This window comes from Phoca vitulina, unplaced genomic scaffold (assembly GCF_004348235.1).
Source record: "Phoca vitulina isolate PV1807 unplaced genomic scaffold, GSC_HSeal_1.0 scaffold14, whole genome shotgun sequence".
Lineage (NCBI taxonomy): Eukaryota > Metazoa > Chordata > Mammalia > Carnivora > Phocidae > Phoca > Phoca vitulina.
The window spans coordinates 25,743,753-25,815,841 of record NW_022589717.1 but is presented as its reverse complement, the minus strand read 5'-3'; positions in this window follow the sequence as shown (position 1 = coordinate 25,815,841).

Below are 72,089 nucleotides of genomic sequence, written 5' to 3'. Positions count from 1 at the left end.
AGTCAGAACTTCTTGGCCTACTTTTCAAAATCCACCAGGATATGGCCCCATCTAACCATATTTCTCACTTTGTGCTCCTAGTGCCTAAAGGTTGTTCTCCAGTTTCCCTTTTGTCCAGCCCCTGTGGATGTATCCATCAGTGGGATGAAGGCTATTCCACATATTATACAGACCTGATGTGGCCTATAGGTCTACCAGCAGTTTCAGCACCATCATCAGATGGGGTTTAGGATTAAGTCTTATTGTGTGTATCAAATCACCATGATGTACACTTTAAACATCTTACAATTTTATTTGTCAATTATACCTCAATAAAGCTGAAATTAAAAAAAGAATTAAGTCCAAACTTCCTTAATGATCCCTGGCATCACAGCATTGCACCTTGGACTGGGTTTCTAGCTCCACCCCATGCCACACACCAGCCAATTATTTTGCATGATACCATTGTTTCCTTTGAGGATTGAGGATGCTGCTCTGATCTCCAATCCACATAGTTCTTCCTACTCTTGTTACCTTGGAGGGTGGTATTACTTAGTCTTAGGTACAGGATTTTTCCCCCCCTTTGGTAAATGGATAGGTCTCCCAGAACCACACACAATTCTCAATGATTCTCATGGAACTACCAGAGACTCTTGTCACCATGTCTTGTCCTGTGGATTAATTTTAGTTCTGAGGTCTGCCTGAACAATATGTAAGTTTGTTTTGCTCTTGCATTCTGTGTTGCAAACTCATTTTTAGATTTTGTAGTATCTCTTTTCTCCCACCTCCTCTTCCAACCTGGCCGATCTTCTCACTTGATATGACCGTTCTCTCCTCTGTGATTTTTCTTTTTCTTGCTATTCACCTGATTTGGAAAGGGCTTTTTTTCCCCTCTATATTCTAGATCCTACATACCTGACTAGATCTAGCTCAAGCTCTAGTTTTTAAACCTTTATCAACTTCTAGTTCCATTGTATTGCCTCTTCTATCTGACCTCTTCTAATAGTTGAGCTCTTTAATTATGAACCCATTTTTAAAATGTTTCATGAGTATATATGTATCTCTATTACTTAATAATGAGCTCTTGTGGCCATAAAATAAAATGCGTGTTTAAATGATTTGACTTGAGGTAAAACTTCCCAAGTGGAATTTTGGATTTTCTCCATCCAGACCGCATCTTACCCACTGGCTACACTTTCCCTCTCTACCACCTTATATCTCTGTTTAAAAAGGTGCTATTGTAATCTTTGTGATCTTTAGTTAGGTAATGGTTTCTTAGATATGACACCAAAACACAAGCAACAAAAGAAAAAATAAATCAACTGGACATCAGCAAAATTAAAAACCTGTGTGCTTCAAAGGATGCCATCAAAAAGTGAGGCAATCCACAGAATGGGAGATTTTTTTTGAAAATCATATCTGATAAGGATTTGTATCTAAAACACATAAAAGATGCTTACAACTCAATAATAAAAAGACAAATAACACAACTGAAAAGATTTGACTAAACATTTCTCCAAAGAAGATATACAAATGGCATATGAAGAGATGCTCAACATCATTAGTCATCAAGGAGTGCAAACCAAAACCACAATGAGATATGACTTCACACCCACTTAGCCACTGAAATGGCTATATGCAATAAAAAGAGATAATAACAAGTGTTGGCAAGAATGTGGAGAAATTGGAACCCTCACACACTGTTAATGGGACTGTAACATGGTGCAGCTGTTTTGAAAATAGTTTGGCAGTTTCTCAAATGTTTAAACATAGAGTTACCATATGATCCAGAAATTCTACTCCTAGGTATATATCTATGAGAAATAGTTTCATAGAAACAATTATACATGAATATTCTTAGCAGCATTAATCATAATAGCCAAAAAGTGGAAACAGCCCCAGTGTCAATCAACTGATGAGTGGACAAATAAGATGTGATATATCTGTAAAATAGAATATCATTTGACAATAAGAAGAATTGAAATACTGATACATGCTAAAACATAGATTAACATTGAAAACATTATGCTAAGTGATAGAAGCCATTCATAAAGGACCAAATATTGTATGCTTCCATTTACATGAAATGTTTAGAATAGGCAAATCTATAGCAGCAGGAAGTAGTGGTTGCCTAGCACTGGGCAACAACTGGGGGAGACAGTGGGTGACTGGAAGGGTGATGGCTAAGGAGTATGGGGTTTCTTTTTGGGGTAATAAAAATGTTCTAAAATTGACTGTGGTGATGGATGCACAACTCTGTTAATGTATTAAAAGCCACTGAATTGTACATTTTAAAGTGGTGAATTGTATGGTACGTGAATTATATTTCAATAATGCTGTTTTAAAAGAACAAAAACAAAACCTCCACTCTGCTGTTAAAGGAATTCAGTTGTTCCCCACCAAGAAAGAAAAGAAAAGATACCACTGAATATTCTCTGTGGTGGATGCTGAGATGCACTACTCAGAACCACACTTGAAAGACTGAAGGATTTATTCTCCCAGCTGCTCAGGGTGTGGACGACTGGTGGCTCACAGCAAAAGTCTCTGTCTGGGAATTGCCTTCAGTTGAGGGTACACCTCATCCCAACCACAGTCCACATCCCACGATGGAGCAATGTGGGTGTCCAAAGGCCAGATCCCTCTTCTTCCATTGAGGACACCTCTGAAAGGTCATCTCAGCTCCAGAGCTACTCCTGAGATCAACTGGAACTGTATCACAGCTCAGTTTCCCTGACTCTTTTACAGGTACCATTCTAAATAACACTCCCCAATATACCTTCTCCATACATCTCCATCTCAGAGTCTGTTTCCCAAGGAACTCAACTTAAAAACACCAAATATTGAATGACTATGACTTATTCTCATCTTCTTTAATAAAGGTGGTCCTCATCAGTTACATAGTAGGGACTCAAAATGTTTGATGAATTGAATTCTTTTCCAGAGACTGACTTGCTTGCTATCTGCATAGAGAATGAGTTTATAGACAATGGCTGTCTATCTTCTACTTAATCCCTGAAAGTAGTTATTTCCGAAGGTTGAGTTGTCTGACCTCTGGTTTTGTGTTCTGTACTTTTGGCAAACTCAGCCCTTTCCACAATCTCAGTTACCAAATAAATCTTTCTGCTGGTGAATGTCATATCACCAGGCAGCTAGACATCTCCACTTGCCTGTCCTGTGCATTCCTAATTAAGATTGAATGCTAACCTGTGCTGTGCCTATGGGTTGGAAGAATTAAGAGTGGTGATCCCCTTAAGACTCTAAGAACAGAAAAGAATGTAAGTAAAATGTGAAATGTATCTGGAAGCTTGTGAGGTTGAAAAAGAGTGGGAATGAAGGCATGCTGAATGAATTACAGAAGAGCTAGCCAGGACTTGCAATTAAGACTGAGAGGTAGGCATGTTGTAATCAGAGCCATTAGAAATTGTGGCTTGCAGCTTGAGCAGTTCCTTAGAAGCAGCTAGGGGTATTAATCTCTGAAAGTGTCAGCTGTGGGAGATGTCACCACAACATCTAACTCAACAAACTAAAACTCATTTTCTTATTTTAACTTGATAACCCCAAATATCCATTTATCAATTACTGGCACCATTCTTTCTCTGGTCACTCATCCTTGAAAAATTCAAGAAGTCTTTGACTCCTTCAGAGACATTGCTCCTCATATCCAGAAAAATCTCACTATTTTTGTGAATCACATTCTTTCTCCAATTCAGTAGAACTGAATTATAGTGACTGCTGCTTTTTTGTGCATAACTGATTTCCAGGATTCATTAAACAGTCGTTTATTTATTTGTAAATTAGGTTTTTTAAAAAAAGATTATTTATTTATTTATTTGAGGGAGAGAGAGAGAGAGTGCGTGAGCAGGGGGAGGGACTCTGGGATCATGACCTGAGCCGAAGGCAGAGGTTTGACTGACTGAGCCACCCAGGTGCCCCAAGAAAAAATATTTTTAAACTGTTTCAGAGGAGGGTAATATACAAAACTCATAAACATTACTTTATAAAATAAGCTTTAAATTTTTAACACAACAAAAATAATCCCCCACAAGTCTAACCCTAACCTTATCTTACAGATATGCACATCTGTGTTTGCAAAGATATAAACAAGGGTATTCACTGCAAAATTGTTCACAGTTTTAAGAAAAAGGTTTGGAGGGGCCCCTAGGTGGCACAGTTGGTTAAGCGTCTGACTCTTGATTTTGGCTCAGGTCGTGATCTCAGCACCCTGAGATTGAGCCCCACACCAGGCTCAGCACTCAGCGGGGAATCTGCTGGAGATTCTCCCTCTCCCTGTCCCTCTACTCCTCCCTGGCACATGTGCGTGCTCTCTCTCTCTCACTCTCTCTCTAAAAGTAAATAAATCAATCTTAAAAAAAAAAAAGGAAAAAGGTTTGGAAACAATCTAAATGTCATGTTCCTATACAAATGGTAGTATCTATAATAGTGTTCTGCATATTACTGTTTTTCTTAAAATGTTATCTTGGAGATTGTTTCCTTTTAGGATATACAGATCTGGATATTCATTTTATTCATTTATTCATTTTAACAACTACATAAACCTTCCTCCATATTTCAGATACCTTACTTTCTGCTTGTATTTCTCAAACTGTTCCATGCTACTATGTCCAAACCCTCTCTCCCATTAAAAAAAAGAAAGAAAAAATATCCCTCATTCACCCTTCATTGCTCTTCATTGGAAACGCTATCTCTCTCTTCTCATACATGCATAAACTTCTCAAGAGAGTTCACATACTTCCTCAACCAGAACCCGTTCTTCAACCCTCTCATCTGTTTTTGTTCTCATCCTTTCAACAAAACAGCCCTCAATAAAATCATCAATATCGTTCATATGACTGGACACATATGAAGTTTTTTCTCCAACCAGTGATCTTCTTTGTTTGTCTTGTTTACCATGCAGCATGCTCTCCCTGAGTTCTGTGATGGAAGGCATTCCTGGTTTTTCTTCTACTTTGATAACCTTTTATTTCTGCCTTCTGCTTGGCAATTAGATCTTAGAGTTCCTCAAGTCTCAGTTTTAGGCCATCTCCTGTCCTCATTCTACTCTCTTCCTAGGCGAAAATACACTACAGTGTCCGTCATCCTCCACAGCCTAATGAGACTCCTACATGCCTGGCCCATTCAGCTCCCTAATTGACCAGCACCTCTCCTTGACCACCATCTTTTGGAAGTTTTAAAAGCACTTCAAATTCAGCATGTCCAAAATTACCTCATAATCTTCCCCAAAAATCTAGGCTTCATTTCCAGTGTTCCCTATGTTACTAAGTGCTACCATAATTTATCCATGGCAAAAGCCAGATACCTCAGAATCATCTTTGATGCTTTCCTCTCCATCCCTGAATCCATCACAAAATCATGTCTACTTAACCTCTTGAATGTCTTAAATATGTCCGCTCCTTCCTATCTCCACTGCAGCCAAAGAATGCCACAACACCCTTGTCTCTCATATGGACGATTCCAGGAGCCTGCTAACCTCCATCCGCTCTCACCAGCCTCTCCAATCCAGTCTCATCCAGAAGCTAGTGATCTGTTCAGTATAAACACCAGGGATGCTACATTCCAATGTAGGAACATTAGCGGTGCTCCTGGAATAAAGACAAATGCCTTATGTGGCTTGTGTGCCCCTGTCCCCTTATTGTCTAGCAACAGCTCACACACATTCTACACCTTGGCCATGCTTTCCTCCTTTAATTCCTTCACTGTGCCATGTTCCCTCCCACCAAAGGTCTTTTCACAAATTGTCCCTCTGATGAGATATCATTCCCTCTCTTCCTTGTCTAATTAATGCCTATTTATCATATGTCCTACAGATCTTCATATCCCCAAGAATCTCTTTCTGCCGTCCCTGACTGGATTAGAGTCTCTCAATTAAGACATATCTCTGCTTCCCAGCACTATCACAGTTGCAATTTTACATTGATTTATATAATTATTTTATTAACATCTATCTCTTCTTTAGATGACAAATTGAGAGCGATACATGTTATTTTTCATAGCAAAGAATGTTTCCCAGTAGAGTATTTCCTGGTAGATGGCAAATGCTCAATAAATAACTATTTAATCTGGGCCCCTGGGTGGCTCAGTTGGTTAAGCGTCTGCCTTCTGCTCAGGTCATGATCCCAGGTCCCAGGATCGAGCCTTGCATCGGGCTCCCTGCTCCCTCTGCCTCTCACCCTGCTCGTGCTCTCTCTTTCTTAAATAAATAAATAAATAAACAATCTTTAAAAAGATATTTTCTCTTCTGGTAAATGCATGGTTTTTACTTTAGTTTTGTGCTTCAACAGTTGACCTATTATATTATAGTATAAAGAGTGAGGTAAGGATACAGCATTTTTTTTTCAGATGACTGTCCAGTTTTTTTCAATACCATTTATTTTTTTATTCTATTTTTTTAAAAGATTTTATTTATTTACTTGACAGAGAGAGAGACAGCGAGAGAAGGAACACAAGCAGGGGGAGCGGGAGAGGGAGAAGCGGGCTCCCTGCTCAGCAGGGAGCCTGATGCGGGACTCAATCCCAGGACCCTGGGATCATGACCTGAACCAAAGGCGGATGCTTAATGACTGAGCCACCCAGGCGCCCCTCAACAGCACTTATTAAATAATCCCTCTTTTCCTACTAATTTGAAATGCCATTTTATTGAATAATAAACAACTGATATATCTGGGTCTCTTTCTGGACTGTCCATACATTCCATTATCAAACCATTCTAATCAATTTATTTTATGTTTTCATATCTTGTGGCTTTAAATTCTATGATGATATTTTTCTTTCCCATGAGTTATTTTAGCTTATTAAGAAAAAAAAAAAAACCCTTCTTTTGTCTTCTTATTTCTCCCTTGAATCCTTCTATGTGCTTTGAACTCTTATTTCATAGAGGCCATTTCTAATATTTATATCTGCTAAAGAATGGTTTGGCAGGATGTTCACCTGTTTCATGGGAAAATTTTTCTTGTGTGTATTCTTAGTCCACCTTCTACTTATGCACATTTCTTTCCTCCTTTTTCTTTCAGTATTTTCACATAGATTTTATGTGTCCTTTCTCAGCATCCTTTTGTATTTTGGGCTAATTTTACTGCAACACTTATTCAAATATACTGTGGCATTTCCCATCTATTTCTGTTTCTCATTCTTTGTCGTTTGCGGGTGGTTTCAGAGGAAAACAGCCTCAATGATGTTTTTGTTCTGCTATCTTAAAGCTGGGAGTCCTCTGACTTTTATCTTTTGAGGCTACTTTTGGTTCCTCTTAAGCTTTATAGATTCAGAGTTACCTGGAAAGGCTTTCAGGAACTTATGCTGATCAACAGGGCCCTGTCACTGCAAGTATTAGAGTAGCTGTAAGGTTATGGAGTAAGTCAGAATTAGAGGAAAAAAATAATATGCAAGAGTTTATAAGTGGAAAAAATAAACCTTAATGAAATAGTAAAATGAAAGTAAATAGTTAAATTTTTTCCCTGAGGAATTGGTTGTATGATGGAATGGTAAAAATTATAAGTGTAAAGTAGATTCACTGTTTATATTTTAAGAGTTTTAAGTGGTTCATGAAAATCTATTTTTTTTTAGGGGGGGAAGGGCAAAGGGAGAGGGAGAGAGAGAATCTCAAGCAGACTCTGTGATGAGTGAGGAGCCCATCGTGGGGCTTGATCTCACAACCCTGAGATCATGACCTGAGCTGAAATCAAGAGTTGGATCCTTAACTGACTGAGCCACTGAGGGACCCCAAAAAGCTACTTGTTATTGAAATGCTAAATTATTTTAAAAAATGCAAAGATTTATAGATATTTTGTAGGTATTATTGCTTATTGTTCAAGTCAATGTATTAAAAGTTGTACAAAAATAAAGATGACAATATTCAGATGAAGAAAACATCTATATGTGCCTCAACACATGAGTAAATACAAGAATCTTTTACTCTGTTGCAAAAAGCATTAAGAACCTGTTTTCCAGGGGCACCTGGGTGGCTCAGTTGGTTAAGCAACTGCCTTCAGCTCAGGTCATGATCCTGGAGTCCCCAGCATCAAGTCCCGCATCAGTGTCCCTGCTCAGCAGGGAGTCTGCTTCTCCCTCTGACCCTCCCCCCCATGCTCTCTCTCTCATTCTCTCTGTCAAATAAATAAATAAATAAATAAAATCTTAAAAAAAAAAAACAACACAGCATGTTTTACAGAACCAAAAGTTTTCACTTTGGATTTTCTTTCCACCTTGTGTAGTAAAACAGTGACTTTACTACATCCAAATTCAGGTGTAAGAAGTGTTGTTTTTTTTTTTTTCCTGGCTGTTAAAAATGTGTGGCTTGTTCATCTCTCTTTCATTTTTGTTTTATAATCACTGTTGAGAGATGTAATTTTTTTGATGTTCACTTATGGTAATAGGCAAATTGTACAGTTTAACAGAAATTTTCCATTTTTCTACCTCTTCACGGTCATTTTAATTCATTTTCTTTAAAAAGGGCTCTGCAAGTTCATATAAAAGAAGTAGATCCAAGATCTTTACGTCCAGGACTTTTCTAGAACTTATGTGCTGTTTTCTCTAAGATGACTTGATCTTTCTTTTTGTCTTTTCTTTTTTATTGAAGTATAGTTGATGCAATATTATATTAGTTTCAGGTATATGACACAGTGATTTAACAAATCTATACATTATGAAATGCTCAGGTGACTTGATTTTTCTTTTTTTTTTTTAAAGATTTATTTATTTGAGAGAGTGAGAGAGAGTGGGGGAGGGTCAGAGGGAGAGAGAGAAAGAGAGGGGAAGCAGACTCCCCACGGAGCGGGGAGCCTGATGATGTGGGGTTCGATCTCAGGACCCTGGGATCATGACCTGAGCCTAAACCAAAAGTTGGACATTCAACCGACTGAGCCACCCAGGTGTCCCAGTGACCTGATTTTTCTGATAACAAAAGCTGCCAATCTGTTAAAGAGTAACCAAGCACTATACTCTACTTGCTATTTCACCATAAATGACACTTTTGAATTTTTGGCTTTAGTCAAAGCACTGAAAATCTAGCAGCATTATAATTTGGTTTTCTCTGATTCAGAACCAGTGATTCACTGCTGATTACTGTTCTTACCTTGACATACATTATATTAAATGGTTCTAAGTTTTAATTACCATATTGATTCCAATGTACTAACCATCAGTGATCATACTATATGGAGCATTCAGTCTAGTGTAAAGGAGACTCGGGACATTTTATTATATTTTCTCTAATTAGCTGTTTTATTATTGGAAATGGGAAGGAGATAGAGTCTTACATAATCTAAATCTGAGATCCATCCGAAAGTGACTTAAAGTGGTATTAGTAAGTTGTTTGTCATTTTGTGGTTGGAAGTAAATTTGTCTGTCTCATTCTATTTTCCTGTATTGAAAATATCCATGTTTTTTCTTCCCCTGCTACAGAGAAAGATTTGTAGATTTTTCTCTAAATCCGAGCCAGGAGTTAGCAAAGTGACCAAAAGTGAAGGTTCTAGAGGAGAAAATAAATGTCAGGGTATAGATATAAGAGAATCCATCTACAGAGACAAGACTGAATAAAAAAATGGTCAGGCTCCATTAATAATATTATATGCCTGGGGATGGGGAGGCATGAGGAAGTGGTTTGAGGTAGAGTAATTCCCTTGTTCCTTCCTGCTCTCCTTCACAGCAGTCAAACCTGTATCAGTATCTGAAGCTCTCCTGGCCTCTTTCAAGACCCTTTCCATTTTTCCTCACCAGTGTTTCCCCCAATAAATCTCTTGCGTATCTAGTCATGTCTTGGCATGTACTTCTGAAGGTTTTGTCCACATGTGGTTTTGCTCACTTGTGGGCCAGGGTATTTTCAGGGGGAGTTAATATCCCTGGAATCTGTGGTGACAGGAGTACTAACAGACATAGAAGTGATAGAATTTGGATACAAAAAAGAAACCCCAGGAGCTATTTGGTTAGCTGTCTCTTCACATCTGGACATTCTTACCTCTTCAAGCCTAAAATACTTGGACACTGTGACTTTTATTTTGTTGTTATTATATATTGTAATAGTTTAATTTATCCAAAACCAGGCTTTAAATTGTGTTCCTTAATACCTTCATAACAGGGCACACAGCTGTTTACCTTACTCCTTGAACCTTATATATGTTTATGTCCATTCACATGAATGCAGGTTTTTCTTTATAAGAGACATGAGGGGTTAAAATGAATGGCTTGAGGCATGTAGTATGGTTTCTGCTCCTATTTTAATGTGTGGCATTGGGTTTGAGCTCTTTGGTCAGAGAAGAGAGGTGAAGAAATTTGCAGAACTATACAAGAGAGGCTTTTTTGAGATTCAGGGCATAAACAGAGCTGTTGGGTTATGCGAGAGACAAAAGGTGACAAAAAGTTGGACAGGATGTCATTGTCTTGTCTTTTAAAAGGATCCCAAAACACATTTGAGATCCCAAAGGTTTAGAAGTGTTAGAAGTCTCTGTAGTCAGCACCCTTGGCTTGGACCTTGAAGTTCCAAAGGCAGACAGTGTGAACAATGGAACCGCTCTTCCTGGCTTTATGGGTAGTGGACATTGTCCAGTTGGAGACAGAATGGTAATTCTAGTGACAAATGGATTTGTGGGCATATATGAGGCAATCTTTTTGTGAACTCCAGAAAAACTGAAGGACATTTTGGGAATAACTAGTTTCCACTAGTTTATTGAGAAATAACATTACCGAAATATGGTCTTTAAGAGTGAACAGAGCTTTAAGGATGCTTTCATTAATTTTTGGGATCTCTTCCAGGATTTTTATAATCCTTATGCAATATATATCCACAACCAGTACTCCCACTAAGAAAAGTAGAACTATTGTTCTTTAGCAGAATTATCCTTAAAGCTGGGCAACCGGGCCCTTGCTCAAGGCCTCAAGATTTGGGGGACCCCATTCGGGTCCTCCTCCGTGGGCCCTCCCCACAGAGGACTTGTGCCTAATTAGAGCCTGTGTCCTCCACTCTACACTACACTTGAGTAATCCTGGAACTCCTTGCCCAAATGACCCCAAACCTGCTTCCAGAGCCAGTATAGTCTTCTTTGACCTGGGTGTCCTAAGGGTAGAGCATGCTACTGCGTGTACACCGCTAGCCCCAAGGGGTGACCATAAAAGATGGTTGTCTAGAGAGGTATGGATGAAGGTTGGCTTTGCGGGTTGGAGCATGCATATGGATGTATTTGAGGCTCCATACATTGCAAGAAAAAGCTGTAAGAGGGAAGAGAAGGGCAGTGGGCCATGGAACTAGCATCTCCAGATATCCTTTTACCGCAGGCCCTGGAAATACTGGGAGAAGGCCTAAAATTGGGACAATGTCAGTGTCTTTGTTAGAGAACTGGCTCATGAAATATGGATGGGGATTTTTAGAGATCATGTCTGGCTTGATAAATACCAACAAATTGAGATAAAAGTTGGATTTGGAGAGATTTTTGCAGGTGGGCTTCCAGCTTCTGGGAAGCAACTAGTCATGAGGGAAGAGCCCTAAGTTTGTAGTCCTACTGGAATTTTCCACACATCATAATTTCTCCATAATTCCTCAACATACATTAGAAGAGGGGGGATACATGGAAAGTGATTTTATGTTTATATTTAGTCCGAAGATTTCTAAAAAGACCAACGCTTTTTGTGCCTTATAGGGGATGTGTCAAAGTTTTAGGTATGGGAGCACTCCTAAAACTCCAGTGCCTTTCTTCTTAAGTGTACAGTGATAATGTCATTGTCGTGGTGGCTAATGGAATGTATGCTTGTGTTTTATTGTGTTTCAAGAAGTTCTCAGTTTTAATTAGTAATATGATAATATCACAGATATAAGCCACGTAAGTAAAAGTCTTGGGAGTACACAATACTTTTATTTACTTTTTTTTAATTTTTATTTTTTTAAAGATTTTATTTATTTATTTGAGAGAGAGAGAATGAGAGAGAGCACATGAGAGGGGGAAGGGTCAGAGGGAGAAGCAGACTCCCTGCCAAGCAGGGAGCCCGATGTGGGACTTGATCCAGGGACTCCGGGATCATGACCTGAGCCGAAGGCAGTCGCTTAACCAACTGAGCCACCCAGGCGCCCTACACAGTACTTTTAAAGAGTATAAAGAGCTCTTAATACCAAAAGGTGGGGAACCACTGTGTTAGACATTAGTGTTTCTCACATGGTATGGACAGGCAAATCACCATTCAGATATAGAGTATTTTGCTAATAGCTATAAGAAGGGGACAAACAGCATTTGTGATTTTAGGCCTACCCAGTAAAGTAGTGGAATGCTACTTTTCTATTACCACCCACCACTAAAGACAGTGCCCAAAACAAGACAAAACAAATCTAGGTGACTTGCTAAAATAATCACTGTCAACTGTTGACTTTCTACTCCTGATCTTAGTTGATAGGAATCAGAGCTGGATAAGAATGCCCCTACGCAGGTGAGATTTGCTGGGCAGTACTCCTGACCCTATGGGAAAGAGAGGACAGTGAGGTGGTGATTCAGGGGATGAGGATGGGCCCACTAACATCTCATGCAGCAAAGTTGTCCTGTGTATTTCTGCAAGTCTAATACAGTATCCTTTGATCTTGAAGGTATGTGAAGGACTTCTAACCTGTAGATAAAGAAGTCACCGTGAAATACAGAGGGAAACTCTTACTCTGAAGAGGACTTTGGGGAATGAGCCGAATACTCTCCAGGTGGGGATGACGGTGGAAAGATTGTGGGAAGACACAGGGTGATATGGATCTGTTTTTCATCTCATGTTATGACCGAGGTGCTGGGGATGGAAGCAATACAAAAAAGCTGGATTCATGGTGAGACAGCTTCTTGGGTCCCATCTCTGTAGAAATATACAGGTATATCAACTGAATGATTGTGCTCTTCCTTAGCCTCTGCCAAATAATTATTTGAACAGACAGTGAACTTTATAAAGGAATATAAGTATGTTGTCAGAGGGAGAGCGTATATGGAACAACTTTCTTTCCTAGCTTACTCTTATCTTCCATCCACCATTATCTGCATAGCAGGGATGCTATTTTGAAACAATTTCAGATATTTTCCATTTCTCTTAATTCTTGCCATCTCAGCCTTTCATGCAATGATGGGAGGAAGAATTGAGCCAGCAATACTCATAATAAAAAATAATGAATCATAACTAATAGCTACATAGTGCCAGACACTGTTCTAAGAACTTTATAGAAAGTCTCCCTCTTGAGCATTTATAGGCAGAACACCTCTTGTTTGCTTGCTTTTGTTTGTTTTGTTTTTTTTGATTGTTGTTGTTGCTCTGTACTTTTTTTTTAATTTAAGAAAGGGAATGTGCTTAGGGAATCTTCCAAATTCATTTTGCACTTCTGATTTTATGTTAGAAATAAAATAGGATTGAGCTGAAAACCCGTTGCCATTCTTTTGTAGCACAGTCTCTGAGAGGCCTCCAGTTCCTGACTAGTGTGAGACAGACAAGTTCAACATGCAGTAGTTTTGGAGGCAAAAATAAAGCTCAGAACGAAATCTCAAAGGGCTTAAAGATGGTTACAGCAAGAAGGATCATATTAGTAAACATTCCTTCACCTATCTTCTATAAATTGCTTAAAAATATAGATTCTACTGATGTCAGATTTCATAACTGCATACAGTAGGACAAATTAAATTCTGTCATATTTTTCTACATATAGATAACTGATACTTACATAATCGGATTTTTTACTTGTTCAAAGAGTTAGTACCAGTGAGCTAGAGTAATATTGGAGAGTAAACAGAAAAATAATCATGTTCAAGCCTGAACTGAAGTGAAATTACAAATATAAAATCTGTTTGCTATATCAACCAGCAAATTCTTCAAAAGATCATTTGGAAGAATGAGAAGAAATACAAGTCTTTTAGCACAGTTGTGTAAAGTCTTATTTATTAAAATATAGTGGTGCTTGTTTGGATCAACTCAGAGACATGAAACTTAGACCCACTTTGAATTACTTATGACTTAGCTTTATATTTTACCACAAATGATCCAGTCATAATATAGACATGTTTAATTTAAATATACTTGGTATCTCTAAAAAGGAGTAATGCATTTTTTTGAGTAGTGAATGATCACAGCCTGAACTACTGCATGTTATCCTTTGAGGTACAATTGAAAAGAAATTTGATCTTTCTTTTTTATGCATAAGACACTCAAACTTACATAATTGCATATGCATCTGGGATGTATATAATTCAGAATTAGTAAATATGTTCATATATTTATTCTACTTTCATGGTTCTCTTAAAAATAAACTGTAATAGAGTTCTAAAATCAGCTTTTGACATCATAACATTGTTTTAATTTGATAATTCAGATTGATTGGCACAAATGACAAAACAATCCCACATTCTAGGTATATGCAAGGAGTAATCTTGTATCTAGTAATTAATAATATCTTTCCTTGATATTCTTCTCCTTAAGTTAACTGAGAGAGTTAGAAAATGAAACCTGGGACCTAGAAAATGTGCCTGCTTGGAGGAATAAAAAAAATCTTAAATCTAAAACATGTATGCATTGTAGTGGCATGATGGACATTTTACTCTGAGAGTGTCAACTTATTATAAGGTTGTAAGAATTGCTCCCATAATCACAGGGCACCCATGTAAACATAAATGTAACTGCAAACACTCTTATGCACACATACTCTCCTGCTCCATAAATTGGTTCACAGTGTCATGACATTATGCTTCATTACACAGAATTTAAACCCATGGTTCTCAAACCATGTGCTGACATACCTTGAAGCACTGGAAAGAACTCACAAGGTCATTGCAGAATATTTAAAATATCCAAGGAAACACAATGATACTTATCATCTATCAGAAATTTCAGACTATTAGCTTGAAGTAGTTTACAGTTTCAATATTACTGCTACATTCCTTTCAGTGATGCATATCTTTACAACCCTGGGTTTTTGGTGGTTCCTTTGAGGAAAAAAAATTACCACAGAAAAATCAATATGGAATAGGAAAGGAAGGTGTGATGTACAATCTGATTCTAAGATTTGAGAATCTAGTGTGCCCCAAAGGTTCATACATCCCGTTAGCAATTGCTGTAATTTAAGAATGAAATAATATTTTCTTTCAATTAATGTTCATTATTTTTTCAGAGGCTATTAAGTCCGTAGTATATAAGGGCCTGTTAAGTTGTTTAGACCTAACTACTTAATAAACAAAACTGTTAGGTTATTTTTTAGGCGAAAGTACTGTGCTGAGGCCCCAGTGGAGACTGACACACACGTAAGGAAGGGTGAGTATATATGTAACTGGTTATTGTGGACTGAGGCTATAGAGGATGTGTTGATGTCTGTCTGTAGCAGGTGGGATGTGTGAGGGGGGACTGAGAATATGCTCTGAAAAACTGGAACTTGGAGTACCCAGAGCAATGAGAAAAGGTGTCTGTTCTCCCAACTCTCCAATCACTGAGGAGTTGGTCACTGAGGCATGTCCACTAAAACGGCAGCAGGTGACTGATGTCAGCCTCCTGATTATATGAAGTGACCTCAAGAAGAAATAAAAAATGGGAAGAACCAAAACCACTAAAGCAGAGACATGTAAACGATATTTTTAAACAATCTGATATGACAGAAATATAATGTATTAAGATGACCTAATGGGGGAGGGTAGGGGTGGGGAGGTGGGCTTGAGCGAGCTCTGGGAAGCGCCACCACATGGCACACCACAGGGCACACAATGCACCACCCTGCGGACACAGCCGCAAGAGTGGAGGTCCGAGGTGGGGGGAGGGAGGGAGGGGGCGAAGGGAAGAGGGCTGTGCTGGGGGCGGGGCTTGGTCAGACCGGAAGCTGAAGGCGCCCAGCGCCCAGGAGGCCCGCGGTATGTCTAGCAGAGCATCAGGACTCCCTGGTGAGTGCGCCCCCGTTGCAGGAGGGTTTGGGCGAGAGTTGGGGGCGTGGGGTGGTTTGGGGTCATATGGTTTGGTTTTTAATACTTAAATTTGGTAGAGTGGGTATACTTTTCAGGCAGCATTTATATGGGAAAAATTATATTTATATTTACAAAACTCACATTTTAAACAAAAGGATGTGCAGAAAAAGTCTGGAGTTAATCCAAAGTGATAGAAAATCAGAAATTTGAGCAGACGTCTTGCACAGCGGAAATGTTGGGCATCTAGGATGCTGCAGGTTCCAGGAGGGGCCTCACCGCCTCGTGCGCAGTGCGATCCTGTCACTGTGTTCTGGTCCCGAACAAATTTTCCACAGTGCCTTTTGTATTGAGGCCTTGCCTAAAACTGTGCAATGAGAGAGTGTTGAAGAAAATAGTGAAATAACGGAGCAACGGAGAAAAGCAATTAAATGGAAAAGAAGATGTTACTTCCTACAAAGCCAACTGTTTTTTTTTTTTTTTTTTAAGATTTTTATTTATTTATTTGACAGAGAGAGAGACACAGCGAGAGAGGGAACACAAGCGGGGGGAGTGGGAGAGGGAGAAGCAGGCTCCCCACGGAGCAGGGAGCCCGATGTGGGGCTCGATCCCAGGACTCTGGGATCATGACCTGAGCCGAAGGCAGACGCTTAACGACTGAGCCACCCAGGCGCCCCGTGTTTTTTTTTTTTTAAACAAATTGTGAATGATGTTTAGTGATCAGAAAGATGTTTTGAACATCTACATTCTAAGTGATACTTTGATAATTATGAATAGGCAGTTTTACGGCTTTAGTTTCTTTTTAAGAAGGTGACAGCATTGTGCCCAAAGCCCTAGCTAGGACTGGCACGCGCAGAGGAAGGCTTAGTGTTGTATGTAACTGGTTATTGTGGAGCCAGAACATAGTAGTTGTGTAGGTGTGTATAGTGGGTGAGGTGTGTGAGGTGGGACACACATAGGGATTTTCTCATTTAAAAATAATGCAGTCTGGTGAGCATTTGTGCAATACAGCATTCAATTTTAGGAATGGACTACGGATGTTAAGTAGGGGGTGCTTTTAGTAATTTATTTAATCCTTACCACAGAGAGATTAATTAATTTGCCAACATCACACAGCTAGTTAATGGTAGAACCAGACCTTGAACCCTAGCTCCAGTGTTTGTGCTTGTGCTCTTGTGTTTGTGTTTGTGCTACACAACTCTATGTAGTTTCTAAAGAACACTTTACTTTCACAAGGGTCTTATTTTAAACACTTAAAAGAGACAACAGCCCCGATAGTGGCTTTCACTTGATCTTAGCCAAAAGGCCGAGAAGCGATTGACAGTGGTTTTCAATCTCAAGAATCCAGTATTGGAAGAAGAAATCTGTGTAGGATGTCCTTGTTCTCTCTCCCTCACCAGTCCCATCTCTGCTTCCCCTTTCAAATCAAAACCCTTTAGGGGTAGAACTTCCAAAAAGCTTTGGTCATGTTTAAGCAGAGGGGACCTGTGTGCAGCTTCTTGATGATTATCAGCATGTTCATTGTCATTTTTTTTCAGGGCAATAGATCTTTAGACATAGTAAGGTCTAAAGAATAAATATTTTAGGCTTTGCAGGCCATATGGTCTCTGTCACAAGGATTCAGCTTTGCTGTTGTTGGGTGAAAGCAGCCCTAGACAATACATAAATGAATGGGGCATGGCTGTGTTCCAAGAAAACTGGTTACAAAAACAGGTGGCCAGCTGGACTTGGCTTGTGAGCCAGGCTGTAGTTTGCCAACCCCTGATCTAGATCTTTGAGTAATTTCTATATCATTTTTCTGAATAATAGTTAATGTATATCAACTGCATGCTGTGTGTCAGGCACTGGGCAAACACGTTAACATGTGGACTCATTCAATACTCACACTAACTCTATGATGTAAGTACTTTTAAAATCCTGTTTTACAGATAAGGAAATCAAAATATACAGAGTTCAAGTTACTCACGTATCTCACAGGCAGAGCTGGGGCGTCAGAGACTTTGCTGTGAAATACATTCTATTAATAGGTCAAAATGAGGTTATTGTTTTGTAAAGTATGTCAGTATTATTTTATTTGCATTTCATTATTCATTCTGATACACTTGGAAACTTATCTGTTACCGTTCCAGTAATCCATATTGCCTTTTGAGATCTGGTCTGCAGTTTTTGCTTGTGGGCTTGACATTTCTATCCTGCACCTTTAAATTTAAATAAAAATCCTGATTGCCCGTTTTGCATTTGATGCTTAGCATGTAGTCATTAATATTTATATAAGGCTTACGAAACCCTATCTGTTTATGGCTGTGAACATAAAAGATCTAATGACTTTGAAGAACACTTAAGAGCAGTATCCAAATATTTAGGGATAAGTGCTTTTGGAAACACTCGACAAAACTATAGTGGAAGCTGCGGAGACAAGATTACTTCTCTCTGCAAAAAAAGACCAAAGACAAAAGACCATCCTGGGAACTTGAGGTTTTCTTTTTTTTTTTTTCTTTTCAAGTATGCACGTGCCAGCTGAGAAAGCTGGAACAGATCAAATAGAAGGGTGTAATTCCAGGGGCACAACTGACTCCTTTGTGAGAATCTTTGGTCTTTCACCAAAACATAGTGGCTCTAAATCTGACGTCTGGTGAATCTTACAGACATGATATCTTTAAGCAAGCAGGCACTAGAAACCATCAGGAAATAATTTTTATATGCAATAAGATATATGTTCTTTTGAACATAGTGTTTTAACTTAATAAAAAAAAAGGAAAATTTACCATACACTAGAAAATGTATCTAAAAGGAATAGTCATTCTATTTAGAGTTAGAGTGCAGGGTACTCATAAGAATGTCAGAGTAAAACTTATTTCATGGTAGTTATTTTTTTAACTGTGGAAAAATTTAAACAAAGGCCTCAAGGAATACAACAAACCATGTTATTTTTGTGCCAAACATTCTTGGTTTTAGCCTTTAAGCAGTATCTCTGTTTTCCAGTAAAAACAAAAACTAAAGCCCGGAATATAGAACCCTGCTTAAGGCTTCGTAACAGAGCAGGACAGAGGTGCTGACTGAATCTAGGTTTCTTAAATGTTTTTCAACTTCTTAATACAGCTGGATTGAGCAAATAGCTGATAGAGAAAATTAAGTCATTTTAGGCAGAAGTTTCTGGCAGTTTTCCCCCTTGTTATTTTTTTTATTCAATTAGAATAAATAACATTATGGAAATTTGCTGAGCATTATAACTATTTCCGTTTTTGAATGTGTACTGAAGTTAGATTATCCTATTCTCTCTATAGCCTAAATATATTTCACTGCAGAAATGACATTAGATAAAGAAGTCACTTTTGCCCTCTGTAATTAGGTCACTAATATGAATACAATTCTTGTGAACATCAAAATAATCAGAGAATGTGAGGGATGAAGGGGACTTTAGAGACCATCTACTGTGCAAGGTTTCTTAGCTTCAAAAATAGTAACATTTTGGACTGGATGGTTTTTTTGTTTGGGGAAGTACCGTCTTGTGCTTTGTAGGGCATTTACCAGTACCCCTAGTCGCTATCCACTTAAATGCTATCCACTTAAAAAAGTCCATCCGCCTGCCACCCCCCCACCCAGTTTCAGCTGTGACAATAAAAAATTCTCAATATTGCCAAAGCTACCTGAGGGTGGGGGAGTTACTGATGTTTTCTGAATTAAACTTTTCCTCATTTACCTAGTTAGTATCAGAGCTAGGTCTAGTGTGCCAGAGGTAAGAGAAAACAAAGAATGCAGTTATGGATATAATTTAAAACCTGGCATTAAATAGAATTGACAGATGGAAAACTTTTATTTAATAAATCTATTCTTGCTTTTATGGTTCTTTCTATTATGTTTAGTTCTTGTTTCTAGGACCTTCAGATTTTGCTGTCGATCATACCATAAACACACTGTTTAATTCAGCTTTTTTTTTTTTTTTTGGCAGCAAGACTTTCTCAATGAAGGAAGCAATATGTTGATTTACACTCTAGTGCAAGCTCCTATCTCCTCACTATCCTATAGCCAAGAGTTCACAGACAAGCACCAGTCTATAGTCCCCTGTTTGATAGTGCTGATATAGATGATCAGGGCCTCTAAGGGGGCTCCCTATCCAGGCCCCACTTCTTACCTTGAAGCTTTGTTCTCTGCCTGTCATATTCACAAAGCACATCACATTATTAACTGTACTAAATTGATTAGAGGCAAATAATTCTTTGTTAATTCTCTAAAAATTTGTATTTGCATCTTTATGAGAATGTTTAGGAAGAGAAATGTTTTGAGACAGGTAAGTCTCTTGATGGCATCACTGATTCTTTCAGAAATTGATTAATTCCATAAATATATATAAATTCCACACACACACACACACACACACATATCAAAGAGAGAGAGAGAAATAGGATGAGAAAGGAGGTAGTTAGGCAAAAGGGGTGGGAGTACTTCCAGCAAGAGTGTTTAGGTGGAGAGAAGAGTGTCTGCAGATTCTAAGGCAGGAAGGAATATGGTACATTCCAGAATGGGAAGACGTTTCCTGAAGCTGAGGCTAGAGTTCAAGGGGGGAAATGAGGCCTTGGAAGAGTAACAGAAGGCAGATGGTGGAGAGCTTGTAAGCTAAATTAAGTAGTTTGGATTTTATCACAAGGACAATGGAAAGCCAGGGATGATTTAATAGAGACTTAACAAAGAATATCTATCAGAAAGCTGTTTCCATGATCCAAAGTTTTCCAGTTTTTTTTTTGTTGCTTTCATCTTAGAACTGGTCTTAAAAGTGACCTAGTAAAGAAGAACTAAATCATAATTATAAAGATATCAAAGAAGTTATTTTCTAACTATGAGTGTTTGTGGAATGATGCCAAACTAAACAGTGATCAACATCAGATCGCAATTTTGCACAGCTACAAGAGGATATTTGGTTCAGGACCTAACAGCCAGGAAAAAGATCTAGGAATGTGACCAGATCTCTTAGGCAGGAGAGAAAAGCAATGGTTTCTAAATTCAACTTAGAAAGCTAGTGGCCACAATAATTTCTATTAGCATTTGAATAAATAACCTTAGCCCTAACTAGAGCATGCACATTTGGAAAACAGTCACAGTTTTGGAGAAAGCTGCTGTCAGTTCAGTTTTTGTTCTGCTGATAGAACAATCTGTTCCTGTTATGGTGCCCTGCTACCTCAATGAAATAGAGAGATTGCAAGCTGTACAATTGGGAAACCAACAAAGTCAAGCTGTCCTGACTTTTCTGGTTTAGCCTTTGAATTGTCAACTGAGCTATAAACTGGGACATGTTTAACACAGGAGGAGGCCCATATTCCTAACCCCCAAATGTGGAATGCTTATTACTTTTCCCGATTTAATTAAACATATGATTGTTCTATGCAATATGAAGAGAATATGGCCGTTGAATCGGAGGATGACTAAAATAATATCATGGTGCTCTTTGATGTGAAACCAAAGTTTATGTAGCAGAGTGGGGTCTGGCAATAACTCCTGTCATTTTTCAGCTTTAAAGAGTAAGTCTAAACTGCTTCCTTTTGTACTTTGTGTAGATGACCAAGACAATGAGAACATTATTAATAGTAAATTCTAGTTAGTAATTTTCTCTGAAGCTATTGGACAAAATTCTTTTCATATCATGAGCTAATAAACAGGAATCTAGTATATTATGCAGGCTGCCTCTCAGACTTTGAAAGCCAGGAAGTTTTTTATTATATGTTAGAAAAAATATCATTTTCAGGATTATTTTGGGACATGTATGTGGTAAAAGTACCATTCAAAATGTTTTAAAATAAGTGTTAAATATTTGGCACAATATTTTAGATGCTTAGTTAAACACAAGGACTTCTGTGAGTTTTTGCATTAAAATATCAAATTCTTTTCAAATGGAGGTTTGAGGAAAATTATTTTGGTCATATTGGCTTTGGTAATAATTCCATTCATTCAGTGTGCTTTATTTCCTGCCTATTTATTTATTTGTTTGATTGAGAGAGAGCAAGCACGCATGTGTGGGGTGGGGGGGAGGGGCAGAGGGAGAGAGAGAGAGAATCTTAGGCAGGCTCCATCCCAGTGTGGAGCTCCACATGGAGCTCGATCTGATGACCCTGAGATCATGACCTGAGCCAAAATCAAGAGTTGGACGTTTAACTGACCGAGCCATCCAGGTGCCCCTATTTCCTGCCTTTTTAAATACTAATTTTGATTCTGAGAAAATTAAAAAAATGTGTGATAAAGAGATTTTTTTCTTTTACTCAAAAATTAAAAAATCTTAGTAATTTTCAACTTAGTTTTGCATTCCAAGTATGGGTTTACATTAAAAAAGATCTTTCAAAACCTGTATGTTTTGTTTTTCTTTTTTTTGTGGGGGTTAGCAGGTAATTGTTAGGCTATGACTGGAACTTTAAGCAATATTACCATTCTGTCTACATGATTCTTGAAAATAATAGGGGAAATTTCTTCCCTGGGAACAGAACAAAGATGTTGTAAGTGTAAAAGTTGCAGGGTGAAGATATTATAATGCCATACTTAAAAACTATGTTAATATAGGAGTGGAGGAATTGGCTATGGTAGAGACATGTCTTTCAAGATTGACAGATGGCTTAGAAGAGAGCACTGGGGAAATCAAAGACTTTTTTTTTGGTGGATAGTGGGTGTCTAGAACTAGCTACGTTTTCAGAGGGAAGAGGAGTAAGAGTTGGATATGAAGGGGATGTTTTTTCACTCTCACCTCCATGGATACTCTCCGTATCTTTCCAGCTGTTTCCTTTTAAGAGGAAAATTTCTAATTATCATTTTTTGGCTCTATAACAGTGATGCACACTAAATATGAACAGTTTAGGCAGACTAATAGTAGTTAGGGAATCCAGTAAATTGTTTTCCCCAAATTGAGATATTTGGGCAGTCTTCTTTTGATTTCTGTTATTGCAGTGAATTAGAAATATTGATTCTCAGACTCTGTCATTATTAAGCATTTCTCCATATAGTTAAGTCTAAGTATTTTTTTAAAGATTTGTTTATTTATTTAGAGAGAGCATGTGGGGATGGGGAGGGGCAGAGGGAGAGAGAAAGAATCTCAAGCAGACTCCCTGCTAAGCACTGAGCCCAACGTGGGGCTCAATCTCAGGACCCTGAGATCATGAGCTGAAATCAAGAGTCGGATGCTTAACCAATTGAGCCCCTCCATATAGTTTAATCTAATTGCTTTTTAAAATTCTTGTTTAAGATTTTCCACAATAAAGATTTTTTTTTTTAGATTAAAAAAATTTTTTTTAAGTTATCTGTACAGTCAATGTGGGGCTCGAACTCATGACCCTGAGATCAAGAGTCACACACTCTTCTGACTGAGCCAGCCAGATGTCCCACCCACAGTACAGATTTTAATGTCTTTTTTCCTTCTCTTTCTGTTCTCTCCCAATTTCTCAAGCTTCTCACAGTTTTTAATGTGTAGTATGTGCAGTGAGTGCTGAACTAGCCACTTCTGCACTTTGAACATGATTTTTACCCTTTCCTCGACCCTTCTTTACTCATCTGGAAAATAAGGAGATGAACTAAAGCAGTGTATCTCAGTGGGGATTATCATAAATCAGGTTTTGTGCAGGCAGACTCTGAGAGGGAGACTTGAGTGCACAAGATTTACTGGTAGATGTTTGCAAAAGATACTCCTGGGATGAAGTTAGGATGGCAGGATGGGGCAGAGGGAGAAGCTGAGTTGCAGCAGGATAGCCAGCTGAGGTCTCAGCCAATCCTACAGGGAGCCACAGGGAAAGAGAGGCCCTATGGGATTGTCCCAAGTGGAAGCAGGCCTTTGCATGCCTTTATCTGCCAGGTATCATCTGTGGGTTCCCCCGGGAGGTGCAGTAACCTTGAGCAATGCTCAATGAGGAGCATAGCTGTGAACCATAAGCAGACAATATTCCCAGCCACTGAGAGATTGGCCTTGAAGAGAGGTTCTGGGCAGAATACCAGCTTCTACTACTAGTACTTTGGGCAGAACAATTCTTTGTTAGGTACAAATAGCCCAGGCATTGCATAGCTCAGACATTCTCCACATTTCCAAACAACCCCTGGGACCCTGGTTGAGGATCATAGGAGATCACTAGGCTGAAGCATTGCTCAGTCTACTGTGGATCGAACATTGTTGCTTCTGGACGAGTGAGTATATTTTGGATGAGAGTACCACCTGATCAAAGTTAGAAAAGATCTGGCAAAAGAATGAGTGTGTTATGACTCAAATAATGCTGTGCTGAGCCTAGTTGAATATAAATAGTTCTGGGGAATTACCAGATCAAAGGGCATGAAGATTTTAGAGAGTGTTGCTCTGTGGAGTGGTTGGGCCAATTTATATTCTCCCTAGCATTCTAGCAATCATATACTTTTACTATTTTCTCTCTATTAACTTGAATCTCTGTAAATTTCATTGTAGACGGAGTCCAGCAAGATAGGTAAGGAAGTGGCAAGATAGGAAGGAAGCTTGTGTACCACAAGATGAGCTACTGTGTCTGTTTTATCCAGGTTTCACTAATGCTTCCAAGAACCCCTCTGATGACATGAGGAGAGCCAGGCAGAGGGTAGCGGGAGAATTGCTGGGCCCCTTATCTACAATTAATGTTTAAGAAAAACCAGAACACTTAAAAGAGATAACGATTTATGGGGAAGAAAATGGAAATGTTTTAAATATTCACTGTACAATTCAAACTCTCTTGATGGTAAACCTTTGTTAGATTAGTTTAGTTTAGATGAACAGGTTTGATTAGTTCAATGCTGTCTTTTAATATCTATTTTGAGTTCAAAAAGAAATATCTGTAGCTAGCCTCATCTTGTTCCCAAGGGGCCAGCTGGTGCTGGGTTTGGCAGCTTCTTTGGAGAAAGACTCAATGAGTGTGGAGACTAAAATAACAAATTTGTTTTGATATTGAGTGATTCCAGAACATGATTTGAGACTTTAAAAATTAATTGCAGAGGTATCCAGCTATTATCTGTGAACAGAAAAACCTATTGTCTTCCACATTTACACAAAGTTCTTGATGTGGTCCATTTCAGGATCCTTTATTTTCCCCCTGTTTATTTTTGTTTTCTGTAATTATAGTTCATCCAGTAAATAATTAATTTGCCCTCATATTTTAGTGTGTCAGTAGATAATGACACTTTTCTACACTGGTAGAACATGAGTCAGCCCATCACCAGCATATGGCAGAGACCAACACTGAGTTACCCATGTCACTTGAAAATCAAGTTGATGTGTGAAGAAACTTTTAATTTTACTTTGGAGAAAACCTAAAATTACAAGGGCTAGGTTAAGTATTTTGTATTAACTGTATCCCTTGATTTTACATTTTTAAAAGTGACTAATCAATTATCCTAAATGCGAAAAAATACTAGGAAGGTAGGTGTATTTTGTTATAATAGCAAAACACCCCCAGTATTCTGCTATAAAAACAGATTGGTTTTCTGTAATTGTTTATGGGTCTATTAAAATAGGTTGATATTTTAATCTAGATTCTTTCATTGTAAGAAATTTAAATAATTATTACAAGGGCAAAACACATTTATTAAAGACAAATCAGGAACTATGGAAACAAAAGGAAGAAAACAAAAAATATTCATAATCCAACCATTTATAGACAACCATGCTTATATAAACCTTGGTTTACATTCTTCCAAGCTCTTTTCTTCTTTTTTGGTTGCACCATTCCAGACTTTTAAAAAATGCATTTTAGTTACATATAAAATGTATTACATTATTAATAATTATTTCCTAGCCTACTTTAATCAAGTATGTCATGAACATATTTCTAAATTTGGATCCACTTTATTTTTCTATTTTTTTTTTTTAATTTTTATTTATTTGTCAGAGAGAGAGAGCACAAGCACAAGCAGGGGAGCGGCAGGCAGAGCAGGCAGAGGGAGAAGCAGACTCCCTGCTGAGCAGGGAGCCTGATGCGGGACTCGATCCCAGGACCCCGGGATCATGACCTGAGCCGAAGGCAGACGCTTAACCGACTGAGCCACCCAGGCATCCCTGGATCCACTTTATTTTTCCAAACAAATGAATAACATTTCGTACTATGGAAACACTATAATTTGACCAATAAATTGAGGGCCATTTATATTGTTTTAAATATGCCATTGTTTGGCAGAGCATGATGATGATAATTAACAATACTGTATTATATACTTGAAAAATTTTTTAAAGAATAGATCTTAAAATATTGTCACCACACACACACATATACACACACACAGAATTGTAATTATGTAAAGGAATAGAGATGGAGATATTAACTAATCTTATTGTAATCATTTTGCAATATATACATGTATCTAATCATCATATTGAACATCTCAAACTTACATATGTGATATGTCAATATCTCCGTAAAGCTGAGAACAAATTAAATTACATTTAAAAAGCCATTGTAATTCTTCAGGAATACCTTTGTATATAATTCATTGAATGCTTGTTAGATTAGTTCCTTAGAAACATTCTTAGCAGAATTGCCATGTTTGAAGGCATGCACATTTTTGAATTTGATACAGATTGCCAGATTTCTTTCCAGAAAGGTTGTACCAATTTACACGCCCATTATCAGTCTATAAGCTTCCCCACCAACACTGTGCATTGGCAGTTGTATTGAGTTTTTACAGATAGGTGATTATCAGATTGTTTTAATCATTATCTTTCGATCATTAGTGAGATCGAATAGCTTTTCGTATAGTTTTTGGTCATTTGCTTTTCTTGCATGAATTGTTTCTTTATGTCTTTTAATCTTTAAACTGTAGTGTTCATCTTTTTATTTTTTATTTTATTTTTTATTTATTTTTTTTTTAAAGATTTTATTTATTTATTTGAGAGAGAGAATGAGATACAGAGAGCATGAGAGGGGGGAGGGTCAGAAGGAGAAGCAGACTCCCCGCTGAGCAGGGAGCCCGATGCGGGTCTCGATCCCGGGACTCCAGGATCATGACCTGAGCCGAAGGCAGTCGCCTAACCAACTGAGCCACCCAGGCGCCCTGTAGTGTTCATCTTTTTAAATAGATTTAAAATACTCTATTGGTTAAAGATATTAACATTTTGTTCTGTGTACTACAATATTTTCCCTAATATTTTCTATTTTTTAATTTTGTTTATGATGTATTTTCTTTTTTCTTTTTTTTAGAAAGACTTTATTTATTTGAGAGAGAATGAGAGAGAGAGAGAGAGAGCATGAGCAGAGAGAGGGAGAAGCAGACTCTCTGCTGAGCAGAGAGCCTGATGTGGGGCTCGATCCCAGGACCCTGAGATCATGACCTGAGCCAAAGGCAGACACTTAACTGACTGAGCCACCCGGCACACTATGGTGTATTTTCTTGAACAGAAATTGTAATTTTTACATGTAAAAGAAATTTTTTTTAGAGAGGGAGTAGGGAGGGGCAGGGGGAGAGGGAGAGGGAGAGGGAGAGAGAGAATCTTAAGCAGGCTCCACACCCAGCGTGGAACCTGACGCAGGGCTGGATCTTACAACCCTGAAACCATGACCTGAGCTGAAATCAATAGTCAGGTGCTTAACCTACTGAGCCACCCAGGAACGCCTCCCTACATGTAAAATCTTTTAATATTTTCCTTTATGATTTCTCAATTTCAGTTCATGCTTAGAAAGAACAGTGTCAAATAAAAATATTGTAGTTTCTATTATTTAAAATTTTTTTTCTAAGATTTTTTTTTTAAGTAATTTCTACACTCAACATGGGGTCCAGACCTATAACCCAGAGATTGAGTTGCATGATCCACTAACTGAGCCAGCCAGGTGCCCCCATATTGTAGTTTTTAAAATATGCTATTGGATTTAACACATAAAACTTTATTGCTTCTGGAATTTATTTTTGTGTATTATGGTGTGAGGTAGTATTTCTTTTTTTTCTAAATAGAGGGTAATTGTCATAATTATAATTGTTTTATAATTCATTCCCACTTATTTGAAATTATCCTTTTATCTTCCACTTAGTTCTCCAATATATCTAGATTTTCTGTTCTCCTTCATTTATATGTTTACAATAGAATAAGAGAAGATTTGATCACTTCCATCTCTTATGAGAATGAGTCTAGTGCTTCATCATTAAGGATATTTGTTTTTGTGTTTATTTGAAAATGTTTTGATCATGTTGAAGGAATTTCTACCTTTAATGAAATCTTTAAACAGTATATCGTTGTGGATGTCAATTTTTTTTTTCAAATGCATTTTTCAGGATCTATTAGAATGACCCAATTATTGTTCTTATTTAGTCTTGCACCATAATAATTTTTATCGATAGATAGCCTACTGTTCAATCTTTTTTGCACTCTTAGTATAAAGACTAGATGTTTTAATGTTATTCATAAGTTGCTGGATATAAATTTTTAATATTATACATAAGAGGCTTGCATTTATATTTCTAAGCAAAACTGACACATTGTTTTCTGCCTTTGTCATCTTTTTGTCAGGTTTTGATACCAAGTTTTTTTTTTAGGATTTTATTTATTTATTTGAGAGAGAGAGAGCACGAGCAGGGTGGAGGGATAGTGGGAGAGGAAGAAGCAGGTTCCCTGCTGAGCAGGGAGCCCTATGTGGGGCTTAAGCCCAGGACCCTGGGATCATGGCCTGAGCTGAAGGCAGATGCTTAACAGACTGAGCCACCCAGCCCCGCCCCCCACAAGTTTATGCCTGACTCAGAAAATACATTTACATACGTTTTTCCTTTGTTTTTTTTTCTTCTATGCCCCGGAATTTTTAAAATAATATCTTAATTGTATCTTCCTTGAAAAATTGAAATAATTAATGTAAGAAAGCACTGGTCTGGCAGTTTTTTGAATCTAGGTATGTGACAATTTCCTCATCTTTTCCCCATGGTTTTAGTTTTTTTTTTTTCTCCTTTATGTGGTCAATATTAGTAGTGTGCATTTTCCTGTAAGAATAGCCCTAGGTTTTCAAATTGTTAGCATGGTATTGTTCAAAGTAGCCTCTTACACTTTTTTTTCAAAACCTTTGTGTTTCTTATTCCTTCCCTTTCTGGGTCAGCAGACAGCATGTTCATAGATAAAGAGTATGGACATAGGGGCCACACTGCCTGGACTTGAATCCTAGCTTCACTGTTTATAAGCTGTGTGACCTCAGGTAAATTACTTTATTTCTCCTGCCTCTCCAACTATAAAATGGGGAGAAAAATAGTTCCTACCTCATAGGGTTGTGGTGAAGATGAAATGAGGCAATATATGTGAAAAGTGCTTAGAACAGTGGCATTTATAAATACTCCACAAATGTTTATATTATTATTATTACTTGTCCCTAATTTTGTAGATATTCCCTTTCTCCCTTAAAAATATTACGCTAGCTGGTGGTTTATCTATTACATTTGTTTTGTCTTATTGTCTTCCATTTTATGCTCTACCCTGATTTCCTCTCATTTTTGTCCTTTTACCATATATATCTTTATAAATTACTGCAAATGTAATAAAATATTTGATAGGTATAGTTTAAGATGCTTAAAAATTTGATAAATACTTACTGCATTTGAAGAAATTTATAAAGATATACACAGAATATGTTTGCAGCAGGTATACTTAGGAGATCATAGATGCCATGCCAATATTCTCGTGCAGAATCCCAGATGCCAGAGTTCGGACTGTGAGGGAATCCTCTGGCTGGACAATTTTAAGTAGGTAGAGTTCTCCTTGACCTGACAGTCTATCCATCTCCTGTCCCTTCTGCCGAGTCTGCCACTGCTGTTGAACAGCACTTAGGGGTGCCCATGATTCCTAGAGGAGAGGGTCTACCACCACTCAGCAGAAGGCCAAGGTGAGGCAAGCTCAGAGGAAGCCTTCTGATACGACTCATCCCAGTGCATTTTCTCTACCTCGACTTTCTGCAAACTGGGAGGTTTTAGGCCTGGACTCTTTTTTTTTTTTTTTTTTTACCATAATAATTTATTTAACCAATCTCTTGTCTTTGGACATTGCAATTTTTTTTTCATATATCTGTTTTTTTAAATTATGTTATTCTTGATGGCATTTGCAGTGCTCCTGAGGACAGAACTTGGTCATCAGATCCATAGAGCTCTATATCTATTTTCCTCCTTCCACTCCAATGCCTCTATTTTGCCAGTCTCCCTCATGTTTGTCCCAAAAGAATTTCCTATCCAAGGGCCTGCCAATTTTGAGAAGGCCTTCTGTCTCCGGGAAAGATCCTGTTATTGCGATAGAACCACAAATTCTATTTTATTGCAATAATACACAAATTGCAGGATTACAAAAGAAGCCACAATGATTCTCTCTTTTTTATCTGCTAGTCAGTGCAAAGCTAAGTAGATTATATACACTAACCATATTGGGCCTGGGCTCTGATGTCATTTACAGTGACATGGGCTTCCATTATCCACTGGTTGAGAGTTGATGTCCAGGATGTTGACTCCTCTCCACTCATCAGTGTGTCTGAATCCCCCTGTTCAGGGGAAACTGTCTGGACCTTCTCACTTTGCTTTTGCTTCTGGTTTTCTAATTCATACCCGAGTGTATTTAGTTCCTGATTTCTGGGCTTTGCCTGAGGTTTCCAGCCCTTGTGGTTTCTTGTCCTGCTAATGTGAAAATTGGCTTCTTCAGTTTTAATTCTTTCCACTCTCAGATATTATGGAAAAAAACAAAAACAAAAATAATTTCACATATTGTCTCGGTGTTGTATACTTGCTTTGGCCATCTCACTTATTCAAACTTGACTCTCCTGAAACCTAATTCTGCTGTTCATCTTTGCTTCCTTGTGAAAACTTTGGTCTTCTCCCACAGCCCTGCTTGGAGAATCAGATACTGACCCAGTGAGGGAGGGTAAGGTGCCAAAGGGAAGGTGTGTCTAGAAGAATGGTTAACCCCACCTTTCAAGCTCTTAATGGGAAGCCAGCATTCAGGACTCATTATGGATAAAACCCAGTGTATGCCCATTGATGCTTACTCTCGGGCTTAATTTTGTTTCTAGTACATCTCTAGGTTCCATGCCTCCAATTTGCTGCCTGTAACCTCGGCAAGTCCTTAAATTTCTTTGACCTTTAGTTCCTGCAGCTGTAAAATGAGAATTCTAATAGGTAGTGATAAAACCACCTTAACTGGATTGTTATGTCTGGCATATTAGCTACTAGTGTTAGAATCTTGAGTTTTCCAATAGACTCATTTCCCACCCAGCAGTCAGAAAAGCTCCATAGTAGTTGCTGTCTGGGCTCTCATCAAAACTCAGGGCCAGCAAGGCATGTGGGACCCAATATGCTGGCACCTGCCCACCTTCTGTCTTTGCTTTTTGTCTTCTGACACAGAGACCCCTAATTAACTTTGTAGAGAGTTAATAATGCCGTACACTTTCTTATATAACACATGTTTCAGACTATTTACATATATTGGCCCAAATAATCCTTCTGAAAGATAGATTTTATAATCTCTATTTTATAGCTTAAAACCAAAACCAAAACCAAAATTAAAACAAAACAAACAAAAAAAACCAAACAACAGCAAAAACCAGTGGCTCTGAGTGATTACAAGCTAGCCTAAAGTTATGCATCCAGCAAGAATTCCAATCAGGATTCCAATTCAGGCTTTCAGTTTTAAGCAACTCTTCAAATAGTGTGCTTCTTCATCATTTTATCCTCTGGATACTTGGTCCATTGTCCTAAGACAAAAAGTAAACAAAACAAAAACCTCTCTATTTAAATACTTAAAAAAATCTCATCATTTCTATTCTCTCTCATTCTAAGCTTGGAAGCCAAGGTACAAGTTTGGTAAATATATTACCTTGACTTGTTGCCCAGTGTTGTAACAACTTATTCCCTGTTTCCTCCATCTTGTATTCTTGAAGGGATTTGCTATACTTTTGATTAATCTCTGAAAAGCCTAGAAAGATATCAGCCTCTCTTAACCACTTTCCCTGTCTTGGAAATATTTGTGGCAGCCAGGCCTTTCTCCACTTGTGGAGATCAAAATAAAACTACTTATAAAGAATGGAATGCTTGAAAGCTTCTCTGATTTTATTTCAATCTTGATGACATTCCTGCTTGCTTTATTACCCGTTTGGTGTGGGGAATTCAACTAAAGAAATTGCCAGATGTAAGAGATATAGTTATTGCTGAAAAAGTGAAAGTTTGGGGGCTTCTGCATTTGGACTAACTCAAACTACTAGCCAGCCTTTCATTTTCAGAAGAATTCCAAGGCATTTAAGTCCTGCTTTTCTGCAGCTTTCTTATCCACTGTTCTATTTTTCAGGTATCAGATGTTTATAGTTTTTATACTGAGTTCTAATGTAAAAAAGAAATCAGATGAACACATGCATGTTCTTCATTCAGAAGTCCCAAAATCCTGAAATCTTTTTTAGAGTGTGCTCAGTGTGACATAATAGTGAAAAGTTACAAGTCAGTGTTGGTGGTGAATTATGACCAAGGTCATGGAAAACACATTGCTTTTTCTAGTGGTTGCATGATTATCAGGTCTCTGATGATAAATCTGCATCCACTGGAAATGCAGTTAACTTACCTTGGTGATTTTGATTTATTAGCCTAGCAATGGACAAGGTTGCCCATTTGTTAGTGCTTGTTTTATATTTGAATAGCTTGGAAGCATATAAATTTGAGGCATAGCTTAAAGTTTGTCTAGTATTTCATATTTTATAGGTAGCATCTGATCAGAGGACTTCAACTTCTGTTATTTCTATTGTGATACTATTCAGTTTTTAATATAGTGAGGACATTTGATTTGCAATTTAGAGCATCTTTCTCTGTGATCAATGCTGAAGTTTCTAAGAACTGTCAGAACTCTAATAAAAACATGAAAGTTATAGATGAGCAATCAACTTCATTTGGCGAGTAAAAGTTAAATGGTTTAAAGGGAGGACATTGAAAAACTAGTGATTGATAAGATGTATTCTATTTGAGCTTCTCTGAGCTTTTGTTAAACACAGACATAACTGTAAGGGCTTTTATTAAAAATTATACTTAATTTTAATTATACAGAAGAATCGTCTAGCATTGGTCTGGAAAGGCATAAAGAAGATTCTCTGTGACTAGAGTGAGGACTTACGGTATGGGCTTTGAGTGCCAAAATGTAGAATAAATTCCAGGGTTAACCTGACCATAGAAGGAGTTATGTGTCAGCCCGAGTTCTCCTTTCTCCTTCCTTATTGCAACCTGAGGCATAACACCTAATAGGAGCTTTTGAGTGTTAGCCCTTGTAGCTGGGTTTCTCAGCCTCCACAGAACAGTCATTTGGGGCTGGATAATTAGCAGGGGAGTTGTTCTATGCATTGTAGCTATGTAGATGTAGGTAGCCCTACACCCAGTTGTGATAACCAACAATGTCTCCAGCCATTGCCAAATGTGCCCCCACCCTGGGAGTAAAAGTCACCCCTGATTGAGGACCACTCTTTGATGTTCATGTTGCAGGAAAGAGAAAAATGACCCTCGAGAAGGTATGCATTGGGGTGTGTATTAAAATAAGATGCAAAGCACGATATTTAAACCATTTGCTATTAAGCACAGTCAAGTTGAGCTAACCCTTACAAGTTTAAACCAGTCAGAGATAGTTGCAGTGTTATTTCAATATTCTAGATCTGGCAACTGTGTAACATTTGATATTTTGCATTTGATGTTGCATTTGAATACAGCATTGAGAATGATCAAGTTTTTTGATGTAATTTAATACTTGGCATTTATAAATACTGAAGTTTTAATCATCATGGACAACTGTAATTTTATACTGTTACATGATGTTAAATATTTTAAGAAATGAAAAATAAGGAATGTTCGTCCTTCAGTTAACTTTTATTGATTCTTTTAAATCTTGTTGAAAGTGGAGTTTTCCTTCTGTGAGGCATTTTACTCTTTTCTGTGGTCACATTTGGTATTCTTCACCAAGGAAGTTAGCCTGTATTCTTGTCTGGAACAGAAGGGCTCATCTTGATATAAGTAGTTCTATAGTAGCAGCCAATTATCATCTAGTACATCACAAGGAAATATTCTGATTCTAGAATTCTTTGGGTGTCTAATGAAGACAGACATATGGGAGAAGTAGGAAATAACCACAGGGTTGTCAGGATCTAGAAAACTATCTCAATTATTCATGACTTATTTGGAATTGGTTTTAAAAATTTTAAACAAAAATTTTAAAGTTGGATAGTTACAGATTAAAAGAAGAACAAAGGAAGAATATAGGGGTTGGGTATTATCAAGCAACTGAGATCATTATTACTTTGGGGCAGTGTTTCTGTAAGTTTCATTGGAGCTAAGGCAAAAGGTAAGTAGTTAAGCAGTGTCAATTGGGGTAAGTAGTATTAATTATTTTTTTTTAAAAAAGGTTTTAAATTATTCTGCAAAGTACTTTTTTTTTGTCATGGAATTTGTCTGAAGAAATACATTTTTTTAAGGATTTGACAAAATTATATTGATAGAATCTTTTGCTTAGAGATGTTGAGATTTATTAAGTGTTTTCTGTTTTATAATATGGAAAAATGTTGTCAATTAGCTCTCAGAGTTTTGTGCCTTATAGGAAGGAAAGCAAATGGCCTCAGAAGGAAAAAGTTTTAAGTGGAGGTTACTAATATGCCATATTGTGTATGAAGATAATTAAGACCTCTGGCCAATGTCTGATTTTAGGTAGTATTGCATCTTCATGCCAACTCAGTTATAAACTATATCCCCATGTAGCCTCGTGAGTTGATTCACTAGTTTGGGGTACTTAAAAATTTTCACTTAAAAGTTAAAGAATTTTGCCAGATTAAATATATTTAGTGTTAATGCTGAGCTGTTACAACTGTTATCAGCAGAGACCAACACTCCTTTGAGAAAATAAAATTATGTCATTTTTTGAAGAAGAGGACACTATTATTTTTGTCGCTTTCCTTTAAAAGTCAGTTCCATCACTAAACAATCCATGTCCTAATATATAGGATCTATGTGACCATTATACATTTTTTTTTTTACTATTGATGGTCTCTGTGCATTGGATCTAATGTTAATGATAGACCAAAGAGATAGATCAGAGAAATCATTCAGAGAAATTATTCTGAAGTGTTCCTAAGTGAAGTGGAACAGAGGTGAATAGTGATTGTTAGAATAACCAGAGTAACCATTCCAGACCTCTGGTTGGTATTTGTGATTTGCTATGAAAAAAATCTGTCCTGGAGTTCTGAAAATGTACTAAAAAATGTAATGTTTACACTTTTGAAGTGATAAAGTATAAAAACATCACTTTGTCCATCTTTAGTATTTCACCCTATCAACCTAAGGCAATTAGCTTGATATAGAGACCGGGTGGTTCTTTTGGAACAGGTTGTGAATATAGTTCTGGTGATAAGAGATCATCGTTTTCTAGAGCTGTTTCCAGGACAGCATAGCCATGTTTTCAAGGGGAGGAAGTTATAGGCTTCTACTATGACTTACAATAGGGAAATATCAACATAAATTATTTTGGAGTGAAATTACGTGATCAATATCTGATGGAAATTTGCTTTTCAATATTTCCTCTTGGAATGTCTTGCAGTTTTTAAACATAATTCTCTGTATTTGAGAAGTTTGGGTAGTGTGCAAAATGTTTTATTCTGATGAGCATTAAAGAACCTAGGACCCAGCCTCTGTTTGATTTTCTGTATCTTAAGCTTATCCAGAGAGTCTCCTGCTTATTTTTAGAAATGTGAAGGAATTCAGAAGATTCTTTTCAACTGCCTCAAACAATTTAGGCAACTCCTTCATGGAGCCCTGGATCCCAGCATGTTCCTAATGAATTGCAGATTTCCAGTTTTGGGGATGTTTGTAATGAAGCTTTGGGGTTCTAAATGGGTCAGAGCAGATTTCGTACTTTGTCAAGTTGTGAGAAAATCTAGGAGGCAATCTGTGCTAAAGACTCTGGAATAATAATTTTGCCACCTGCTGGGTTTTTTTGTTTTTCTAGGGAGAGGAGAACATTATTGAAGACTAACCAATGAGAGTTCTTTAAATATTGAGAGTTCTCAATATTCCTTATTGAGAGATGGGTCAGTTTGTTCCAGCTCAGTATAAAGATGAGTCAAATAAGATTCTAATCATTTAATAAGATTCTAATAATTTAAGTGAAAACTGTTCTATTCGGCTTAGATATTTGATATTTGGCTTAGATCTAGATTTGTTTTCTACTTAAAATTAAATGTGGAGAAACTGCCCTAGAGAGCACCCAGCATCCAACTCAATTCTTTCTCGAGCTTCAATTGGTCTGCTTGGAGAGATGAAAAATTCTTAAATTACTTTGTTGATGATTTTCTCTCCTCTGTTTTGTCTTTCTCGAAATCCTGCTCTATAGTCGTTTGACCTCCTAGACTGGTCTCCTACCTTTTGTATCTTCTCTCTCTCTCTTTTTCACATCTTTTTATCCTTTTGATCTACTTTCTGGGAGATCGCTCCAATTTTATCTTCTAACCCTTATACTGATTTTTAAATCATGCTTTTTAGTTTCTAATAGTTCTTCTTATGGTTGTTCTTTGAATGTTTCTTATTTGTGACATTTTGATCTCTTGTTACATGGATGAGATATTTTGACTTCTTGCTCTGATTTTTTAAAAAAGTTTTTTTTTTTTTTCCCTGAATAACCTCTGTGTCCTACAAGTTGCTTCTTAAAAAAGATGTTTGTTTTGGTCTGTCTTCCCTAAATAGGGGACTGAAAAGCTTCTTGGAAGCTCCAAGCATTTTAGTAATGTCAAATTTAAGTTTTACTGTGGGAGACAGGAGTGGGTCATTGATTGGGTTGATCAAACTCCCTAGAGAAATTAATCTCCTCTCTGGAGGGAAAAGTTCTGGGGATAGGGGCTGTGGGGGTGGAAGGAAGATGTCTCAGCACCTTGTATCTATATGTACAGTTACATAATCTCCTTGTTTTCAGTAAGTTTCCCATGTCCTCAGTTGCTTGGGATTTCCCCGATTTAAAGACCTTCTGGTTTTTTTTTTTTAAATTTAATTTTATTATGTTATGTTAATCACCATACATCATTAGTTTTTGATGTAGTGTTCCACGATTCACTGTTTGCATATAACACCCAGTGCTCCATTCAGTACATGCCCTCTTTAATACCCATCACCAGGCTAACCCAACCCCCAACCCCCACCCCTCTAGAACCCTCAGTTTGTTTCTCAGAGTCCATAGTCTCTCATGGTTCTTCTCCCCCTCTGATTTCCCCCCTTCATTTTTCCCTTCCTGCTATCTTCTTCTTTTTTTTTTTTTTTAACATATAATGTATTATTTGTTTCAGAGGTACATGAACGCTGTGAATTGTGTAAGACTGTTGAATCAAAGACCTTCTGTTTTACGCTTTTCAAGCTTCAGTGGGCAGGGGTGAGGGGCATTACTTAGTAAAGTGGAGTAGGGGAAGACATATAGGTATCTAACCACTTTTCAAATCGCTTTGATCCAATCCTACTTATTTTAGGTTTCCACCTGCCTCCCCCACTTTACTCTCAGTTCTAGAAAAGCTGGTGCTACTAGATGCTGAACATTTTGGGGAATCTGTTGTGTAACTAGGTAGTTCTTGATTTCTCCCACTGCCAGTTAAGATTGAGCTTTCTCGGGTCTGGTAATTTAATTACTGCTCGTGGACCTGCTTTCTACCTTCCAAAACTTAGCTGCTATTGTTTTCTCTCCTGTTCTTCCCCTTCTTTATGGACTCATGTCTTAAAAAAACAGGACAAATTAGATACATTTGTTAAATATGCTATCTTGCCCTGGAACACTCTATTCAATTGGATAGGAAACTTTCAGAAGGTAGATCTTTAATGGTGCACAGGGTTTGGTGTAGAAAGTTTACTTAGAGGAATTTCCTTTTTGAGCTAAAAGTAAAAAAATATCAGTTAAAATTTTCTTGTTCGGGGTATAGGTATTGCAACTATCTCTTTCTCAGGTGGTAGTTTTTTATCAAGCCAACTGTGTGAATTTTGAAAATTAAGACAAAACATAATATTTTTATGCGGTGAAAAAGTTCACCAAGGACTAGGTTATAGGTATAGCCTGACATTTCTGCAGAAAGGATCGTGAACCCAGAGATATTAATGCAGTTGACTCATAATGAGGGTCAAGTTGTTGATTTTTACAACTGTTACAACAAGTAAAATGCTAAAGACCTTTATCATGACCGCAGAGGTCTGTGTTGTCACCTTGTTGTAGAGGAGGGCAAAATTTATAATTAGGCAGAGTGGAGGATCAGCTTCAATTTACATAGATCAAACTGAAGGAAAAAAGGAAACAGTTTCTTCTCTTTGTATTTTATACCTGGGATAAGGCAGGAAAAAAATACACTGTCAAATAAAGCAAAAAGGGAGTTGTAATTACTTCTAATTACAACTTATTTTGTCACAATAAAGATATGTTAGCATTTTTATTATCAGTGTTATTCCAAATTGTTTAGGCAATATTTAGCTAAATTTCAAGAGGATACTCTGTAAATAATATTTGGGAAATGGTAATTTTTACCATCACTTGAGAGTGTGTGTGTGTGTATGTGTGTAGATGATCTAGAAGGTAGGATAGATGAGGTGAGAGGATGAACTTTACCTTGAAGTTTGTAGAGGCTCCTCTGCCATTGTATTCTCATTTGTGTCTCTGTAATATGTGGTTATATCATATATTTCTGGTGCTCACTCTCATCCTCCAATTAAAAGTTAAAAAAACATGGGATTAATCTAAAAAGAGTATCTGTAGGGTCATTTCCACATGACAGAGGATTTGACCTTTGTCACAGTGATATTTGCTGTTTAAGGATGGCTCTTGGGAATTTGACTCCAAGTTAAAAGAAGCATTTATATTTCTCAGTTCACCCGGAGGAGTAATAAACCATACTTCAACTTCTGAAGTCTGTTTCAAAGTCAAATGTCTTCCTTTGAGAGTACTTTGCTGCTCACTTATAAAAGTGGAAAAGGGCATTTCAGTCAATGCTTTATTCTCCCAGTCAGGAACTGAGGCTGAGTTAGGTGGCCACCAACAGGGATAATTTAAGGGACCCTCAGAAGGCCCTTCTATCAAAACATATCTCCCTGGAAGAAACCTATATATTTCCCCCTACTTTTTTGAACTGTTTCTAATTCTGTCTATTACAGATTTACTTCGATTTCAGTCTCTTTTTTTTTTTTTTAAAGATTTTTATTTATTTATTTGAGAGAGAGAATGAGGGAGAGCACATGAGAGGGGGGAGGTCAGAGGGAGAAGCAGACTCCCCGCTGAGCAGGGAGCCCGATGCGGGACTCGATCCCGGGACTCTAGGATCGTGACCCGAGCCAAAGGCAGTCGCTTAACCAACTGAGCCACCCAGGCGCCCCTCTCCTTTTTTTTTAAATAAAAATATCCCAGGGAGGGTCGAGTAGTCTATTAATCAATCATTCATAATTCAATGTGGATTAGTTTAATTAAGTTGCTTTTCTCTAGTTAATGGAAGTTTTGATGGGGGTCAGAAAGAGAGAAAAAGGAAGTAATTAAGTCCCTGGGGTTCTTCAGTGTAAGGCAATCCTGAGCAGAGGGCACTAAAGTGGGCTCACTTGACATCTCAAGGGCAACATGAGGGTAAGGGATACTGGGATTGGGAAGGTGAGCCACAGGAGCTGGGAGATGAGTTAAGAAAGACAAGTGGGACAATGACAAAGACAAACTTTGAACTTATTGTGGGCCAGAATCATTTTCTATAATACAGGCCTTTAAGTTAATGTTATTGGATACTATGGAGGAATGGCTTTGTATTTTTGCTTGGAATTTGTGTTATGTTTTGTGTAATACATATCTTAATATTTGGGGAAAGAGAATGTAGACTCTTAAAAAAACAGACAAGCTGTATTAGAAAGATGCCATAAAACATATATGGTACTTATTATATTTTATTTATAAAATGTTTAATGTATAAGCAAACAAATGTTTAATTCAATTAAACATTATTCATTAAACTTCCATTAACTAGAGGAAAGCAATTTAATTAAACTATTTTTTATTTTAAACTTAAGGAAATAAATAATCAGGGTTATCAGACTAATTGTTGTCAAGAGCAAAGCAGAGATACCAGAATTATTCAGGAGAGCAATTCAGCAACTCTTTGATTGAAAGAAATATTTCTTTTCAGAAATTTATCTTTTTTTCTTTGTGTTTTGCTGTGTAGCAGGGATAATGCAATATAGTTGTGTCTTTGGTAGGCTTGAAAAATATTTTAGTTTAAACAGGTGTTTCTGTTTTTCTCTTTTTTATAGCTTATTCTAAATTGTCAAGCCTTTGAAATAGAATCTATTTTAGGAATTACTGGGCTTGTTCGTCTTATGAAATAGCATATGTGAGTAGCTAACATATTCTTGGCTGATCACACCGATGGGAAACTGACAGCTATGCTAGAGTCCAGACACCCCTATCACTTTTGAGTTTTTATCTTAATTACATATGTATTATCTCTAAAGAAATAAATGATCTCATTCATAGCAGTTGGGCAAAATCAAATCTGGAAGGTCAGAAGCTACCACTTTATATGTAATAGTTAGGCTAACTATGATTTATCATCAAATCCAAATCAAGATAATTGTGAGAGTGAAAAGTGATGTTTAAAATAATTAAAGTGTTATCCATATGCTTTTTATCTATGCCCAGTTTAAACTTTATTACTTCTGACCTCTCTTCAAGTTTAGTACTCTTTCTTCTGCAGTGTGTAATCCAGAAGTTAAGTCCATCCAAAGAATTTTTAAATTTCAGGTATTTTTCAGTTTTAGAGTTTCCCTTTAGTTCTTTTTTAGAGTTTCTATTTATCTTCTGAGTACTCCATTTTTTCAATCATTGTATCTTGCTTGTATTGAATATAGATGTTTCTTGACTTTTGATGGTTCAACTCATATTTTTTTTTTAACTTTATGATGATACAAAAGTGATACATAGTCACTAGAAACCATACTTTGGATTTTGAATTTTGATCTTTTCCCAGGCTAGTGATATGCAGTATTATACTCTCCCATGATGCTGCGCAGGGGCAGCTCCCGGTCAGCCACGTGATTACTAGGGTAAACAATACACACTCACAATCATTCTGTACCCACACAACTGTTCTGTTTCTTACTTTCAGTACGGTGTTCAGTAAATTACATGAAATATTCAACACTTTATGTTAAATAGGCTTTGTGTTAGATGATTTTGCCCAACTGTAGGTTAATGTATGTGTTCTGAGCATGTTTAAGTTAGGCGAGGCTGAGATGCAATATTTGGTATGTTGGGTGTATTAAAGGCATTTTCAACTTAGGATATTTTAAAAGTATGCTGGGTTTATTGGGATGTAACCCCATCAAGGAAAATATGTATGTATTCTCTTGATTTTGAGTTTCTTGTCTCTTTGCAAGTTTTGTAGTTACAAAAAATTATATCTTGTATATTATCTATTATCTTTTACAATGAAGTTTGAAATATCTACATCTATATATATATCTTAACCTTTTAATTTATTATTTTTCTTTTTACTCCATGTTTTCTTGACTTTATCTTGTAGTTCTTTCATTGAATTTTAATTTCAGTAGTTATACTTTTTAAAAAATTTTGAGTATAGTTGACACATGTTACATTTCAGTAATTATATTTTTAATTTCCCTTAAAATCTTCTTTTCTAATTACTCCTTTTTTTCCCCATAGAAGTCTATTTTTATTATACGGCTACAATATTTCTTAGACTTCTCTTGTGCTATTGATTTTCTTCAAATGTCTGGTGATGCATGGTTGATCATTCTTACTTGTTAATTGGGAAGTTTTATTAACATAACTCACTGGTGTAGCTTTCCTTTGCCATTGTATACCTCTATGTCTGCCTGAGTATAAACTTTTGAGTAGGCATGTTGACCAGTAGATAGGGTTGAATTTAAGATGTGTACTATATAATGGACAGTTCTGGTGCTTTCCTTTGGAGGGTAAGCCTCCCAAGAAAAAAAAACCCTCTAAATTCTTTAGGAATTGTATGGTATTTCTGCCACTTGTCTGAAAGTGAAAGCAGGAGGGTCTTAGCCAGCTGTTCAGTAGTTAACCCTTTATTCAAATACCCTCAATACTACTGTACAACCTATTTTTGCGTTCCATGCTTCCAGGTTGTGTTTCTGGGTCATCTCAGGCAAAATAGACCTACCTTCTGTGCAGCCTCATCTGCTATCTCTGGCTTTGTCTTCACACATGTCGTCAGCCCAGTAATCCCATCTACATCCCGTCATCTCTAAATCCATGCAACATTGTAGACCACTCAGAACACACTACCTGCTCTGCTTTCCTACCTCATTCACTTTTTGCTATTATATTCCCTTTCCTGCATTTTTAGATTCATTTCAGTGTGATTTGAAAGGGAAAAGAAAGTGTTTATGCTCAGGCTGCCATCTTACCTCAGTAGGAGCACTCGTTTTGAACGTTAATGTTGTTATTGAAATATTTATGCTTTTGCTTTTTTTGGTTTGTTTTTAAAGAATTTTAGGGGCAGTGAAAGATTTAAGTATCTTCTGGTTCCCTGCCACCCCTTTATCCCTTATGAATTCTGTCATGGACTAAATACTGGACAAATCCAGTAAAAAAGTTGAATGACTGATTCAACATGAATGACCGACTAACATGAAACCATGATGAAGTATTTTAACAAAACATGTGAAAATTTTGTGGCAGCAAATTTGGGTTCTGGCAAAAGTAGAAAAACAACCAACATATAGCATCCATATGTAAAACAATATATGTTTCAAATGAATTTTACTTAAAATAATCTTTAGTTTTGCCTGATTTTATAGATGGATCCAGGAGAGACTAGAGGGAAGGGGTTAGAACTGGTGGAATTCTTTTTTTTTTAAATGTATTATTTATGATAAGGTTCAAGTGCATTTTATTTTTTGTTATTTTTTAAAGATTTATTTATTTATTTATTTGACAGAGAGAGAGAGAGAGAGCGAGAGCAGGAACACAAGCAGGGGGAGTGGGAGAGGGAGAAGCAGGCTTCCCGCGGAGCAGGGAGCCTGATGTGGGGCTCCATCCCAGGACCCTGGGATCATGACCCGAGCCGAAGGCAGACGCCTAAGGAGCCGAAGGCAGATGCCTAACCCAGGTGCCCCGAAGCTGGTGGAATTCTTAGAGCAAAGAGGCATGAGGAGGTGTAAAGTAGAAGAACTGACAGACGATGAGGAAAGAGGTACCACAAGGCAGAGTAAAAAAGGAAAATATCTGGTCGCCTGTCTCGTGCTTCCTTTGATATGAAAGAAATTTGGAGGTAGCCCTGAACACTTAAAACTCAAAACTGCAACAGAAAAGCAAATTTGAGTTTCTCTAGATGCTCTTGGGTGTAAATAATGTGGATTCATGACTTGTCCTCAGTCAGAAGGTAGCTATCTACTTTTTATACCAGTGGAACGTTTATGTGAACTAGTTTGGAGATTCAAACCTTTCTTAACACTTCCTAATTAGGCTGAAATTCCATCAAGGGATTTGTGCTGACCTCATAAATGATGAATGTGAAATTTAATTTTCCAAAGTCACAGGTGCCCAGTCAAGGATACAATTTATGTATCTTTGTAGGATAGTCTGTGACATGTGACCATGGCTCTGGTGCTGAAATGCACGGGGCCTAGTGTAGAGCTTGCTTTTATGCCGTGGTTGAAAACTTCTGAAAGCCTTTGTTTCTCTGAACACTTTGGAGACCAGTCAGGTGCATTACTGCCTGACTCACAACAATTTTCAGGATTTTTGTATATTTCATGACTTGGTTGGATTGTTTGCTTTTCTTATCCCTGGAAATAATCTAGTAAAATAAAAACAGTAAGCACACTAGCCACATTTGGCTTCTGTTTATAAACATATTGAGCACCAGTAATAATAGAAGAAGATAACTGACGATTGGTCAAAGACAAAAATAGGTATTACTCTTATATTACATTTGTCTGTTGTTTTAAAATCACCTATGATGCAACTATGAACAATTGGACAGAAAATATTTAAAAAAAATCAACTTCCCTTATATGGCTATCTAACCTTACAATGATGAATTGACCCAAACACGTAGCTTTTATGAAAATTACAATATGGCTTTTTAAATTATAATACTTTGCAATTAGCATCACATAATACAAAATGTTCCTGCCTGAAAATTTTATATTTAATTTCAATCTTGCAGCATTACACTATAATTGTATAGTCTTAAACCATCAAAAGTAAGTTTAAAAATGCATGTTTTCATTTTTACATATGGAAAAACTTTCTCAAGTAAGTTAAAATACTGTTCTCTTTTCATTGAATAATAAATATGGGTTTCCCTCTGATGTAATTAATATAACCTATACTATTCAGTAGAGAACAGAAATGTTAAATCGTACATTAAAAAGTGGCTAAGAGTATTTCATTACCAAACCAATTCTGCAATTTCCATAGACTTATGGAAAATGTTATTCACCTCTTGGGGAAAACCTTTGGCAGGAAGCTCAGTTTTGCTTGGCATCCTGTTTGCATCTGTTTAGTCTCTGGTTAGTTTGTTCTTGATGTCAGTTGTATATATACTCTCCTCATGTTGTGGAAGAGAAAACAACTTTAGTTCTCAACCCATATTTATTTTTCTACTGATATTTAATCTCTATGTTGAGTTTAAGATAGAGGATTCCAGTGTAATAGTTAAAATGTGTACTGTTTGCAGTAGTGACAATTTCCAAGTAGTCGAACGGGATTCTGGAGTTTTGCTTCTTATTCTATTATAGGCTCTTCACTTAAACATCCCCGTGGTGTAAAATAAGGACATCATATGAAGTATGGTTATGTTTCTGTTGTGGAATGAACTTTTTCGAATTCTCAGCCATTTAATAGCATGACTGCCGAATGCACATTAAAAATTTTCTAGGTAAAAAGGATAATTAGAGTCAGTGAAAGAAAGATGGAGAAAAACAACAAAAGATAGTAATAAAATTTAGTCAGTAAATAATGTTACCTACAAAAACTATTTATGTGTAATGAAATATGAAGCATAAATCTCATTATTAATCCTTTTATTGGAAATTTTGGTGCCTGAATAAAATTATTTCCTTGCTTTTTATTGCCTTGCTTTTTAATTACTGAAAGTTTGATTATCTAAAATAACCATTGCTCTTTCTAAAGTGAAGTCAATGATCTAACATATAAGAGAATATTAAGGAGTATAAATTCATAATATGTATCTTTATGTTAATATTGAGATGATAAATTTAAAAGAGAGAAGCCATTAAAATTGGATAACTGTTACTTCAAATCATCAGATTTTATTAGCATAAATGTATAAGAGCTAGATTTGGCATCTATTTAATTGATACTAAAGGGAAGCCGGCGTGCATATGGCCTGATCCCTCGGTTATCTCAGAGTGGAATTTATAGTTGCTGAGTTGTGCTGTTCCACTGTCATTTTTGATATTATATTACAATTTCAACCTATGTTATAGGGAGAATTTCATTCTTAATTATGCAACGACTCTCCCTTAGTCTTTAATTTATCTTTTAATTTAGAGCCCAGATTGTCATTGTCTAATTACCCCCACAAGTTATATCATGTCAGTTATTCATCCCACTAACACTTCAGGGTTTCTTGCATCAGAGAACACATTTCATTTGAGTTTATCCTTTTACAGTACCTGATCCATAGTAGAGGTTATACTTAAATAATTTTGACAGGACTCTTTAATTAAATTTAAAGCATCATTCACCTTCCTTCCAAATATAAAGTGTATATTTGAATGTTGGTGGACCTTGGGAAGGAACTATGCATTTATGTTTGCCTACTTTGTGATTTTTTAAATCTCCACAATTAATCTAAGGTATGGTTGGGTTAGGTTATTATTATTCCTACCATAAAAATGAAGAAATTAAGATTTAAGGGCGTAAATAACCAGTCCAAAATTGTATGGGCTAGCCAAATGTGGAAACGGGATTTGAAGCTAGGTCTTTCTGACTCTAAAGACTTTGCTTTCAGCAAAGCTGGCGGCATCACAATTCCGGACTTCCAGCTCTACTACAAAGCTGTCATCATCAAGACAGTATGGTACTGGCACAAAAACAGACACATAGATCAATGGAACAGAATAGAGAGCCCAGAAATGGACCCTCAACTATATGGTCAACTAATCTTTGACAAAGCAGGAAAGAATGTCCAATGGAAAAAAGACAGTCTCTTCAACAAATGGTGTTGGGAAAATTGGACAGCCACATGCAGAAGAATGAAACTGGACCATTTCCTTACACCACACACAAAAATAGACTCCAAATGGTTGAAAGACCTCAATGTGAGACAGGAGTCCATCAAAATCCTAAAGGAGAACACAGGCAGCAACCTCTTCGACCTCAGCCGCAGCAACTTCTTCCTAGAAACATCGCCAAAGGCAAGGGAAGCAAGGGCAAAAGTGAACTATTGGGACTTCATCAAGATAAAAAGCTTTTGCAAAGCAAAGGAAACAGTCAACAAAACCAAAAGACAACTGACAGAATGGGAGAAGATATTTGCAAATGACATATCAGATAAAGGGCTAGTATCCAAAATCTATAAAGAACTCATCAAACTCAACACCCAAAGAACAAAGAATCCAATCAAGAAACGGGCAGAAGACATGAACAGACATTTTTCCAAAGAAGACATCCAAACGGCCAACAGACACATGAAAAAGTGTTCAATATCGCTCGGCATCAGGGAAATCCAAATCAAAACCTCAATGAGATACCACCTCACACCAGTCAGAATGGCTAAAATTAACAAGTCAGGAAATGACAGATGTTGGCGGGGATGCGGAGAAAGGGGAACCCTCCTACACTGTTGGTGGGAATGCAAGCTGGTGCAGCCACTCTGGAAAACAGTATGGAGGTTCCTCAAAAAGTTGAAAATAGAGCTACCATATGATCCAGCAATTGCACTACTGGGTATTTACCCCAAAGATACAAAAGTAGGGACCTGAAAGGCTACGTGCACCCCGATGTTTATAGCAGCAATGTCCACAATAGCCAAACTGTGGAAAGAGCCAAGATGTCCATCAACAGATGAATGGCTAAAGAAGATGTGGTATATATATACAATGGAATATTATGCAGCCCTCAAAAGGAATAAGATCTTGCCATTTGCAACGACGTGGATGGAACTGGAGGGTATTATGCTGAGCGAAATAAGTCAAACAGAGAAAGACATGTATCATATGACCTCACTGATATGAGGAATTCTTAATCTCAGGAAACAAACTGAGGGTTGCTGGAGTGGGGGGTGGGGTGGGAGGGATGGGGTGACTGGGTGATGGACACTGGGGAGGGTATGTGTTCTGGTAAGCGCTGTGAATTGTGCAAGACTGTTGAATCTCAGATCTGTACCTCTGAAACAAATAATGCAATATATGTTAAGAAAGAAAAAAAGAAGAAGAAGAAGAATGTAGCAGGAGGGGAAGAATGAAGGGGGGGAAATCGGAGGGGGAGAAGAACCATGAGAGACGATGGACTCTGAAAAACAAACTGAGGGTTCTAGAGGGGAGGGGGTTGGGAGGATGGGTTAGCCTGGTGATGGGTATTGAGGAGGGCACGTTCTGCGTGGAGCACTGGGTGTTGTGCACAAACAATGAATCATGGAACACTATATCTAAAACTAATGATGTAATGTATGGGGATTAACATAACAATAAAAAAAATTAAAAAAAAAAAAAGACTTTGCTTTCAATCGCTAACATGCCAACTCCCTAAAAAGACAGTAAGTAGAAGTAAGTTGGTTCTGCAGATTCATTGGTAGGTAAAAATACAGTTCCTCCTCTCTTTAAGTTTACAGCCTCATTGGAGAACATTGATAATGTCCAAATATTATATTAATATTGAAAGTAAGCCTACAACTGTGATAAATGCTTTGAAGGAAGAAGACACAACTTTTTTTGCCTGAGTAGTATTAACTGAAGAAGCTTGAACTCAGATGGGAAGAGTAGGAATTGACTTCTGAGCAATGATGCAGGAGCATTTCAGAAGGAAGAGTAAATGCAAAAAACCTATGGAAGGAGAAAGCATGATGCTTTAGAGATGAAAATGTAGGGCAGGACACTTGAGGTGAAGAAGAAAACCAAGGGAGTATAGTTTTGGGTGTCTGGGGGAAGATGCAAAATAAGGCTGATTTTTTAAAAGTGTTTGGTGAGCGCTGTGAATTGTGTAAGACTGTTGAATCACAGACCTGTATCCCTGAAACAAATAATACATTATATGTTAAAAAAAAAAGAAAGAAGAAGATAGCAGGAAGGGAAAAATAAAGGGAGGAAATCGGAGGGGGGAGATAAACCATGAGAGACTATGGACTCTGAGAAACAAACTGAGGGTTCTAGAGGGGAGGGGGTGGGGGGATGGGTTAGCCTGGTGATGGGTATTAAAGAGGGCATGTACTGCATGGAGCACTGGGTGTTATACGCAAACAATGAATCATGGAACACTATATCAAAAACTAATGATATAATGTATGGTGATTAACATAACATAAAAAAAAAAGTGTTTTTTTTTTTTTTTCCCTTTTCTTTATACTAAGAATACTGGGAAGCCATGAGGGGTTTAACAATCAGCCAATGGCATGATTAGATTTGTGATTAATGGAGGTGAGCTTTTATGAGAATATTATGCAGCTGAGCTCTTTAGAGACCTCCATAGATATGGTGGACATTTTCATTATCAACTTCTGTTGAGCACACTTGCAAAGAGTCCTCTAGTTGGGTTTCTGTTCCCTCTTTCCTTGTAACTTGCTAACATTTTATTGAGGTTCTCTGAGATTTTCCAGCTGTATAATATGTGTGAATGTCCTTTCTAGAACTATAAAGTGCTATACGTCAGGCGTTTTTATAAGCCATAGCTTGATATTCAGTATCAATCCAATGCAATTAGTCTATTAACACTCAATTTGATGGACAGTAGATAGCTTTCTTCTTTCTGATACCTCAGATTCCCTCCTAGTAAAGAGCAAAGATTCACTTCTTAGTGGCAGGACTGAATAGGCATGTGATGACCCTAATCTGATTACTAAAAAGGCATCCTTGATGGTAGGGGTGAAGTCCATGACTAGAAGGTTGAAGGGAGGGGGAAATTACCAGATGGAGTTAAGTGAACATCAGAAATATACCAAAGGGAATAAGAGGGAGCCATAGATCTCCTAAATAATTTTTGTTCTCAATTTTGTCCTGGGGTGTTGAAAAATGCATGAACACACTATTTATTAATTTTATCAATTAAGTTTATTTATTAATTTCTAGACAGACTCTATTATGGCACATAGAGGGCACAGAGACAGTACATCTGACCCCTGGTTGTTCTTTGTGCTCTCTAGACCTCTTGTGAAGGCAGACATTCAGGTGATAGTTGTTAGCAGAGATAGTGGAAAGCCATTCTCACCCCAGTGGATGGGGAAAGCATGGGATCAGAGGAGTCTGGGAAGGCAGACATTACGCAGCATGACAACAGTGATGATGCTATGTCCATGGTGCCTAGTAGAGTGTGTAGAAACTAGCAGGAGCGAAATAAAAATTTATTGAAAAAAATGAATGAATGAAGTAGAGGTGATTTAGTGTTGGGGTCCTACAGGAAAAGAAACTCAGGAACATGGAAGCTTTGGAATTGCAATACAAGTGGGGTTTTCATTTTGAGGAATGCAGCAGGAATCCAATTACTACGCCCTGGGAACAAAGTCAATAAGAGGCTGAGAGCAAGGCTGAATCAATACAGGATTGCTTATCTGGGGTTCCTTAAATTCTTCAGGATTAGAAATCTTGCTGCAGAACTGATCTTGTAGTTGGGGGATAAGAGGTCTCAGATTTAAGAATTAGAAGGATGACAGAGTGAGTCATCATAATAGCAGACCTCTTCCTAAACCGATTTTCTGGTTCAATCAGCAAGAGTGTTATTTGTTTTTGTTTTCTGATTGTTTTCTTTTGCTTTTTGCTTGTGTCAGATACTTTTATATTGCCTTAAGCTACTCATTGGGCTGCTGTAGCAAATAGGTATGAATCTGAACAAGTTTTTTTCTTTTTTGTTTTCACCTCCTCCTTCAGTTTAATACTGTTTACCACAGAATGTTTTGGTAAGGAACCTGTTTTTGTTTTGTTTTTCTTCTGACCTGTTTTATCAGATAGGAACATGGTGGTTTCTGGTGGTTATTTTAACACATGAATTCAAGTTAGCCCGAAATGAAAGGATATTAGTATCATGGTATTTTTGTAGAGGCCACAATTTGATCTGTATATGATATGGCTATTAGCCTTGGATAGTGAAAATCTAAGTTTCTGGTACCAAATAATCTCTTTTTTTTGTCCATCTTTTAGTAATATTTTTCTAATGTTCCTTGTAGAACTACATGTCATCTATTTTCAGTCCATGTAGTTTGGGTGTATCTCCAGGGGAGGGTATAACTTCTGCTGAACAAAGAGAATGTGTGGCCCAAGCCAAGGCCTTCAGAGTGAGTGATAATTTATAAATGAACCTTTGCTAAAACTAAGGGCATCAGAGTATACTGAGCTCTGACAAAGTAAGACTAGAACTGTTGGAAGCCATCTTTTCACTGTATATAGGGATCTTGCTGGGGTTGGAGCCAACATAGGTAAGGGCTGAGAGATGGAAAGAGGGAAAAATGAGCCCTGATGAAATTTTAAGCCCCTAGATCCAGCCTTGCCTGAAATGTGTCACTTTGTTTAAATTTCATGAGCTAATGCATTTCTCTTTTGTTGACCTTAAGTTTCACTCTGCTCTCTGAAACCTGCTACAGAAAGAGATCCACTTTTCTTTGTTTATGGAAGGCAGGCATACAAAATTAATAAATGGTGAATATTAAACAATGATAGATGATGAAATAAAAATCAAATTTTATTGAATGCCAAATTATATATTTTCTGAATGACTAAAATGGCACTCTATAAGTACAGATAGACTAAGGTTACACAGTTGATATAGGGATAATTGGTACGAAGGACCTTTTGGCTTAATGAGCTATTTCTTTTTGTAATAGCTATTTCTGTTTTTTTTTTTTACAATAGTGTATTTTGTTTTTCAGTAAAAAAAGAGACTTTCCAACATATGTAATCAAGATGTTTATCTCTTGATCTGAATTCTTGCCCTTTTCTGTAGTACATGATTAAGAAATTTGAGCAGATATTTTCCTGAGAAATATCATCTACCAAAAAGTCATATATCATGATCTAGTGATTAAAATACTGATCGTTACAGACAATTCTTTAATGAAGAGGAAATACAGATATGGATAAAATGCTTCACCTCTGTATTTTTTTTTTTTCACCTCTGTATTTTAAAACTAGATTGCTAAGGGCATGAACCCAGCTAAATATGCTGTGGACAATGCCAGGTTGGAGCCAAAAGCCCAAGGATTGTATGGAAGGTTTGTCCGTGAACAATATGGAATATAAAGAGAAGACTCAAAGGATTAATTTGGCTTTCTTCATTCAGTTTCCAGTAGAAAAACTAAGTAAACAAAAAATATGGAAACATTGGAATCATCTGCCTCTTTTCAAATAAGCTCTAATGTATGGTTACATTGAAAACTTAACTTAGGGAAAATGCAACTGTTAAATTCTGATTTATTCAAATAGGTAAATGATAATATGACAGTGGGTGCTTTTATTAAAAAATAGTATAAATTTACTAGTCATTCAGGAGCTTTAAATTTTTTTTTAAAAGTGTCTAAATATAGCTTGGCAAATTAAGAGTCATTTTTAAAATAGCTAATGGATTTGAATTTTAATATGATGCACCTGAGAATTTTTTACATTTACTGAAATCAGCCTACTGATTTCCTTGTTTAAAAACTGAAGTCAGAGGATAATCACTTTTAAAGATTTGGTGGAGAATGTGATTTCCACTGCATCTACAGTAACAGATTTAAAGAAAAATTTGAAATTCTATAGACAGACTTTGGAAAGCAGGAAGTTATTTCAGTATTGTATACAAAATACTCTTGTAAAGAATATACAGTCTTAATGATACAGTAAGGCTAATTTGATCACAGTGTTCTCTACATTTAATTGATTACTTTTAAGATACCTTTTTTCTTGTCCTTTGTAATAACCTTATTTTGTAGAAAAAAATAATTCACTTACTTTCAGAACAAATATAATCTCACTTGTTCTTCTTGAAGCTAGAATTATTTTTTATCTCATATTGTGTCCAGTCCCCTACATGAGGAAACCCGTTCTCTCCTTTTTGGATGTTGGCCCAGTATTACTCTCTCCACTGATATTTTCCAACAATTGCATGAATTAATTAAATGGTTTTCCTTAGGTGTTCCAGTAATTTTTTGTTTAAGAGTAAAGTTAAAGAGTAACAATTTTCCAGGGGCGCCTGGCTGGCTCAGTTGGTTAAGTGGCTGCCTTCGGCTCGGGTCATGATCCCAGGGTCCTGGGATTGAGCCCCAGGTTGGGCTCCCTGCTTGGTGGGGAGTCTGCTTCTCCCTCTCCCTCTGCCTGCTACTCTGCCTACTTGTGCTCTCTCTCTGTCTCTCTGCAAATAAATAAATAAAATCTTAAAAAAAAAAAGTAACAATTTTCCAGTTCCTCCCACAGCTACACTAGAGTATAGATACCATCCTTTCAGAGCTTAATTTCTCAAGTAAGTGCTTTAAACCATTTTCTCTATTGCCTTACCATTCACTCACTGCCTAACACCCTGTAATCTGGCTTCTCTGTCTCTACTCTGTAGAAGCTGTACTGTTCTCCCAGTTACTAAACCAAATGGTATTTTCTCAGCTCTCTTATCAAAATTTCTGTTGAATTAATCACTTGATCACATCTTCCTACTTGAAATACTCTTGTTCTTTGACCTTCATAATACTCTTGTTCTTTGATCTTCATGATATTACACTAACTTGGGTCTTCAATATTATTTTCTAAAAGAATAAAGATTTTATTATTCTACTAGAATGGTTTATAAAAATGATATACACGCATTCCATGTAAAGTTACAAAGAAAGCTGAAAATTGCTAAATATCCACTCAGAAATAGCCTCCATTATTAAATAAACATTCTCTCCATTACAGATGAATGCATAGCCAGATCAACTGAGTGGCGGGTACTTAGATATAGTTTTATTAAAATAGGATCAAACTATATACCATTTCTGACAGACAGACTCTAAGATGGTCCCTAGTTATGCCTGCCTTCTGGTATTCATACACTCTACCAGTAAAGCCATCTGAACTAGGAGTTTTCTTTTTAGGAAGACTTTTAACTACAAATTTGACTTATTTAGTAGACTTCTTTGCCATTCATTTATCTTTTTTTTTTGAATGAGCTTTGGTAGTTTATGTCTTTTAAGGAATTTGTCCATTTCATCTAAATTGTTTAATTTATTGGCATAAAGTTGTTAATATTCTCTTATTTTAATTTCTGTAGAAACTCTAGTGACGTCATCACCCTCAGTGCTGATATTGGTAAATTGCATTTTATCTCTTTTTTTTTGCTGATCTGGCTAGAAGTTTATCAATTTTATTGATCTCAAAAGAACTAGCTTTGGATTTCATTGATTTTTCTCTATTTTTTTTCTGTTTTCTATATCATTGATTTTAATTCTGATCTTTATTATTTTCTCTTACTATGGATTTAATTCATTATTCTTTTTCTGTGTGTGTGTGTCTGTGTGTGTGTGTGTGTGTGTGTTTCTTTTTACTAAGGTGGAAGCTAAGGCCATTGTTTTGAAAACTTTCTTTTTACGTAATACAGACATTTAGTGCTATGTTTCTTCGTAGATATTACTTTAACTGAAACCCATAAATTTTAGTATGTTGTGTTGTCATTTTTATTCAGTTCAGAATGTTTTCTAATTTCTCTTTCGATTTCTTCTTTGACCTTTGAGTTATTTAGAAGAGTGTTACTTAGTGTCCAAACATTTAGAGGTTTTCCTATATTTCTGTTATTGCTTTCCAACTTAGTGCTATTTTGTCAGAAAACATACTTTATATGATTTGTATTCTTTTAAACTTATTGAGATTGGTTTTATTCCCCCAAATGTACTCTACTTGAATAGAATGTGAATTCATCTGTTGTTAGGTGGAAAGTTTTATGAATGTCAATTAGATTAAGTTGGTTGATAGTATTGTACAAGTGTTGTATATCCTTACTGATTTTCTGCCAATTTATTCATTAGTTACTAAGGTAAGGGTTTGGAATCTCTGACTATAATTTTGATTTTATTGATTTCTCCTTCTAGTGTTGCCATTTTTTGCTTAATGTATTTTAGAGTTCTGTTATTAGGTACATAAGTGTTAAGGATTGTTATGTCCTTTTGATTAATTGACTGCTTTATCAGTATGAAATAACTTGATCTCTGGTGATATTTTTTGCTGTAAAATCTATTTTGTCTGATACTAATATAACCACTTCAGCATTATTTTGATTAGTGTTAACATGGCATATCTTTTCCATTCCTTTTCTTTTAATCTATTTCTCTTAATATTTTAAGTGGGTTTCTTATAGGCAGTATATACTTGGTTCTTCCTTTTTTACCCAATAAAAAAAGCTCATTTATAATGCTTTTAAATTAGGGGTATTTATACCATTTACATTTAATATTATTATTGATACGTTTGGGTTTAAAGCTACCATCTTGCTCTTTGCTTTCTATTTTTTCCATTTTTTGTTCTCTTTTTCCTTTGTTTCTACTGAGTTTTGGATTCAATTTTTTTATTCCATTTTACCTCCTTTATTGGTTTATCAGCTATAATTCTTTGTTGTGTTATCCTAGTAATTGCTTTAAGTTTACAGTATACATCTTTAACTTAACACATTTTACCTTAAAATAATATTATACTACTTCATGAATAATATAGGTAACTTAAAAGTTTACTTACACTTTTTTCCTGGCCTTTGTGCTATTTTCATATATTTTACTTCTTATTTTTTTGAAGTTTTTATTTAAATTCCAGTTAGCTAACATACAGTATAATATTAGTTTCAGGTGTAAAATATAGTGATTCAACACTTCCATACAATACCTAGTGCTCATCACAACAAATGCACTCATTAATCCCCATCACCTATTATATGTTATATATGCCACAATACATTGTTAATATTTTTACATTAAACAATTCTTTTAAAGAGATTTAAATAATGATTAAGTCTTTTATATTTACCCACTAGTTATCATTTTCTGTTTTCTTTATTCCTTTGTTTGGGTCCAGATTTCTATATTATATCATTTTTCATTTGCCTGAAGTCCTTACTTAAATAATTATTATAGTGCAGGTTTGCTGGTGATATTTTCTGTGTTTATATGTCTGAAAAGGTCTTTATTCCACTTTGTGTTTTTTAACAGCTTAGGTAAGGTTCAATTAAAATACTATAAATCCATTTTAAGTATACAATTCAGTGATTTTTAGCATATTTGCAGAGTTGTGCAACCATCCCCACAGTCTAATTTTAGAACATTTCCATCATCCCAAGAAAAACTCTTATGCCCATTTGTAGTCACTCCTCATTCCTTCCCCCAGCCATATGCAATCACTAATCTACTCTCTGTCACTATAGATTTGCTTTTTCTGGGCATTTCACATAGCTGGGATAATATAACATGGGTTCATTTGTGTCTGGCTTCTTTCATTAAGTATAATATTTTCAACATTCTCCCATGTTGTGTCAAGTATTGGGACTTTGTTGCCTTTTTTTTTAGAGATTTATTTATTTGAGAGAGAGGGAGAATGAGAGCAGGGGAAGGGGCAGAGGGAGAGAATCTTCAAGCAGACTGTCTGACATGGGGCTTGATCTCACGACCCATGAGATCATGACCTGAGCTGAAACCAAGAGTCGGATGCTTAACCAACTGAGCCACCCAGGTGCTTTGACTTGGTTGCTTTTTTAAATCACCAAATAGAATTCTGTTGTATAGGTGTAAACACATTTTGTTTATCTGTTCATCAGGTGAATGGACATTTGGGTTGTTTCCACTTTTTGGCTATTGTGAATAATGTGGCTATGAACATTTGTGTGTAAGACTTTGTGTGAACATATGTTTTCATTTCTCCTGGTAGATATTCAAGAGTTGAATTGCTGGGTTATGTGGTTATTCTATATTTAAAATTTTGAGAAACTGACAAACTATTTTTTAAAGCAGGTATACCATTTTACACTCCCATTAGCAGTGTATGAGGGTTCCTATTTCTTCACATCCTTGTTGACACTTGTTATTGTCTGTTTTTAATTGTAGCCATTCTAGTGGGTGTGAAGTGGTAAATAATTATGGTTTTGATTTGCATTTCCCTGATGACTAATGATGCTGAACATCTTTTCATGTGCATAATTATTGGTTGTTAGTAAGTCATACTTTTTTTAAGGCCTTATTTTTCTTTTTTTGTCTTCACAGTTTTGCCTTTTCCAGAATGCCATATAATTAGAATCATATGGTAGTGATACACATTTAAGGTTCCCTATGTTCCCTATGTCTTTTCATGGCTTGATAGCTCTTTTCTTTTTAGCATTGAATAATATTCCATTGTCTGGGTGTGCCATTGTTTATTTACCATTCATCTACTGAAAGACATACTATTGCTTCCAAGTTTTGGCAATTATGAATAAAGTTGCTGTAAATATCCTTGTACAGGTTTTTGTATGGACATAAATTTTCCATACTAAGGAAAATTTGGGTAAATACTAAGGAGCATGATTACTGGATTGTATGGTGAGAGTATGTTTAGTTTTGTAAGAAACCAAATTGTCTTCCAAAGTGGCTGTACTGTTGTATTCCCACCAATGATATATGACAGTTCCTGTTGCTCCACATCCCTGTCAGCATTTGGTGTTGTCAGTATTCTAGATTTTAGCCATTCTAATAGGTATATACCTTTGTTTTTGAAAGATATTTTCCTTGTGTTTAGAATTCTAAGTTGCCAGTTCTTTACTTTCAGCCTTTTAAAGGCTCCACTGCCTTTTGGCTTTTCACTGGTTTAATTTGTATCTTTGTTTCCCTGTATGCAATATGTCTTTTCCTTGGCTGCTTTTAAGATTTTCTCCTTATCACTGGTTTTAAATGATTTCTTGTGGTTCATTATTCTTGTGCTTGAGTTTATTGAGCTTCTTGGATTTGTGGTAATATAGTTTTCACCAAATTTGGGAATTTTTTGGCCATTGTATCTTTAAATATTTTTCTGTGTTTTCTCCTCTCTTTAAAGGATTTAGTTAAACAATTAACGGAACTTTGATAAATTGTAGGATCACTTTAAATATTCCCACAACTCACTGATACTTTGTTCATTTTTTTCCCAGCCTTCTTTCTTTTTTTTTTTTTTAAGATTTTATTTATTTATTTGAGAGAGAGAGAGAGAGAGCATGAGTGGTGGGGGAGGGGAGAGGCAGAAGGAGAGGGAGAAGCAGACTCCCCACTGAGCAGGGAGTCCAATGTGTGGCTCTATCCCAGGACCCTGAGATCATGACTTGAGCCTAGGACCCTGAGATCATGATCTGAACCAAAGGCAGATGCTTAACCAACTGAGCCACCCAGGCGTCCCCAGCCTTTTTTCTTTATGTGTTTCAGTTTGGATGATTTCTACTGATACACTTTCAAATTTACTACTCTTTCCTCTTGCAATGTTTATCTCTGTTAATCCCATTCAGTGTATTTCTTTTTTATCTTAGACATTGTAGTTTTCATATCTAGAAGTTGTATTTGAGTCTTAAATATCTTCTAGGTTTTTGCATAACATGCTCACTCTTTCCTCTAGCTATTCGAACATATGGAATACAGCTGTAATAGCTATTCTAATGTTCTTGTCTACAAATTTTATCATCTGTGTAATTTCCAGGTTGGTTTTGATTCAGTTTTTTTTTCGCTCACTATGGGTCATATTGGCCTATTTTTTTGCAGGCTTGATAACTTTTGATTAGATGTCAAACATTGTGAATTATTCCTGCTGGGTACCTCTTGACCAAAAGTGGAAGTCCTATAAATTATCATATAGTTTTAAATACAAAATACCACAATTAGTTTTGCTTACATTTAACAGAATCAAAAGATCCCAGAGTGAAAATGAAAGAACAACAGAATTTTGGCTCAATGTTATTTAGCTAGAAGTCAACAAAATACAGCAAGCAGGTCAAATTTAGCCCAAGGCCTGTTTTTGTACAGTGTGGGGGGTAAGGTTGGTCTTAACATTTTAAAAGATTATAAAAGAAAGAAATAAAAACCCAACAGAGATTGTGTGCAGCCCACAAAGCCTAAATATTTACTTTGTGTCTATAGAAAAGATTTGTAAAAAAAAATTCCTAGAAGATCTAAGGTTACTAAAATTATTACAAAGGATAAATTAGTTGTTTGTGTCATTTAAAAAAATTTCATGCTTCAGTTTTTTTTTTTTTTTTAAAGATTTTATTTATTTATTTATTTGAGAGAGAGAGAATGAGAGACAGAGAGCATGAGAGGGAGGAGGGTCAGAGGGAGAAGCAGACTCCCTGCCGAGCAGGGAGCCTGATGCGGGACTCGATCCCGGGACTCCAGAATCATGACCTGAGCCGAAGGCAGTCGCTTAACCAACTGAGCCACCCAGGCGCCCCTCATGCTTCAGTTTTTAAGATAATATAAATTTTCTCCCTGTTGTGAATTATGAAGGAATACACTTTTACTTCCTCTTGCTGCTTCTACACCAATCTTCCAGCTTTGTCAGTAATATTATTTCTCTTTGTCAAAGTTTAAAACATCCAAATTATATTCTCTAACAAATTACTGTAGTTGTTTAAATAGATTTATTTAAATTGATTCAATGCCCATCAACACTTATTTTATTCATTCTTGCTTTTCCATTTCTGAATCCCTTATTTCATCCATTTCTTGATTGGTAGGACTTCAATTTTCATAAAGCTATTGTAGAAATTATATTTCTTATAACTTTGTGTGCTTAATGAAGTCAGTTGCCTGAATCACAAAAGAAAATTTGAATGAGTATAAGATATTAATGTCATACTCTTTTTCTCTCAGAACATTTTAGTAATTGCTCCATTGTCATCTGGAAGTTGCTGTGAAGAAGTATGGAGTTAGTCTAATTCCCATGATTAGAAAAAAGATTATATTATTTTTCCAACCTGGATCATGAGGAATTAGGAAATTATCCTTTATTATAGTTCTGAATGCTTTTTTTCTGTTCCATTTGTTAGATTAAATTTATCTCTCTATTAAGTCATTTTGTTTACTCATATCTATTAGCGTCTCTCTAATTTCTTTAATAATGCATTTGCTTTAATTCATTCATTAACTTATCTATCAATTTATTTATTTACTCAACACAGGTTCCACATATATAGGTTAACAACAGATAACAACAACAAAATAATCTCTGCCCCCTTGGACTTTACCTTCTGGTACAGGGAGAAATGCAATAAGCAGACAAATGAATAAAAATGCCTATCAAGTGGTGATATGAGAGTGTTGTGGAGAGAATAAAGCAGTCGGATGCCAGCAGTGCATGTTGAGTGGGGTTAGGAATTCCTGTTTTTTTTTCAGGAGAGGGTGTCTCCAACAAAGTAATCTTTGAATAGGTACCTAGAAGGTGAGTTGTGAGCTAAGCAGGTATCTGGTAACGGTATTCCAGACAGAATATTGAAGACTCTGAGCCAGTCTGTCAAATGGAAAATGTGGCAAGTCTGTCCTATATGAAAAGCAAAGAGGCCATTGTAGTTAGAGCAAAGTTTGCATGGTGAAGTGGAAGAAGATGATAGTGTCGTAGCAAGTGGCCAAACTATGAAAATGACTTAGGATTTTACTCCAAGAGAGAAAGACATTGGAAGATATATTAGTTTCCTGTTGCTGTGTAACAAATTATCACAAATTAAGTGGCTTAAAACAACACACACATTTATTATCTCACAATTTCTATGGGCCAGGATTCTCAGCATGGCTTGAATATGTTTTATACTTCAGGGTCTCACAAGGCTTTATTCACTGTATTGGCCAGGCTGCTTTCTCAACTGGAGATTTGACTGGGGAAGAATCCACTTCCATGCTCATTCAGGTTGTTGCCAGAATCCGTTTCCTTGTGATTGTATAACTGAGGGGCCCAACTTTTTCCTGGCTGTTAGCTGAAGTTAACTCAGATCCTAGAAGCCACATGCAGTTCCTAGAGGCTATTGCAGTTCTTTGCCATGTGGGCTTCTTCATATGGCTGCTTACTTCATCGAGCCCACAAGGAGAGTCACAAATACCTGTTACAGACACAAAGATGCAAGGTCTCAAAGAATAAATCTCAACACAGCAATGACATGAAAATTCTTTTAATGTTACCGTTGTTCTTTAAAAGGGTGACATAGAAATCTCACTGATAAATCATTTAACTTTTGAATTTTGTAGAAACTTTTGTCATTTTAGAAATAGAGAGATTGTAGTGGCTGAAAGAGGCATATGAAACAGGTTATATCAGGTTGTTAGGGAGCTAATACTGAGCTGGACAATTTCTAAAAAAACCCCACACGTGTGTCCTTTAATCATGGATATTTTTTCTTTGTCTGCATTGAGTGTTCTGATACTGGATGTCAGTAGTTATGCATTCTTGAAGACTGGAAAGAAATTTGCAATTTCAAAATGTCCAGGAATTTGCTGCCAGGGGCTCTAAGACTAAGTAGAATTTTGTCTTAGAGGCAGTCTTTTTTCCTGAAAGCGAATAAGTTAATAAGTCCTCTTGGTCATTGATACAGGATAAATCATTGTTCTGTTGGTAGCTCTGGAATTTGGAGAAATCATCCAAACCAGACACCTCAGAATAGGGTGTTCTGTATTCTGTAAAAATCTGATATGACTGGGCAGAAGTCTATATGGAACAGAAGTGGTCCAGAGGAGCTTTGGATTGATGGAGGGGAAACTTATTGCTGGAAGACACAAATATCACTGAGTTTTAAAATATTTATCTTGAATTTAACCATCTTACCAATTTTTAAAATTCTGGTCATAGTCACTGTTATTATACAGTCTTATTAGCAAAAGGAGGTGGTTTTATCTCTTCTTATCCAATATTTATCCATTATAACTTACAAGACAATTTTGAATAATAACAATGATGAGGATATCCCTTTTTAGACTCTGATTTTACTTGAAACTGTTTTAGCTCTTATTTTTTTTTATGTAGGTCAACTCTGTGTCATATAATTTCCTTTGATTAATCTGTCCTCATTTATCCATGTAATTTTTACCATGAAAGCAAAAATACTGTCAAACTGGTACATGTTATCTCCCTATATTTCTATATGGGTATTATAATCACAAGAACAGTGCTTCCCCCAGGTTGTCATTATAGAATATATCTATGTATCTAGTAGTTATAGCTATTGATGAAGCAGTGTGTTATAAAGGAAAGATATTAGATGTAGAATTAGAAAATTTTAGCACAGGCCTTGGACCCATCATTTATTAGCTGTGTAAACTTAGGGAAATCATTTACTTTCCCTGAGCCTTCATTTTCCCATCTAAAAGTGGGGATAGTATTATGTTATTTATCTCATAGCTTTGTTTCTAGGCAAAAAATTAAATAACATTTTTGAAAACGTTTAAACTGCAAAACATTGAATACCATTGTTAGGGTGACTATATGTCCCAGTTTTCCTGGGACAGACTTGTTTATGTCTGTTATCCTGGGTTAGTTTTTAGAAGCACCTCTCCCACTCTTAAAAGTGTCCTAATTAGAATAATAGATTTTGTCACTCCAAATGTCATTGTTACTTTCTTTATACCTGTCTTCCTGGGTAGACTGAAAACTGAATGAAGGTAACAGTGGTTTTCCAGCTTCGTGTCACCTACAACACCTAGCCCAGTGCCTTTCACTTAGGACTCTTAACCCTTGAATTAATGAATATTTTTAAACAGGTATTGAACTGTGATAGTTTTTTGTGATGAGCATTATTAGCATTACCTTGGCTGATATCAGAACTTAAAATAGGTTGAGTGGGAGAAACTTATAGCTATATAATATATTGCTTTTTACAACTTGTGAGCCAAGTATAATTTAGAGATGTATCTGCAGTGAGCTGGAAAATATGCTTTTAGAATCATTAATTTGGTTAAAAGACCTGTAAAACACATAGTGAGTCTGTGACTATGCTGACAAATAGAACTCCTGAAAAGAACACCGTAAGATCAGAAATGAAGAGATGATAGTGTTATCTCACATTCTGTAGTAGGTTTGAATAGTTTTAGGGATCCATTTTCTTATTGCTTTTTTATCAGCAGAGATTTAAGGTTCTGTTGAGCTTTTATGCATGACTTGCTAGGTTATTACTAGCTTCCTCTCTGTAGATGTTGAAAATTTTAGGCATTACTTCCTTACTCAGTCTGAGAAATATGTATTCTGGGTCATATCTTGAAGCATTTGTTTTTGGAGAAGCAGCATTCAGATACTTTGGAGATTTTGTATTTAATCATTTCAAGAACATGCGTAGAATCAAGAGATCTATCTTAGAAACTTTGAATTTAGGTTAGAATGAAAGAAAGCAATTTATCTTTTATATGTTCACAAAAAAGGAGGAATAATCCAAAGTGAAATGCTTGAGTTGCTGCATTGACAAAGTAACTTTTTGGATTTTTTTTTTGAGCGAAAAGAACCCAAGAAAAATGTGGGCTTTTTTTCTAGGATCATTAAGTAGCAGTGAAGTAGTCAGACCCATAAACTGTCCAATAATGTGGAAGCGATTACTTGGTGGTAAGAAAAATGAATGTCTTCTCATTATTGCAGCATCTTAACTTGCTAAATTAAAAAAAAAATTGAAAAAAAATTTTTTAACCTCACCCTTAAATATACTTCACTCTTGGGAAAGAGAAAATTGGTGTTTACTTCATCTTTCTGAATGTAATTTTTTTTTAAAGAAGTGGAGATTTTAATTTACTGCAAAGCTTGTTACTGCTGCGGGTTTGTAAGTTGTGGAGGTGATGTATATTACAGAGTTAGGCAGCTTGTCCAACTAATTATACTCTTGCTATATTTGAACAGAACTAAGGAGAAAAACTGCTTAAATGCCGTTTGAGTTTTTTTTTTGTAAAGTTACTTTTTAGGTATGATAAGAAAAAAAATGCCCATTACTTTTCAAATTGCTTTTAAAGTTACAGTAGCATTAAAACAATATGTACTATGACACTTAGAGAAACCTAATATTTGAATAATGACTGTGTTTTTTTTAAAGATGTGAGATGAAACATTAGTGTGCATTTATTTATTTATTTATTTATTTTTAATTTTATTATGTTATGTTAGTCACCATACAATACATCATTAGTTTTTGATGTAGTGATCCACGATCCATTGTTTTCGTATAACACCCAGTGCTCCATGCAGTACGTGCCCTCCTTAATACCCATCACCGGGCTAACCAATCCCCCCTCCCCCCTCCCCTCTAAAACCCTGTTTGTTTCTCAGGTCCATAGTCTCTCATGGTTCATCTCTCCCTCCAATTCCCCTCGCCCATTTTTCCCTTCCTTCTCTTAATGTCCTCCATGTTATTCCTTATGTTCCACAAATAAGTAAAACCATATGATAATTGACTTTCTCTGCTTGACTTATTTCACTTAGCATAATCTCCTCCAGTCCCATCCATGTTGATGTAAAAGTTGGGTATTCATCCTTTCTGATGGCTGAGTAATATTCCATTGTATATATGGACCACATCTTCTTTATCCATTCATCCGTTGAAGGGCATCTCGGCTCTTTCCACAGTTTGGCTATTGCGGACATTGCTGCTATGAACATTGGGGTGCATATGGCCCTTCTTTTCACTACATCTGTGTCTTTGGGGTAAATACCCAGGAGTGCAATTGCTGGGTCATAGGGTAGCTCTATTTTTAAATTTTTGAGGAAACCACACTGTTTTCCAAAGTGGCTGTACCAACTTGCATTCCCACCAACAGTGTAAGAGGGTTCCCCTTTCTCCACAACCTCTCCAACATTTGTTGTTTCTTTCCCTGTCCATTTTGGCCATTCTGACTGGTGTAAGGTGGTATCTCAGTGTGGTTTTGATTTGATTTCCCTGATGGCTAATGATGATGAACATTTTTTCATTGTGTCTGTTAGCCATTTGTATGTCTTCTTCAGAGAAGTGTCTGTTCATCTCTTCTGCCCACTTTTTGACTTGATTATTTGTTTTTTGGGTGTTGAGTTTGAGAAGTTCTTTATAGATCTTGGATACCAACCCTTTATCTGTAGTGTCATTTGCAAATATCTTCTCCCATTCTGTGGGTTGCCTCTTTGTTTTGTTGACTGTTTCCTTTGCTGTGCAGAAGCTTTTTATCTTGATGAAGTCCCAAAAGTTCATTTTTGCTTTTGTTTCACTAGCTTTTGGAGATGTATCTTGAAAGAAGTTGCTGTGGCTGATGTCAAAGAGGTTACTGCCTATGTTCTCCTCTAGGATTTTGATGGATTCCTGTCTCACATTGAGGTCTTTCATCCACTTTGAGTTTATCTTTGTGAATGGTGTTAGAGAATGGACGAGTTTCATTCTTCTGCATGTGGCTGTCGAATTTTCCCAGCACCATTTATTGAAGAGACTGTCTTTTTTCCATTGCATGTTTTTTCCTGCTTTGTCAAAGATTATTTGACCATAGAGTTGAGGGTCCATATCTGGGTTCTCTATTCTGTTCCATTGGTCTGTATGTCTGTTTTTGTGCCAGTACCATGCTGTATTGGTGATCACTGCTTTGTAATATAGCTTGAAATCGGGCAACGTGATGCCCCCAGCTTTGTTTTTCTTTTACAACATCTCCTTGGCAATTTGAGGTCTTTTCTGATTCCATACAAATTTTAGGGTTGTTTGTTCCAGTACTTTGAAAAATGTCATTAGAATTTTGATCGGGATGGCATTGAAGGTATAGATTGCTCTGGGTAGCATAGACATTTTAACAATGTTTATTCTTCTGATCCATGAGCATGGAATATTTTTCCATCTTTTTGTGTCTTCTTCAATTTCTTTCATGAGTGTTTTGTAGTTCCTAGAGTATAGATCCTTTACCTTTTTGGTTAGGTTTATTCCGAGGTATCTTACGGTTTTTGGTGCTATTGTAAATGGAATCGTTTCTTTAATTTCTCTTTCAACAGTTGCGTTGTTAGTGTATAAGAAAGCAACTGATTTCTGTGCATTGATTTTGTATCCTGCCACATTACTGAATTGCTGGATGAGTTCTAGTAATTTGGGGGTGGAGTCTTTTGGGCTTTCCACATAAAGTATCATGTCGTCTGCGAAAAGAGAGAGTTTGACTTCTTCTTTGCCAATTTGAATACCTTTTATTTCTTTTTGTTGTCTGATTGCTGTTGCTAGGACTTCTAGTACTATGTTGAACAACAGTGGTGAGAGTGGGCACCCTTGACGTGTTCCTGATCTTAAGGGAAAGGCTCTCAGCTTTTCCCCATTGAGGATGATATTCGCTGTGGGTTTTTCATAGATGGATTTTATGAACTTGAGGAATGGTCCCTCTATCCCTATACTCTGGAGAGTTTTAATCAGGAAAGGATGTTGTATTTTGTCAAATGCTTTTTCTGCATCAATTGAAAGGACCATATGGTTCTTCTCCCTCCTCTTATTAATGTGTTCTATCACATTGATTGATTTGCGAATGTTGAACCACCCTTGCATCCCGGGGATAAATCCCACTTGGTCGTGGTGGATGATCCTTTTAATGTATTGTTGGATCCTATTAGCTAGGATTTTGTTGAGGATTTTGGAATCCATATTCATCAGGGATATCGGTCTGAAATTCTCCTTTTTGATGGGGCTTTGCCTGGTTTGGGGATTAAGGTAATGCTGGCCTCATGGAATGAGTTTGGAAGTTTTCCTTCTGTTTCTATTTTTTGAAACAGCTTCATTAGAATAGGTATTATTTCTTTTTTGAATGTTTGGTAGAATTCCCCAGGGAATCCATCAGGCCCTGGACTCTTGTTTTTTGGGAGGTTTTTGATCACTGCTTCAATCTCGTTACTGGTTATTGGCCTATTCAGGTTGTCAATTTCTTCCTGTTTCAGTCTTGGCAGCTTATAGGTTTCCAGGAAGGCCTCCATTTCATCCAGATTGCTCAGTTTATTGGCATATAGTTGTTGATAATAATTTCTAATAATTGTTTCTATTTCCTTGGTGTTGGTTGTGATCTCTCCCCTTTCATTCATAATTTTATTAATTTGAGTCCTTTCTCTCTTCTTTTGGATAAGTCTGGCCAGTGGTTTATCAATCTTATTAATCCTTTCAAAGAACCAACTTCTAGTTTCGTTGATCTGGTCTACTGTGTTTCTGGTTTCTAATTCATTGATTTCTGCTCTAATTTTAATTATTTCTCTTCTAATGTGTGGCTTAGGCGTCGTTTGTTGCTTTTTCTCTAGTTCTTTAAGGCGTAGAGTTAGTTGGTGAATTCGGGATTTTTCTATTTTTTTGAGTGAGGCTTGGATGGCTATGTATTACCCCCTTAGGACTGCCTTTGCAGTATCCCATAGGTTTTGGACCGATGTGTTTTCGTTCTCATTGATTTCCATGAATTATTTAAGTTCTTCTTTGATTTCTTGGTTGACCCAAACATTCTTGAGCAGAGTGGTCTTTAGCTTCCAAGTGTTTGAATTTCTGCCAAATTTTTTCTTATGATTGAGTTCCAGTTTTAGAGCATTGTGGTCTGAGAATATGCAGGGAATCATCTCAATCTTTTGGTATCGGTTGAGACCTGATTTGTGACCCAGTATATGGTCTATTCTGGAGAAAGTTCCATGTGCACTCGAGAAGAATGAGTATTCTGTTGTTTTAGGGTGGAATGTTCTGTAAATATCTATGAGGTCCATCTGGTCCAATGTATCATTCAAAGCTCTTGTTTCCTTGTTGATTTTCTGCTTAGATGATCTGTCCATTGCTGAGAGTGGAGTATTGAGGTCTCCTACAATTAACGTATTGTTATCAATATGACTCTTTATTTTGGTTAACAGTTGGCTTATGTAGATGGCTGCTCCCATGCTGGGGGCATAGATGTTTACAATTGTTAGATCTTCTTGTTGGATAGACCCTTTAAGAATGATATAGTGTCCTTCTGTGTCTATTATTACAGACTTTAGTTTAAAATCTAATTGTCTGATATAAGAATTGCTACCCCAGCTTTCTTTTGAGGTCCGCTGGCATGGAAGATGGATCTCCATCCCTTCACTTTCAGTCTGGATGTATCTTTAGGTTCAAAATGAGTCTCTTGTAGACAGCATATGAATGGGTCCTGTCTTTTTATCCAATCTGCAACCCTGTGCCATTTTATGGGAGTGTTTAGGCCATTCACGTTGAGAGTGATTATTGAAAGATATGAATTAATTGTCATCATGTTGCCTGTGAAGACGTTGTTTTTATGGATTGTCCCTGTAAATTTCTGTTGTAGGTCACTCTTGGGGTCTTTCTCCTTTTACAGAACCCCCCTTAATATTTCTTGCAGGGCCGGCTTAGTGGTCACATATTCTTTTAACTTCTGCCGGTCGTGGAAGCTCTGCATCTCTCCATCCATTCTAAATGAAAGCCTTGCCGGATAAAGTATTCTTGGCTGCATGTTCTTCTCATTTAGTTCCCTGAATATGTCTTGCCAGGCCTTTCTGGCTTGCCAGGTCTCTGTGGATAGGTCTGACGTTATTCTGATGTTCCTCCCTCTGTACATAAGGAATCTCTTCCCCCTAACTGCCCTTAAGATGGTTTCCTTGGTTCTAAGATTTGCAAGTTTTACTATTACATGCCGGGGTGTTGGCCTGTTTTCCTTGATCTTAGGAGGGGTCCTCTCTGCCTCTAGGATTCGAATGTTTGTTTCATTCCCCAGATTAGGGAAGTTCTCAGCTACGATTTGCTCAAATACATCTTCTAGCCCTCTCTCGCTCTCCACTCCCTCCGGGATTCCAATGATTCTGACATTGGAATCCCTCATGGTGTCACTTATTTCTCTGATTCTATTTTAATGGATTCTGAGTTGTTTTTCCCTTTTTATCTATTATACTGTCTTCCAGATCGCTTATTCTCTCTTCTGTCTCAGTTACCCTAGCTGTTAGATTATCTAGATTGGATTGGATCTCATTGATAGCATTATTATTTTTTAACCACAGTAGTTAATAGAAGCAAATCCTCACCTGGTCAATGTAGTCTGTTTTCTGTAAATAAACTTTCTGGATGAGAAACTTACCCAGAAATCTACAGTAATGCAGCGTAGCGATATTTATGGCCCACTATCTTAGTGAATGATGTTTACCTTAGAAGTCATGATGGGGGTGTGCCTGGGTGACTCAGTTGGCTAAACATTCAACTCTTGGTTTCAGCTCAGGTCATGATCTCGAGGTGGTGGGATGGAGCCCCGAGTCCAGCTTGTGCTCAATATGGAGTCTACTTGTGATTCTCTCCCTCTCTGCCTCTCCCCTCCTCTCTTGTTTGGGGTTCTTTCCCTCTCTGCCTGTCCCCCTGCTCACACTCAAGCTCCCTCTCTCTCTCAAATAAATAAATAAATAAAATCTTAAAAAAAAGTCATGACAGAGTAGGACAAAAGATCAGTCATTTGAAAATATATATTCAATTGTGATAAAATCAGAACTTTGAGTTAGGTAGATGAACACAGTATTATCATGTTATTATTATTGCTGATTTGGCATTTCAGGGAAGCTACGATGACAGTTATATTCTATATCCTTAATGGTGTGCTTAGTTAACAAATGGAAAACACCTCATGCAAAGGGAGATAGATAATAGGGATAAAGTCGTTAAGGAAGCACACTCACAATACTCATTTACCACTTTGTCCAGTGATATTAAACTCTTACATGAAGTCTTTCATTTTAACTTTCAACATGCACAGGAGTCAACTCATTTGAATGAACTTCTCTCCGCCCCTTCCATTTATAGTGGGAGTGCTAATGAATAGTGAAGTGGCTGAGAATAATCGTTAACTGACTAGTAAATGATGGAACATCAGCTGTGTCCTAACAGTTTGCTATAAAACTAAATGTGAGTAATGTGGATCACATCTCAGGAATATAACATCATATTGTGATATAATGATTTATAAAAAATACATATTTGGTGTTGGCTAAGAAGAAGAAGCTGTAAAGCAACCAAAAGCATTTAATTGGGGTCCTAGGGATTGCAATCTGAGAGACAGAGTCAACTGAAATTAAAAGTGTGCTCTGAACTGCGAGCGGAGTGCAGGCTTATAAAGGCAAAAACCATAGGTTTATATAATTTGTTTTGAAAAAATTATGATTGGTGCTGGCAGAGTTTAAACTGACTGCCTAATAACACAATTGGCTATTTAGCTACTGATGTTGCATTATCTATTTTAGTCCAGAGTAGAAGGATGTATTCTAGGAAGTGGTGGAGTTGTAACTGACAAAAGTCAAAAGTTCATGATGTTAGAGAAATGAAACTAGAGACAAACCAAGAGATGTGCATAGGCCCTACCTCCTCAGTGTCCTTTTGACTATTTTAAGTGACTCTCCTAGCAATGCTTACTTCATTTTGAATCTTCTTTTGCATTGGTCATGCAGAGGATCAAAATATATTTCTCAGACATATTTGGTCTTCATCTACAGTTCCTGAACATGCTTCAGAGCCATAAAAGTGAAATGAGTGTCTTGTTATTAATGAAAGTGACTTTTGGACCCCACCCAGGGGCAGGGGCTAATTGCCAAGAGGACCAACCATGAGAGAAGACGGATGGAACTTCAGTCTGACTGCCTGACCACCAGGGAGGGGAGAAGGACTAGAGGCTGATTCAGCCAATGACCAAAGACTTAGGCAATCATGACTATGTTATGAAGCCTTCATAAAAATTAAAGAGAATAGCTTTTTGGCCTTTTTTTTTTTTTTTTTTTCTGGAGAGCTTCCATGCTTGGGGAACCAGAATGCTTCTTTTTTTTTTTTAAATTTTTATTTATTTATTTGATAGAGAGAAAGACAGCGAGGGAGGGAACACAAGCAGGGGGAGCGGGAGAGGGAGAAGCAGGCTCCCGGCCGAGCAGGGAGCCTGATGTGGGGCTCGATCCTGGGACCCTAGGACCATGACCTGAGCCGAAGGCAGATGTTTAATGACTGAGCCACCCAGGCGCCCCAAACCAGAATGCTTCTATGTGTCACCAAGTCAGGCCCCAAGCTCCATGAGGACAGAAGCTCCTTTGTTTGAGATCTTGCCCTAAGTATCTCTTCTTTTGGTTATTGATATGTATTTTTTATAATATCCTTTAATAAACTGGTAAACGTAAGTAAGTGTTTCCCTGGGTTCTGTGAGCCCTTCTAGCAAATAATTGAACCTAAGGAGGAGATTATTGGAAGTTCCAATATGTAGCTGGTCATTGGGAAGCACAAGTAAATAGGCTTGGGCTTACAGCTGGCATCTAAAGTGAGAGTTGTAGGGGCAGTCTTGTGGGACTGAATCCTTAATCTGTGCAATCTGGTGGTTTCTCCAGCATAGGTAGTATCAGAATGGAGTTGAATTTTTGGACACCCTACTGGTGTTCAACAATTGCTTGGTGTTGTGTGTGAGGGAAGCGCCTGCCCTCACATTAGAATTGGTCTTAGAACACCTAAAGCCATGTCATGCCAATTTGGAGGGGTCATTAGAGAACACTTAGTCTAAATACCCACCTGATGCTTAAGTTTCCTCTCTAAAACAAGATTAGGAAGAATATCTTTACAAACAACAGAGGATTCCAAATTGGTTGTCAAGTAGGTTCTTTTGCCCAGTGACCTTACATGTGTTTAATGAATGGATAGTGGTCCCCAACTGGGTAGGGAGGGTAGGAAGATCCCATTTCATCCTTAGTTAGCTCTAACCATTAGCTCTTTTCCTCACTAGATGACACAAAACCTGTGTTTGCTTAAATTTTTCTTTCTTAGTGTGAGCATTCCCAATGTCCTTATGTGTTTTTCCTAAGACATTCAAGTTTAAAAAATATTGATCTTAGTTGCTGTCCTCTAAGTATATTCCATTTAAAAAAATGTTTCTTTTTAAAGTGCCCACAGTGTAATACTCAAGGTAGCATTGGGTTGCTGTAAGTTTAAGTAAGACTATACACTATGTCGGTTTTAGATACCTTTTCTGTTTGAATTATTGTTGGAATTAGTAATGCTTGAAAAGGATGACAGCACAGAAAATGATCTATGTTACTAGCCAATGTTACCATGTTGTTTTTAAAAATGATTCTTGCTTTATGCTTCATTTACTTACTCAAACTGGTCTCTCCATTGCCAAAACTTCAACCTGGTGGATCTTTCATCATTCTGATTCTCTGTCTTTCCTGCTCTCATAGAATGTTTATTTTTTCTGATTATAAAATTATTCTTAAAGAAAAATTTAAAAATACAGTAAAATGTGAGGAAAAATATGATTCATAATCATTATTCAGAGATAACCATTCATCATTTTGGGTATTTCTATTTTTATAAATGGTGTGTGTGTATCTGTGAAATATGTGTAGTAGAGAAGGGATTATATTATAAATATATTTTTTACTTTACTTTTTCTGTTAAAATTATATTTTGAGCTTTCTCAATTATTTTAGAATATATTCCATTTATTTATGAATCATTTCTTATATACCAGTTCTTCAGCTGTTGCCCTTTAAATTGTTTACATTATTTGTGAGTATGAATAATCCCATAATGGACATGTTTATATACAAATGTACATCTCTGCATCTGTGATTATTTTTTTAAATAGATTTCTTGAGGGATTATTAGATCAGAAGATTTGAACATTTAAGTCTGAGTAATCTCTAAAAGATTATAAATATATTTGAATGTAACACATTTCAAAGCATTATTATAAAGAGGAAGCCTGAACTAAATAACCAACCAGCAAGTATATAAATAATGAAGGAGGAAAGAACTCTATTAGTCTGTCTAATAAAATGAGAAAGAAATTATACTCTACTATGGACAATTTTGAAGAGAGAACTTTCACACTGAAAGTGAATAAATTCATTGGCTTGTAATAAGAGGACACTTTAAGAGACAGTATGACATTTAAGTATGACACAACTATTTTAAGGCAGTCTTTGTCTTTAGTCTTTATTTTTTGCCTTCATTTTACTTCCATCCTGTGATAATGCATTGTATTTGACAGGGGCAGATATTTAAATGCTAATTCTAAGAAGAAAATTAAATAAGACATTTTTAAAAACAGCAGATTTTAAAGTGATTGCCATGAGCATTCTTGGCACACAGTGATATTCAGAGTATTTAACAGAAGTTCCTTGGGGTCATCTGACCAAAAAAAAATTGTGCTTCTTCATAGGAAATACATAATCACTGATGAATGTTCTTGTTCTAATTTTAATTTAATT